Source organism: Chrysemys picta, chromosome 6 (assembly GCF_011386835.1).
Source record: "Chrysemys picta bellii isolate R12L10 chromosome 6, ASM1138683v2, whole genome shotgun sequence".
Classification (NCBI taxonomy): Eukaryota; Metazoa; Chordata; order Testudines; family Emydidae; genus Chrysemys; species Chrysemys picta.
The window spans coordinates 126,751,491-126,823,579 of record NC_088796.1 but is presented as its reverse complement, the minus strand read 5'-3'; the positions used below and the strand labels follow the sequence as shown (position 1 = coordinate 126,823,579).

At 46.5% G+C, this 72,089-nt stretch overlaps 1 protein-coding gene across 1 annotated transcript; it reads right to left on the bottom strand.

Annotated features, from left to right (window-relative positions):
- Positions 1-39,433: 39,433 nt before the first annotated feature.
- LOC135972304 (uncharacterized) lies at positions 39,434-41,588 on the bottom strand. Its single transcript, XM_065549806.1, has 2 exons — positions 40,664-41,588; positions 39,434-40,069 (listed from the first exon to the last, which is right to left on the bottom strand). Exons 1-2 carry the CDS (start codon positions 41,199-41,201, stop codon positions 39,567-39,569), a joined length of 1,041 nt encoding a protein of 346 aa, XP_065405878.1. The 5' UTR covers positions 41,202-41,588; the 3' UTR covers positions 39,434-39,566.
- Positions 41,589-72,089: the final 30,501 nt, after the last annotated feature.

Below are 72,089 nucleotides of genomic sequence, written 5' to 3'. Positions count from 1 at the left end.
GGCCCTGGTCCGACTTCTCTCCCGAAATCTGTTCTCTCCCCCTGTTCTTCTCCCATTGAGCAGGGCTCTTCTTTTAAAGCCCCTCCCTGGAAACCTGCCTTCTGCTCCAGTTTGAGACAATTTAGACTGACGGTGCCATCAGTAGGTCATTTACCTCTGCCTTGCATAGAGGCCCTGGAGCTCATACTGAAAAGTGATAGGCAGCCTTAAGACAGGCATCATTGTGATTTTTCCAAAAGCTTATAACTTGGCTACATGTGGGCAGATTTTCACCGGGATGCCCAAAGGCACATCACTGAGACAGGTTTCAGAGTAACAGCCGTGTACTGGGCTAGCTTGATTATCACTTCAAAAGTTTTTTTTCTCTTAATTAATTGGCCTCTCAGAGTTGGTAAGACAACTCCCACCTGTTTATGCTCTCTGTATGTGTGTATATATATATATCCTCAATATATGTTCCATTCTATATGCATCCGAAGAAGTGGGCTGTAGTCCACGAAAGCTTATGCTCTAATAAATTTGTTAGTCTCTAAGGTGCCACAAGTACTCCTATCACTGAGACAGGCACACTACCCCCTGCCAAATTTCAAGTCCCTGCTCCAAAGCTTAGGGGCACGAGAGCTATCCAAAGGAAGGTCACTATAGTTTTTTTTAACATGGGCAAAACAGTACGTTTTTTCCCCTAGCCTCACTCTTGGCGATGGTTAAATCGTTTTGGGCTGAAATTAACAATCAGGTGCTCATCATGGAAAATTGTAGCCCAAATGGTTAAAGTTTGGCAAAGGTATAAGCAACTGAAAACAGGGCTGTAGAATGGGACGTGTCAGACAGCCTTAATAGGTGGTGCTACCAGCATTACCTAAAATATATTCAGCCCAGCAGAGCCTCTTAGCTAAACCAGACGATACCCCAGAGAATAGCAGAATACCCCAAAGAGTCCAGGAAGGACTTCGCTATGCGGATACAATGTACCTAGTAAGCACTTAGATATTATCATTGGAGATCCTACAGAAAAAAATTGTAAAATAGGCTAAAGAATACTAAGAACATAAGTGACAGGTACATAAATGTAAACCACAATCAAGCAAAACTGTACATACATAACCCTGATCCTGCATCCACTATTCATGTGAATAATCCTTACCCACGCAAGTAGTTCCACTGACTTCAATGGGATTATTTGCAGAAGGATTACTTATTTTAGTAAGGGTGGAAAAAATGGTTACCCACCTTTTCATAACTGTTGTTCTTTGAGATGTGTTGCTCATGTCCATCCCATGTAGCCGTGCGCCCGTGTGCGTGGTCATAGGAGATTTTTGCCTTCGTGGTATCCGTAGTGGCCATGGCGCCCCCTTGAGTGCCATGCTCATGCGCTGGTAAATCAGATGTCACTGGCCCTGCGCCCTCTGTTCCTTCGTGCCGACAACTCTGACAGAGGGGCTGGAAAGGGAATGGACATGAGCAACACATCTCGAAGAACAGTTACGAAAAGGTGGGTAACCATTTTTTCTTCGAGTGCTTGCTCACGTCGATTCCATTGTAGGGGACTCACAAGCAGAATCCTCGAAGGTGGGCTTGAAGTTCAGTCTTGCAGTTTGGAGCACTGCTCTGCCAAAGCCAGCGTCCTCTCAAGACTGCTGAGACAGCAGAACCTATTGAACATGAGCCAAGCATTCCTGTTCTCCTGTGCTCAGCCACGCAGGGTCCAAGCCATCAGAACAAGTGGAGCGAAGGGGGCATAGCCACGGCTGGAACCCCCCACATGTTCCAACAAAGCCACTGCACAGGCCACTGCCCCAACACTATCGATGCTGGCTTGGTAGCCCCCTCTCACTGCTAGGGTCTAGGCAATGGGCTAAAGCAGACCTTGGTTCTGGAGGAAACCCCTTCTGGAGACCACAGAGGGGCTGTAGATGTCTGAGTCTGCCTTGAGACCACCGATAATGGTGACCAATGCCCCACACAGGGGGACCGGTACCAACGGCATGGAGACTGGGGTCAGTGCCGAGGGGAATGGAGGCAGGAAGGAGAACGCTGCCACAGCATCAGCAACTAGGATTGGTGACGAGACGACGACCTGCAGGACGGCGATTGGTGCTGGTAGCAGAGGAACTGGTGCCTCCCTCTCGGCAAACCATGTCAGGACAACTGTGACCGCAACGCCAGCAACTGATGGCGAGTAGCTCCAACTAGGGTGACCAGACAGCAAGTGTGAAAAATCAGGACGGGGGTGGGGGGGTAATAGGTGCCTATATAAGAAAAAGTCCTAAATTTTGAGACTGTCCCTACAAAATTGGGACATCTGGTCACCCTACATGCCAACCTGGACAGAGGCTCCAACGTCCGTCAGCGCGGTGGTGCAGAGCAAGTCATCGCCTCGGGGGATCGGCAGCACTCCACTGCTCCCTAGGGAGCCTTATCAGCTGGCTGCTGGGTCCGAACGGGTGGAGGCCTGTGCTCCTCCGATGCCTGGGGAGTATGCGTTGGCGCCAGCAGGAGTCAGTCCAGTACTGCTCGCAGGAGTCGGAGGAGGACCTTTTACTGGGCTAATGGCCCCAACTGGAGAGGGCCGACTGCAGGGCTCCAGGGTAGGCGGATGGCCCGAGGCTGTTACTTTGCCCACTGCCACCAGGCTTTTCTTCACCAGTGCCAGAGAGCCATGTTTTCTCACTTTCTTCTTCGGTACAGAGCCCCGTGCCGGGAGTGCACTTCTCACCGATGCCAAGGTGCTCAGCGACTTGTGCCAAGATGGCTTGGACGCCGGATGGACTCCATAAGGAGAGCCCGGAGTCGAATATCCCGCTCTTTTTGCATGTGGGGCCGAAAGTTCTTACAGATACAGCACTTGTCTTTGATGTGTGCCTCCCCCAAGCACTTGAGACAACTGCCCGATATCAAGTAGTACCAGAACATCCTGATATCGAGAATGGTACAAAAACATCCCCCAAGGATAACAGGAATATTGACCCCTCCTAAAAGATACGGTCAAGATGACTACATAATAGAAATGTTTTGATTGAAACAACATGTACAAGGTGATGGGTGATAACTAGCCACATCAGGGGGCAGTAACTATGTCAGAGCGGCAGAACGTAACCCATTTGTATGAGGGTATAAAGATGTATTTCAGAGGGAGTGTCTTTGTCTAGCCTAGGGAGGAATGGAAAGTCCCACCGTTCACTGAGCTGGTCCATTGTTACAGGGATAAATGTATTAGTGGTCCAGCAGAGTCTGCGGGATACTAGTACCACGCTTCGTTGACAATAAACCTGGCTGGGTGCTTTTGTACCTTAACAGAGCTTGTGGTCATTGGGCGGTTTGCTCGAGGTCTGCCATGCCGGCTGTCTGTGCAGAGCTGGGGCAGCACACAGAGAGAACACACACACACACACACACACACACACACAGAGCGCCAAACATCTGAGCACAAACAGCACCGATCAAAATAAACCAAATATGACACAGAAATCCACTGTGAAAAGCTGTACTTATAACAGATGCAAGTCTCAATGGCTCAGTCATAAAAGTCTAAAACCAAAGACGATAAGCTTCCCAAATCACCAGCTCTTCCCTTTCAGAAATACGAGCCAGATTCTCAGCTGCTGTCAGTCGGTGTAGCTCAGTGTCTTCAGAGGAGTTGTACCCATTTACACCAGCTGAGAATCTGGTCCTATTTTTTCTAGGCTCACCAGCTCATTCATTTCATTGCACCATTGCGTAATAGTCCATTTATCTGCTGTATTCCAGTGGCTTGAGATAGTTCTCTTAGCAACTGCAGATGCTTTTAACAAAAACTCCCTTGCAGGATTATTAGAACCTCCAATTGACCCCAAGTCTTCTCAAACAGAAATCAGAGTGTCGTTAGGGATGTTGCTACGGAAAGCCGTGTTTATTCTTCGGCTAAACTCTTAACAACACTTAAGCATCTAGTATCCTCTTATTCAAAACCGCCTCCTTTAATAATTCCAACATAAAGCAGATTCTCTTATTGCAATGTCTCTTCTTCTACCTAGTATCAAAACAGCCCCAAACCAGCTTTTGTTGTATTAACCGAAGTGTAATTACAAGTGATTTTTTTCCAATGTTATGTCAACTATTCTCCCATCTCTTTGCTAGAATGTCAATATCACCAGTCTGAGCCGGGTGAAGATATTTTTACTTAATTCACTTGGACTATATTCATGCATCTTATATGGCCACTTTCTCTGAATATTCTAGCAAACAAGTTTATTGGCAGGAATGTTAGTGGAACCAGCTAGTTTTAAACAAATACTGAAGCATACAGAGGGAAAGTTCATGTTCAACTCATAATTGCAAGCATTTGCACTGCAGCTTGATTCTAAGAAGTAAAGGGAACAGGACCTATGTAACCAATCCAATCTAGCCAGCACAGCTCTAATTTAATAATATCAACTACTCACAATGAACAATTTATAGGTTAAAAACCATTCACGGAAATTTGGCAGATAATTGTTAATAACAAATTCAAGCTAAAAAATTAAGCTGTTTGCAGACAATTCATGAAATAATTTTTTGCTATAAATTATTTGCCCAGCTTTTTTTCCCCCACAGCAAACCTAATGTATGTATTGTGTTAAAACAACTTAACATTTTCAATAAAGAATTACAAATATTGGACATAATCAAGACCTTAGAAAAATATTAGCATTTATTTAAAATTGGCAACTGGCTCAAGGTCCTGTGGCGTCTTAACTGAACGTTTGTGTTCTAGCCACTCATGTTCAGATATTTCTAATGTTGTTGTCTTTGTAAATGGATCTTTCTAGTGGCTAGTCATTTGTTCAGAGTGAGTTTGTAATGGGGTGGCACCAACCTCTCATGAGCCCCCCTCCTACCCTCCAGCTAGGTGTGCCTGCACCTCTTTCAGTCTGTGGTGACCCCTTCTGGCAGTTTTTAGTGACTCAGCTCTCTGGCCAAAGCACAGGCTGTATGGAACACAACTCAAACAGACCCCTTCTGGGGTCTTTATGTGCTCCTGGCCCTGGTAGGGGGCCATGCCCCCAGGGCTTCCTTCCAGGAGACTCTTTGCCCACTTTGGTCTGTTCTGGCCCCAACTCTCCAGCTGGGCCTCTTACAGTTCAGTTCCCCTTCTGGAGTTTATCACTGTCCAACTGTAGGCCACTTCCCCAATGGCTTATGGGGGCAGGACCTGGACCCGCCCACTACTCCAGGTCCCAGCCCAGGGACCCTAAGAATAGCAGTCACACACCGCCATGTTCCTTTAACTAAATTGCTTTCAGTTCCCTCTGTCACTTCTGCATGGTGCCAACCTCCACCAATGCTTCACCCTTACCTCAGGGGTGTTCTATGTTCAGACCCAGCAGCCAGCCAGGAGCTTACTCTCGCTCCCAGCAGCACTGAGCTGTCCATGGTACTGCAGTTCTTCAGCCCACTAGGAGCACCACCTTCGCTTCTTGGGCTCCAAACAGCATCTAACTCTGGGCTGCACTGTGGCTTCTTTTATACTAGCCTGAAACCCACTGATTGGCTAGCCCCTTGCAGCCTCCCCTCCTGATTGGCTGCGTCCCACGCAGCCTCTCTAGGCTGCTTGGAGGACTTAGCTCCACTACTCTTTTCCTGGGACAGGTGTAGCGGGACTCTGATGCCTCCAGCAGAGAGACTCAGGGCCTAGTCCACCCTGTCACCGAGTTATTTTAATGAAGGGCAAGAATAACTTTTTTTGTAATCATTGTGTTACACAACAAACAACAACAACATATAAAGAAGCCCCATGGGAACAGGTGGGTCCCAAATAACCAGGTTAACTAAATACACACAAACAAGCTATGCCTAGCTATATACACATGGCTGGTCTGGCTGGTTTCTGGTTGCTTCTAAAACACAGAACACAGGGAGCACCACTAGAGGGCTCATACACTACTCCTATGCACTAGATAACTCATACTCCTGAAACGGAATAAAGTGCATTACAAAAATCAAAAAGCACTAGGTTTCAAATGCTTCCACATCATTGTCCTTTTGGAGCTCCTCTGTTAAGTAAGATGGAGATAAGAGTGCCTGGAGCTTAGCACTCCTTAAGATATGGCAGATTCCTGTGGATCTTAAATTAAATTAAATATTTAATGGTGTTTGCATTTCAGGAGACACATCTGTGACTCTGGTGCCAGAATTTGATGTTGGCAATTATAAAATTAACTCATGGGACTAACTTCTTCCTAAAATTACATACATGTAATTCCCATGGATTTCAGCAGGAGTTTTGCATGCGTATGTCAGGGAAGAATTTGACCTCACATGGACTGTTAGTCCAATTTTATTGTGAATTACAGTGAGCACTATGAGCACACATTCGCTGCAGAGAAATTTTGCAGAGAGGTGTGGTAGCTATGGAGGAAGGAGCACACCCTTGTATTTGCCTTTACACGGCCCATAGCCCCATTTCCACAGAATGAGAGTGGTTTTGTTCCCCTCTGTGCTATGCCTTGTAGGGAACCTATCGGGCAATAACTTTAGCAGCATGAGTTGGCACCATCAGACCATTTTTGAGATAATTTCTTCATGTGTGTTAGTTCTGCTGAAATATTCATGGGGTTTTGGCAACATGTTTGTGACGGTCTAACTAAAAAGCTGAAAAAGGGTTCTGTTACAACAGCTGCTCTGTGCATTCTCAGACTTACGGATGGCTTAGTGCTTCTTGTATTAAGTTTGAAATCCAAAGTGTGCAGTTGGCGTTGGTTGTTGCTGAACCTCAGAAACTGCAACATTGGGTATCGTCATTTCTCCAAGTATCTAATTTTAATCAGATTGCCAATAACAAGAAACCTGAGGCACCTGCCTCTCACATTATTTACTTGGTGTTCCAAATGGTAAACACCTCTCAGGATTTGGCCTTCCCAATTTGGAAGGATGGTCTAGTGGCTTGGGTCCTACCTGGGGACTTGGGAGATGTGGGCTCAATTCTCTGTTCTACCACAGCCTTCCTTGGACAAGCCACATAGTCTTTCTTGGCCTCTGTTTACAAATGGAGATGACAGCATTTCCCCACCTCACAAGGGTGTTGTGAGAATAAATACATCAAAGATTGTGAGGGTTTACATAGAATCATAGAAATGTAGGACTAGAGGGACCTTGAGAGGTCCAATGGTGGGGATTCCACAACCTTTCTTAGGAGTCTATTCCAGAACTTAACTATCCTTATACTGAGTTTTTTCCTAATGTCTAATTTAAAAATCTCCCTTTCTGCAGATTAAGTCGATTACTTTGTGTCCTACCTTCAGTGGACATGGAGAATAATTGATCATCGTCCTCTTTCTAACAGCCTTTAACTGATTTGAAGACTTATCAGGTCCCCACTCAGTCTTCTTTTCTCAAGATTAAACATGCCCAGTTATTTAACTTTTCCTCATAGATCAGGCTTTCTAAACCTTTTATCGTTTTTGTTGCTCTCTTTTGTACTCTGATTTGTCCCATTTTTTCCTAAAATGTGGTGCCCAGAATTTGGTACAGTAGTCCAGCTGAGGCTTCATCTGCCTAAGTGGATGGGGGGGGGGGGGCGAGGATAGGAAAAATACCCCTCAAACTTATAGACTTACATATAAAAGAACGAGTTGTGCACTAATATCTCACAATGGAGTCCATGCATTTTTCTATAGCTGACTTCTATTGGGGTCTGCTTGCATTTCTTTGGTTATGTTTGAGGAAAGTGAACAAAGCCATATGTTATATGGTATTAGAGGAGGTTACATAGTTATGAATTCTTTCTCTAAGATGGAAGGCTGGTCTTGTGGCTAAGGCAATAGATTGGGACTTGGGAAGTCTGAGTTCAACTCTTGACTCTATCAAAGACTTCATGTGTGACCGTTGGCCTTATTAAGGGCCTAATTTGGCAATGTACTCAAGTGTAAGCAGGGTCCGGAAGAGTTCTCCCCTGACACCTAGTGATGAACTTGGAGGAACCTCAGGAGCAGACTGTATTTGCATAGACACACCTACTCTGCCTAGGAGAGCAGCAGACAGATTTGCATTGCCAAAGTGATCTGTTTTGGGTTAAAACTCACATTAGTATTGAATGCAGGGGTAATTAAATGTTATGATCCTTACTGTATGAGTAAAGGGCAACAGGACTGTACTTAACATGGCCTGATGAGGGGAGTCACCCTAATTGTAACCTCACTTGCTAAACGGGGTAGTGATGCCAAGTACAGGGCAGAAGGGGGTGGACACAGTTGTTGCTATGTGATGTGTGGACCTGTTTAAAGCGTCCCAGAAACCCTTGGACCCTCCCCCCTCCAGTGTTTAAAGACAACACTCACTAGACTCACATGAGAGCCCTGGTTCTTTTTCAGTGTGTGTTAGAGCTGAACTCACTGATAAGCTGATTTCAGGGGGGCTGAAGGTTACACCTGGTATGGAGACAGCGCTGTGGTGAAAAGACAATGCAGAAGTAGCAGCAGAAGTGAGGTTCCCAACTACCGTACCTGAAGAAATCACTAAAGAGCTGAAATCACTGAGAACTGGACTAAGTGGGAGCATCCCAGAACCCGGCACCACGGAGGGAGGCAGCAGTGATGGTGGCAGCTGTGATCAGCGGTATCAAGGGCAGCAGTAGTAACAACAACCAGCAGCAATGGTGACATGCAGCGGCAGTGACAGAGGCACAGAAAGCAACCAACAGTGGCAGAAATCTCTGACGATCAGAGGCAGAGGCATCAATTCAGGGGTGGGAGGCGAACCCACCCAAGTTTTCCCAGATTGCTGGGGGGGAGCGCAAGCCACTTCTGTTTTGTATTGTTCTGAAGAACCTGGCTATTGACCCCGGCCCTTGTTGCTGCTGTCCCCACCTGGCAGAAGGGCTACATAAGCATGCATGTACCTGTAAACATGTCAGTGCAATAGGGTAACAAAGTGGGACTCACAACTGTGGCACCTCCTGCTGGCCATCCTCGGAATTAGCACTTTGCCCTTCCAGTCCACCCTCAGCTAGTGGTGTCATGCCTGCAGTCTCCACTCTTTGGACCCACGTCACTCCCCGGACTGCAGCGTCCTCTTTTGGGCCTGGTCCTCTGGCTGTGCCCCCACCCCGGTATCTCCCCCCTTCCCAGGGACCGGCAGTCCTTAGTCCTGCCACTTGCCTCAACAGCCAACTGCAGGCCAAGGTCCAGCCCCTCACCTCAGGGGCAAACTGCAGTCTGGATACCGGCCGCTCTCCTCATTGGCAAGTGGGGTGAGGGGGGTGGGGACGACCCAGACCACCCCGCTACTCTGAGTCCCGACACACTCTGCTGGCCCTGCCCTGCCCTGCCCTGCTCTTCCCATGCCAATTCTTCAGTCAATCCTCCTCCCTTGCCTTCCAGGGAGAGACTCACCTCTGCTCTGCTGAGCAGCCCTTTATATATGGCCCTCGCCAGCCCTGATTGGCTGCTCCAGCAAGCCTTCCCCCTCGTGGTAGGCTCAGTAAGCCCTTTCCTGATTCGTGGGTTCTGCCCAGCCTCCCTGGTGCTGCTTTTAACCCCTTCTTCTCTCTATGTGGGGCAGCCGCCCCACCACAAATAGCCTCAGTATCTCAACGTAGCAGAGGGAGCCATCAGGGTACAGGGTCAGCTCCTCTCAGGGTTGCGGGCAATGTGGGGGGAAGGGAGGGACTATGATCCGGCCTCCTTCCCACTCCTCCTGCCTACTTTGTGGAGACTAGTGCTGCCAGCAGGACTAAGCCTGTGGAGACCTTGTGCTCCAGTGCTCCTCTTGTGTCCGGTCCCAAGGGTCATTGATGCTTTTGATTTAATTTGCTTTCCATCAGAGACCATAATTGTAACACGATGACTAAGAACAAGAGAGTCCCAACTAGCGCAAGTACATCCCAGTTAATACAGGACTTGCATGTGTGCCAGGGATCCTTAGAACTGGAAGGCCATTTCCTTAAAGGGAAGTTGGTATCAACATGAGACCATGCGAAAACAGTGACGATTAGCGCCTGATATTGCAGGAATTGGCCTGATTTCATAAGGGGAGAAATGAAACAATGGTTCAGTAGAGCTGGCTGAAAAGTGGGGGCAGGAAGAATTGGGAAAGTTTCAAAATCGTTTTCTATTCGAAGGGTTAGAAATGAACCTTTCCCCCCCAAAAAAAGTCTCGTGCAATTTTTATTTAACTCATCATCGTTTACCAAAACTAGGATCACAATAAGCAAAATACAAAGTTGATAGGCGTGGTGAAAAAAGTTTTGATTTTTAAAAAAATCCCAAACTGATAAAATTTTTTCCCATAAAAACATTTGGCTTAGAAAAATGTTAATTTTTCTACCCCCAAGCCCCCTTCTCATTAAACAGCTTTTGACCATCTGTACTATTCAGAAACGACATGATGACAATTCTACCACACTCTCATTGTCAGCTGTAGCATCGTAGGCACTGACCTCGTCCAGGTTTGTATTCTTCTTCAGTCCTTCACGGTGATGCTGTCTCTTCTTTGGCTCTAAAAGTAAGCATATGAAACCATGTGTGTTGAACAAACTGTCAAAGAGAGAGAGGTTTCCCCAAGCTCTAACGATATTGTAGCAGTTTTCAAAGTAGAGCATGAACATACAACAGCGTGTCCTCTAGGAGAAGAAACGACAGGATTTAAAAGCAAGCAGCAGGTCCTTGTTGGAACTAGATCTACTGCAGCTGTGCTGAGCAGTCTGGGACGTGTCTTTTTATCCCAGAGTAAACTGTAGACACTTCACAATACGCTTGCCAAACCACAGCATCTGTAGCTGCCATAAGTGTTTCATGAATATTGTACAGCAGAGGTACAAACTAGAAAACTCAGCCCTGTGTGTACGTTGTCCAAACATGCTGGAGGAGTGCTTGGGGGAGGGGAGGGAACTAGCCATTCACTGGAGGGGATCTGTGTGCAGGTGGATGAGTTTGGGGTCTTATACAGCGCATTAGCTATTGCATGGTCACGGCTTCCCTGGGAGGTAGCTCAGGATTATACCCATTTGCAGAGGTGCCTAATGAGGCACAGAAAGGTTGAGGGGGAAATTTTCAAACTTGGGTGCATACAATTGGGCACCTAAACCAAGGATTAAATATCTACATGAAAGCATCTGAGCACCTGCAGCGCCCACAGAAGTCAATAGGAGCAGCGGGTGCTCATCCCCTCTACATTTAGGTGCTTCATTTTAGACCTCCAAAGCTTGAAAATGATGGCGTGACTTGAGAGGGACAGAGTGAGTAAGTGTGTTTCAAAGCTGGGATCAGAACCTTGCGGCCAGTCCTTGGATGAGGCAGTAGCTCGGGCTACTTCTCAAGCTCCGTAGCTCGCCCCGCCTTGTGGTTGGAGAGGATAATAGCTGCTCAGCAGAGGATTGACAGAGAACTTGCAATGGCCCTAGTGCCGCCAGTTGTAACCTAGATGACAGTGTCCCCAGAGCAGAGGATTGACTTGGGGGTGTTCTTCCCAAACATTGAGGCATCCATAGTAATGGTCGCTCCAAAGTCCTGCCCTGAGTAGCTGTGATGGGACTGCAAGTAACCCGAGATCTTTAGTGATGAGCTCTCAGCCCTTGTTATGGGATTCTGCAATCTGGGGGTCCCAACCACCCTGCTGTCCCATATAGCTAAAGGGGAGAAGGGTCCCCAGGAGGTCCATGTATGGAAAAGGCATTGACTTATCTGTATTGCAGCATCACTTGAATGTCTCTTCCAGGACTGGGGACTCCCTGTTCTGGAATTCTGGATGCTGTTCGAACACATGAGAAGACACGTTCCTTACAATCTAACTATTCAACTCACTCATTTCAAAACAATAGGAGGGAAGCTGAGTGCAACAACGTGATCCCATTATCACATAAGTTAGCTACACGCACGTCAACAACTTTGATTCATATGACAGTATCTTTTCTTTTATAAATATTTTCAGCTAACCCATGCCGTTCAATCTAGCCAACGTTAGTTAGCCAATTTCTTATTGGCATCACAACAGAGGTAGGACTTGGGAGTTACTGGAGGGAGAGGCGGTTTGAGGCTGTAAAGGAACAGCATGGGAAAAAGCAAGAAGAGATTAATGAGGGAAGTAGATAAATGGACCATGAGGAGGATGTGTGCATGGACTCTAAAACTGTAACACACAGACAGGCAAGAAGGGGCTGGGAAGGGCTCTAAGAAAAGCTTGTATTATGGAACAATAGGCCCACCGGGAAAGTTTCTTCCTAACCTTCCTCCTTAATAGTCAGTCAGAACTATGACCTGGTTCTTAAAAGTTTGGTGACAATTTCATTCCAAAAGGAACTCCACACACACACACACACACACACACACACTTTCACCTATCGGTACAGAATCTAGTAAAAAGCGTGGATGCCTTTATGACTTTGGTTTTGGTAAGGAAGAGCTCATGAGAGATTATCCAGCAGCTGGGATTTTAACAAGAAGTTTTCAAAAAAGGTACTGTGATAAACTCAGGACAGACAACTGCAAGGGGTGGGGGGTAGAAAACAGTCCCAGAAGGTTAACAGGCCCTTCTCCCTATCAACTGAGGAGGGGTGACTACAGGTCAAATCAGGTTCAGCTGATAAGGGGTTACCAGAGATCAATTAGGATCAGCTGAGAGGGAGTTACCTGAGGTTGATTAAGATCAGCTGATTCCAACTAAGGGCTGCCTGAGACCTTTTTAAACCCTTCCCTGTTGGGAGAAGAGGGGGAAAGAGAGAGAAGGAGTCAAGCTGCCAGTAGGCTAGGAGCAGCAAGACAGCGAGCCTCACCAGGAGGGGAGGCTGCATCCCTCCCATAAGGGAAGAAAAACAAGCCCAAAAGACCGGCTGAGAGAAGGAACAGACTGCCCCTGTGCATCCTACAAGGACTGTTTTACCCAAGCCCGTCTCACCAAGGCTAAAAACAGCTGAGGTTGGTGAGCCCAAGAAGGTACCTTGCCACAGTACACAGTGAGTGAATGAGCTACCTCTGGACTAGGTGCAGTTGGCAAGGCAGTCTGAACTAGTGAAAATGGAAGTCATCTAGCAGGAAAGCAGTGGCAGCATATTGTAACAAACAGTATACAAACATCCCCCTATGGGGAAAGGGAAGCACCACAGAAAATGCCTCAGGAATCCTGAAATCCTGTGCAGAAGTGTGGCAAGGCAGAATATAGGAGGGATGAGGCCTGCCCAGCCAGCAGAAGCATGTGCAGAAAATGCAAAAAAAAAAAAAAAAAAAAAAAAAAAAAAAAAAAGGATACTGAGAATATATGTGCTGAAGAAAGCAAATCACAGAGTGCATCCAAGCAAGGGTGAGTAATACCTATTCCATGGGATCTGTGTCATAGAAGATTAGGGTTGGAAGAGACCTCAGGAGGTCATCTAGTCCAACCCCCTGCTCAAAGCAGGACCAATCCCCAACTAAATCATCCCAGCCAGGGCTTTGTCAAGCCAGGCCTTAAAAACCTCTAAGGATGGAGATTCCACCATCTCCCTAGGTAACCCATTCCAGTGCTTCACCACCCTCCTAGTGAAATAGTGTTTCCTAATATCCAACCTAGACCTCCCCCACTGCAACTTGAGACCATTGCTCCTTGTTCTGTCATCTGCCACCACTTGGAACAGCCGAACTCCATCCTCTTTGGAACCCCCCTTCAGGTAGTTGAAGGCTGCTATCAAATCCCCCCCTCACACTTCTCTTCTGCAGAATAAATAAGCCCAGTTCCCTCAGCCTCTCCTCATAAGTCATATGCCCCAGCCCCCGATCATCTTCCTTGCCGTCCGCTGGACTCTCTCCAATTTGTCCACATCCTTTCTGTAGTGGGGGGGCCCAAAACTGGACACAGTACTCCAGATATGGCCTCACCAGTGCCAAATAGAGGGGAATAATCACTTCCCTTGATCTGCTGGCAATGTTCCTACTAATGCAGCCCAATATACTGTTGGCCTTCTTGGCAACAAGGGCACACTGTTAACTCATATCCAGCTTCTCGTCCACTGTAATCTCCAGGTCCTTTTCTGCAGAACTGCTGCCTAGCCACTCGGTCCCCAGCCTGTAGCAGTGCATGAGATTCTTCCATCCTAAGTGCAGGACTCTGCACTTGTCCTTGTTGAATGTCATCAGATTTCTTTTGGCCCAATCCTCCAATTTGTCTAGGTCACTCTGGACCCTATCCCTGCCCTCCAGCGTATCTACCTCTCCCTCCAGCTGAGTATCATCCGCGAACTTGCTGAGGGCGCAATCTATCCCATCCTCCAGATCATTAATAAAGATATTAAACAAAACCAGCCTGAGGACCCACCCCTGGGGCACTCCGCTTGAAACCGGCTGCCAACTAGACATCGAGCCATTGATCACTACCCGTTGAGCCTAATGATCTGGCCAGCTTTCTCTCCACCTTATAGTCCATTCATCCAATTCATACTTCTTTAACTTGCTGGCAAGAATACCGTGGGAGACCATATCAAAAGCTTTGCTAAAGTCAAGGTATATCACATCCACCGCTTTCCCCATATCCACAGAACCAGTTATCTCATCATAGAAGGCAATCAGGTTGGTTAGGCATGACTTGCCCTTGGTGAATCCATGCTGATTGTTCCTGATCACCTTCCTCTCCTCCAAGTGCCTAAAATGGATTCCTTGAGGACCTGCTGCATGATTTTTCCAGGGATTGAGGTGAGGGCTAACCAGTCTGTAGTTTCCTGGATTCTCCTTCCCTTTTTTAAAGATGGGCACTATATTTGCCTTTTTCCAATCATCCAGGATTTCCACCGTTCGCCACGAGTTTTCAAAGATAATAGCCAATGGCTCTGCATCACATCAGCCAACTCCCTCAGATGCATTGCATCCAGCCCACTGGACTTGTGCATGTCCAGCTTTTCTAAATAGTCCTTAAGCCGTTCTTTCACCACAGAGGGCTGCTCACCTTCTCCCCATACTGTGCTGCCCAGTGCAGCAGTCTGGGAGTGACCTTGTCTGCGAAGACTGAGGCATAAAAAGCATTGAGTACTTCAGCTTTTTCCACATCCTCTGTCACTAGGTTGCCTCCCTCATTCAGTAAGGGTCTCACACTTTCCCTGACCACCTTCTTGTTGCTAACATACCTGTAGAAACCCTTCTTGTTACCCTTCATATCTCTTGCTAGCTGCAACTCCAATTGTGCTTTGGCCTTCCTGATTACATCCCTGCATGCTCGAGCATATTTTGGGTATCCAAAGACAGCACCCATCAACAGGCATGGACTGTTAGTCTCAAGATTTACAACACTATTAAATTTAAATTGATTTGGGGGCATACATGACTGTGATTTCTAAAGCAACTTAAGAAGGTGAGCACTAGCTCTACACTGGAGCAGCACCCAGAGAGTGCTTAATAAGCCAAAGACATGTTGAAAGCCAATTCAAAGCCAGTACTAGCTACAAAGGCAGAGAGCATGAGTTGGACATCTTTGTCATTAATGGGACCAGCACATGTAACCTCTTAGACTGAACCACAGCTATTAAGATGGGCTTTGTTAAAACACAGAGGGAGGTGAGTCCGGGTTTGGTAAAGTGGCCTGTTCAAAGGAGAACCAGTGTGAATTCTACTGAAACTGGGGGCCATGTTATATGAGCTCCAATGGGCACATCTGTGCATGCATGGATTAAAAGAGGCTCAATGAAGCAGTAAGGGGGGAAAGTGTAATCTTCCCACCACGGAAGATGTCATCTCCAAGTCAACAGATGCAGAAGTATTCTCCCAGCTAGAGGGCTGCAGCCAGAAGGGTCTGGCAAGTTCCACTCCATCGTGACAGTGCTAGAAGAACACAGCGTAAGATTAGAACAGGTCCCAAAGCCAACAGAGGCAGTGGTACTAAAACCAAGTTAGAGAAACAATGTTGGGCAAAAAGCACGTAGGTACAGTTATCTGGGAATTCACGAGTGCTCGGCTGCTCCATGCCATGTCCCAGAGTCTGCATTCATTGCAAAAACACACAAAGCAATGGGAAAACTGGGTACCAAAGGTATAACGAGATAGCAACACAGTGGAGCTGTCATTACTGGGCTCTGTTTCTTTGGAAAATCTCTGTCTCTGGTACCCCTTCTGCTGGGTGGCAAATAGCAGCACAAGCATGTGCCAAAGAGGAAAAGCTAGGAGAAGAGGGAGTCCTCTTGCTTTCCAGTGGATTCCTCAGTAGTAACTTCTGAATCACTGTCATCATGCATAAGATCAGCTACGACTCCTCACCCATCACATAGTAAACTACCTGGCACAAGCCTAAGAACTGGAGGTAGGAAAGTTTTCTTTCCCTTTCTGTCTCCTTCAAGAAAGTTGCATATTCCAAATAATCCAATCACGCTATTGTCTGCAGAGTAAAAGAAATGATCACTCTTGATCTCCAGCCATAGCCCATTAACCTGAAAATTAGGTTCCAAAGAAGCATATTCAGCCATACTATTTCCACTGAGGCAGAAAAAGTTTCCCCCCTATTGCTTTGCCTCGTCTATAACTTAGTGAGTAAAATGAGAGATGCTTAGAGAGAAGCAGAGGGAAGCATTGTAAATTTAACACTGAGGTGCACCAGCAGCCAAATGTTTGCCTGTCTCTTCTTTGCTCCCTCTACTATCACACTGAGTTAGCTTTGAGCCTGAGGGGAGTGAGGTGGTCTCGTTGGTAGCACAATTCCTGGGCTTGGCAACAGCACCACTAAGGCACTGGCTTTGACACACAACAGAAAAGGGCTGTGCTCCAAGATGAACATTTCCTCCGCCGCAGACTGGGCTGAGAACATTCTAAAGCAGCTGGAATGTCTGCATCCCTCCACTAGGACTCCCATCGAGATTATTCTTTGGTAGCAATGCAAAAAGAGACAACCCAGGGATTCCGGGCATACTCCTATCTACTTCTTTGCCTGTTTTCTTAATTGGATGGTGCACATTTTACCCAGGGAGGGAAAGATGAGGGTGACTGTCATGGATGGGTGCAGAGTTTGCCCCTACTTTAACCATGTGACCAAAGCTTTTGAGATTCTTTCCCCAACCCAGCATAGTTTAAAAAAAAAGATCTCAGTGCACTAGTTCAATCAGTGTCTAAAAGCTGCCTACTATCCCGCCCTGGTTAGAAGGCTGAAGTAATCACGTGCCTCATAAGTAACGAGTTGGAGGAAAGCATGCAGCCTCCACTTCTAATCCTGAAGCCATCTATGGTGGCCACCCATCAAGTCAGCAGTGAAGAAATATTAAAATGAAACTTAATCCCCAATGCCTAGCCCCAACTCGAAATCATCCCACTCATCCAGACGCTGAAAAAATACACCGAATAAAATGAAGTGTGCGAACAAGGCTCAACTGGACCCTGCCACGTGTCCCAGCTCTGCTTGGCCATTTGACCAGTGATTAAAAGACACACACCCAGGAGACAGTGAGCTTTGACACTGGGGATGGATCGCTCTCTTCTGACAGCCACATAGACAATTATCTCTTGACGAAAAGGCAGCACTGATGCTTTCCCTCTCTTTCCGGAGGGTCTCCTCCAGCTAATGGAATATCTTCGGCATGAGCAACAGGACTCAGACCTAGAGATAGGCAGGCAGAGAACACGCTAACGGGGCCTGATGTGATGATGATCATGAGGGTTGCCTTATGGGAATTTCCAAAGGGAGATTGCTGCTTTTCAGCTTCCAGGGTGGAGAATTATTTACAAGAAACTAACAGAGCCACAAAGACCAGTCCCTTGATGTCCAATACTCATATGAAAGACCGTGCCCAGCACTCTGATATGACTGCTGAAGACTTTGGCAACAGTCACCTTTAAGTGTCTTTTCAGAAAGATCTTTATGACAAACCAATAGCCTGACAGTGGAGAATAAGGAGGGAGGGATAGCTCCGTGTTTTGAGCATTGGCCTGCTAAACCCAGGATTGTGAGTTCAATCCTTGAGTGGGATCTGGGGCAAAATCAGTACTTGGTCCTGCTAGAGAAGGCAGGGGGCTGGACTTGATGACCTTTCAAGGTTTCTTCCAGTTCTAGGAGATAGGATATCTCCATTAATTTATTTATTTATAATATGGAACACTTAATGGACTGAGAGTTAATCTTCTCACTCCGACCAACCAGGACATGTTGTTAGCCAAGGATGAGGCAGAATAATTTAATGGCCCCCCTCAAACATGTAGGCCCAAAATCTTAGGATAATTTTGATAGGCATTCATCCTTTGGTTCTGTTACCCTCAGAGGTAGCATGCACCTGAACCAAATATATATGCCACGTATGTCAAATCCTGTTCCCCGTGAAGTCAATGGTACAACCCTAACTGGCTCCAGCAGGACCAGATTTGACCCCAGGTGCCCACAGATTTTAGGTTACATGTTTATGCACACAGCGAAGGTGAGGGGTGTTTTTGATCAGGAATACAGAGAAATCTGAATGCAGTTCTAGCATGAATGTTCTCAAGCCACACGGCACAGTTTCTATTCAGAAGGAATACACAGAGATCAAGGTATGCTTCCAGCTAAAAAAAGGGGGACACAGAGCATGGGAGGCAGCTCATCTGACCCAGCAAAAGACCTGCAACTATTCAGGAGGGGAAGTGAATAAGGGTATAGAGGAAAAGAGCCATTGCATATATATTAAATTAGACTGGCAGCTGGATCTTCCACGGTTTGGGTGGTGGCTATTACTTCCCTGTTTTTCACCCTAGAGAGGTGAAAAAAGGAGAGAGATCAGAAGCAGCTGCAAGCAAAACCCACAGTAGCTAAATCTCCCACTCTGAAGAATAGCTGGGTCTTCTCTTAGCCACCCAACTACTCACAGACTGCACAGGTGATGTGAGCTGGAGGGCAGAGGAGAAACATCAATAACTTGTTTCCGACTCCTCACCCCAGTCCCAGGGGCGTATATTAGGGCTGCAAATTCTACTGCTGCCAGTTGAACTACTGCTCCAAAGCCACTTACCCTCCCTCCTATTGCATTTCCTCAGTGTCCTGCTGAGAGACTGAGGCGGCGGGAGGCTGGTTCTTGACCTGCCATTTGAATCACAAAATTACATAGGCAAAGAAAAAAGAAAAAATCATTCCCAGAAGCATAGGGACCGACTTCCTCAGTTCCTGGGGGGTGCTTGATCCCAGGCCCTGCCCCCACCCCATCTCTTCCCACCCCTGCTCCTCCCCTTCCCCCAAGTCCCCACCCCACCCCTACTCCACCCCAGGCCCCCACTCCTTCCCCAAGCCCCCCTCCCCTCGCCTCTTCATGCCCCCACTCCTCCCCTATCCCCCCAGCACCTCCTGCATGCCGCTGAGCAGCTGATCACAGCGGGCAGGAGGCGCTGGGAGGGAAGGGTAGGAGCTGATCCGGGGGGTTGCCGGTTGCCTATGCCCAGAAGTCTAAGTGAAATGCCATGTGCAACTGAAAGACATACCATACCTAGGTCAGTGCTCTCCCTCCCCCTTCACAAATGCACATGCAAAATATCAGCTTGTGAAAGCCTTGCCCGGGAAGTAGGGGAGGGATTGGGTTTGCCTTTGCACCCTGATCAGCACCATCTTGCTCATTAGCAAACGTGTCCCCTCCAATGTGGGTTCTCATTTGCAGGCCGGAAACCGCTTCCCAACAGCAACTTTTTCCCAACTTTTTCCTCGCCACTGAAGCAAAGTCTAGCTTTTGTCAACACAAAGAAAATAAATAGCAGTGAAGTGCTTGTTTTTAATTATGTGGAGGCCATATTCGTATTTAATGTAAAACCCAAAACATCATTCTCAGACCCACTTGAATTCCTCACACATGTGAATTATAGTTTGTCATCCTCAGACACAGAGACATTACCTCTCAGAAGGTGCTTTTGGAGAATGAATCCTTTAACCTGCATCTCTTATTAGCAGAGGAAATTACCTGCTCTTTTCTCTCTGTGTGTCTTTTTAACTACATGTGATGAAAATATATCAGAGCATAGGCCAATATGCCCATGATTTCTATATATACTTGGATACTGGGATATAAATTGGGCGTTCCTTCCTAGAACGAGTCATTTATCATCATCATCCCCTCCCATAGTAAAATCCATAGGAGAGGAGTAAATGACTGCAGAGAACCCCCCATATCATCCTTCTGGCAGGAGGGAAAGAGACATGAGATTTTTCCCCCTTCCAACCAATAAAGATCAGAGGACTCAACCCTGAACCCAGCAGATCTCCAATCATGGGCTTCATTACCTAAGCATCTCCTCCACTGACATGTAGCTGTGAACCTAACAGCTGTGAATCAAGGTGGCCTATAGAGGTCCACACATTTCACTATTGCTCTTTGTTGTATAAAGTAACAGGTACATGTATTGGACTAGATGGAAGAACAATTGGTTGAGTTGGGCTTTATTATACAGGAAGTCAGACTAGATGATCAAAATGGGCCATTCCGGCCTCAGTATCTACGAGTGTTGTGTAAACGCAGTTTATGGTGTATTTTTCATATAAATGACTTTTGTGGCCTCTGATCTGCTAGTATACACAAAACAGTACATATTAGAAAACCAGCATGATATATTAGTTCTGAGTATGGGATGAAGAAGAACTAATTAAAAGTAGTGGAGTGACACTCATCCGGGCATACCACAAGCTTGTCAATGTGAGTTGCAAGTTTAGAAAGTGGCCAAAGACTTGGAGCCAGCCCCTGATGGTTCCTATTCATAAAAAGGAGGGCCCGATTATTTGTGGAAATTAATGCATGGCCTCATTATTAACATACCCTAGCAACAAACTGCTGTGCATCGTCCAGAAGACAATTGCACCCAAGATAGAGAACTTTCTAGCTGAAAAACAAGCCTGGTTTAGATCCAAAAGACAGCAAATATTCAATCTGCATGTGTTATACAAGAATGGTGGGAAAGTGGCCCACGTCTTTGTGGATTTTCCCAAGCATTTGGCACAAACCTCTTAGGGGAAGCCTGCGACTAGTCCGAGTTGGTGAAAATCTAATAAGGCTGATACAAAACCTCTATTGGAGCATGACAGTTGTGGTGTTTATCGGGTATGAGCAAAGTAGTTGGTTTGATTGAGAGAAACATGTCAGACAGGGCTACATGCTATCACTGACCCTCTTCAACGGTTATTCTGAGGAAGAGTCGCTGATGGAAACCTACAGGAGGATGTACCCATTGGTGAATGAAAAATTAGTCGTCTGTGCTTTGCCGATGATATTGACCTGACTGGGTCATCGCAACAAGAGGTGCAAAAATAGCTAGAAAGAGTCATTGTAGAAGCAGAGACGTTGGTTCTAAAGATATCACACAAAAAGACAAAGAAACAAAAATGTCTGTTGAAAAGGTGAAGATATTTCTACCCAGATCTGAAGAGGCACTGGAGTGCACAGAGAGACCTAAGCAGTGCTAAATAGCACTTAGAGATGTGACAGAGAAGTGGACTTGTGACTGCTGCTCTAGCGATACTCAACAGCATTTGGAGAAGCAAAGGAATTTCCATGAAGTGTAAAATTAAATCTGTGTAGGGGAGTCATGGCTGCTAAGGAAACAGGACATTAAGAGGCTTTCTGCCCTCAAATTGCTACATGTTAGATATGCCTCACAGACAAATAACAAAGAAGTTAACGCTCATAAGTGACCTGATACTGGACATTGGCAAGACAATCAGACAAAGGAAACTTGAGTTTGAGGAACACGTGGGTTGGATGAGTGGAGGAAGATTGACAAAGCAAGCTTTGCAGAGAGTGGGTGCCAGTGGATACGCACGGCGAGTGTGGGTCAGTGAGGTGGCTAACTGGACGGCATACAGTATGGGACACTTCTCAAGGCTGTTCCAAGACCGCAAAATATGGAGGAAGATTGCTGCCAATGACTCCCGTGGGCTGTGTTTACTGTCCATGTGATGTGACTATGGTGCTTGGCTCTATGAGAGTATGTCCGCATGAGTATGTAACAGGATTGGCTGACTCCTGAGCGGCCTCTCATGGCCAGACTTGCCTCTGCGGCGCCCTGCTTCTGTTTCCTCCTCTTTGGGACCCCTGACGAACTGCACACAGGCTTCTCTCTGGGTTACCACCACCCCTGCCTGGGGCCAGTTAAATAAAAGAAATATTTCTTAACAATCCTCAGGGTCCCACAACAAAGTCTGCCGGCACACGACAGTCCATACTGAGCGGTGGCGTCTTCTCACACTGCAAGAGCTCTTCTTCTGTTGCAATCTGTTCTCACAGCTGTCACGGACTCAAAGGACTCTCTCTCGGCTCTGTATGGTCCCTGGGTGGAACCCACTTCAGTGCAACAGCCTACTCTCTCTTGGGGGTTAAGCCCCTCCGCCTCCTGGAACCGCACCTCTCTGAGCCTTAGCACGCCTGTCTCTCGCCGTGGGCCTCCTCAGGGAGTCCACTCACTCTGGACCCCCAGGGCCACCACACCCAGAGGAAATAATGCCACCCTGATCTCTAGACTGGAGTGACCATCAGCCAGCCTAAAACAGGAGGATTTATTGAGCATCTGAATCAAGCACAGGAAACTCTCCAGACCCTCGGGCCTAGCAACCCTCAGTACAGCACATCTAGGTCTCTCCTGCATCCAGGTGGTCTTCGGCTGCTCTCTCTCCCCAGTCCAGAAGCTCCCTCCTTCCAGCCAATCATCCTATATCATCTCCCCCAACAGCTCCTCCAGTATCCTTGGTCTTCAAACCCAGGTAAACAAGTCGCCCGGGCCTCCTCTCTTCCATCCTTTCTTCCCCACTGGCTGGAACCGGCTGGTCAGGGTCCTCTCTCCTCAGCCCTTTGTCCTCCCTCTGGCTGACTGCCAAGCTGGGATAGGCCTCCTGGTCAACAGGTCGCTAGGATCCCCCATCTCCAGGCAGTTGTCCAAGGTCCCAACTGCTAGGCGAGGTCACACCTGGTCCTCTGTAACAACAAACCCTCTACCCCCACCTCGTTACACACACAGCACACAGGGAAACTGAGATCCACAGAGTATTCATGCAAAACCCTAAGAAACTCCCCCACTTCGTCACAACAGCCCATCCTCCCAGCTCTTCCTAGCTGGCACAGACGTCTAGGCTCCCAAATGTCTAGACCCAAACTCCATCCAGGATTCCCCAAAGGAGCCTCCTGCTCCCTGGGCTCCTCTCTGTCACAGGGTCATCCATGCAGGAGCCCTTCCCGCTCACTCCCGGCAATCTCTCTACCCGTTTCTGAGCTTCTCCTTTTCATTGCAGCTTCCCGCCGCGCGTTATAGGGCAATCATGCTGATCTTTCCCAGGTGTGGCTCGGTCTGTAATCAGGTTCAGCTAGCCCCTCCCCTCCAGCCCTTAAGTGGCAAGCCACCCTTTCACAGCATGTATGTGATCAGGTAATTAAAGTGTGTGTGTGTGTGGGGGGGGGGAAATCACTCACAAGGGCAGAGTTAAGCTTACGTAGGCAGCCTTTGCTGAGGGATCTCCTTACTTTTGAGCATTTAACTGGGCAACCTTAACTTTGTCTTCACAGAAATGTAGATATAGATTAGCCTACGTTTTAAAAAGGAAAGGAACATAAAAAGAAGGCACTTCTCTCTAAGGGTTTTAAAGCTCCACTGGCTCGCAACAAGTTGACAATAATCGCGTGTAAATTCCTATTTAACTCAACACTTGCAGGAGAATTTATTCTGGGCACATCAGGAGGTGCTGAGAGTCTTAGGAGCTAGGATAATGCAAAAAATAAATAAAATGCATCCGAGTGAGGCGCTCCCTGGAGAATCTCCCAAATGCACCGCAGGGCTTTCTGCCCCCTTTACACCATCAGTACACTATTCAATATGTAGCTAAGTTAGCCACACGCAAAGCCACCATCATTAGCTGCATGCCGTGCCACTGCATCTGTGTGCAAATGAATAGCAGAATTAGGTCCTTAATAAGTGTGGGTAAAAGCCTGTGCAAAACGTACTGGGCATGTGTAGCAATGCAGTTTCCACAGGGTCATAACCTAGTCCAATTAAAAACAAAATTTCACTGGAAAGTCTCCAAGGCAGGTCTCCTCAATGTGGCCTAATTTCAGCGCTCTACCCTCGCCAGTTCACCTGTAGATCTATTAAAAAGCTCACAGGAAGTTCTCCTGCATTGTTAAAAGTATACTTGTCATTATCCTTGAACTCAGACATGACTGGATTGTTTTTGTTCAAACTCAAAAAAAAAAAAAAAATCGCCTTCAGGCAGACACAAACCCAGAAAAGTCAACATTTCAGAGAGTTCCAAGACACCAGAACCAGGGTGTAAGAATAGAGTCAAGGCTACTCCTGCTTCTTTAGAATGGAATCAGGGCCACTAATACTTTTTCTATGTGCAGGATAGAGATATGCCTGAGATGCAAAGTTTGACACTGTTGATATCAAGAGGTTGTAGGTCAGCCTGACATAGAAGCCAGCTACCAAATGCATCCAAACTTCCTCCACATTTGGCACTGCTTGGATCAAGGGGTTTGGTTTGGGGCCATCTTTAGCATGTGATCAGAGAATTCCTTCTTGCCGTTATATTGAACAATTCTTGGATAGCAAAGTACACGAGGAGCCTTTGTAGGGGCTGTCGTGACGATGAGTGCCAGCAGCATAATGAAATGTTGTGATCGCGTAGAAGGCATGATTACAATTTGCCCAAGGGCAGACGCTACTTATACACCAGATTTATATTTTTCTGGGCAGTTTGCTCATTTGACAATGGAGATTAAAGCGCTGTCACATTCGAAGTGCGGCTGACCTGCTTTGCAGGGCGTCTACCTTGGCAGCTTCTGCAGGGACCGATGATGGAAACAGACTAGATTTCTGCAGTGCTAGATTGCTGGGGTGCTGTGACTCCATCACCCACTTAAACGGATATCTCTGGTTGGAAACAAGTTGTTTCATTTTAGCATTTCTACCTCTTTGACCTGCTCCTTTTCATTGTCTAGGAAGTACCCCCATTTCTCTTTAGCCAGTTGTCAAGGTTTCTGAGATACATGCCAATGTGGGGAGAACTCAGGCTGAACACTATTTACACGTAAACTCTGCTATACTTATATAGTGATAACGTCAAGAGACCTCAACTGGGTCAGGACCCCATTGTGTTAGGAGCTGTACAAACACATAGTAAATGACAGTCCTAGCTTCAATGAGTTTACAGTCTACATGTGGACACTCCTGAAAATGAATCCATATTAACTAAAGGTGTGAATTCAAAGTGGATTAATTAAACCCTATTAAACCCATGTGGACATTCTTATTCAGACTCAAACTAACCATAATTCGGTCCATTTTAATTCACTTCCAAAAATGTAATTAAGCTAAACCAAATTAAGGCCATTTTACTTCTGAGTAAGAGCATCCACGCAGGGTTTAATGAGGTTTAATTAGCTGACTTTGAATTCACATATTTCGTTAATTTGGATTAACTTTCATGAGTGTCCCCATGTAAGCAAGTCCTCAGAGACAAGACATACCAGGTGAATGAGAAACAAGTGGGCAGGGGTGGGGAAAACAAACAGGGCAACAAAAAGAATAGGCTTTTTAACAAAGACGACCTGTTTGCACAATTCTTAGCCAGTCAGGAGCAGTAATCAGAGTATTCACAACTCACCCCCTCACCAGTGGTTGTTATACTGACATTGCTCTGTATGCATTACAGAAGTGGAGAGGTTTCAGGAGGCTTGAAAGAGGATAAGGGGCAGCAAAAGAGAAAGGGTGAAGGCGCTTGTGGGAGAAGAAGTCAGGGGGCAATCAAAGTGAGCATCACTGGCAGAGTGAAGGCAAGAGTCAATCTCATGAGAAGCCAGTAGGACAGATACGTAGGGCTATGGAGGGCTTTGAAGATTAGGATAAGAAGGTTGCATCTGATGTGGTGGAGGAGGGCGACTCAGTGGCAGGGTGTAGAGAGGGGTGACAGAGCAGCAAGCCAGGAGAATGATCTAGCAGCAGCATGTTGAATGAACCAGTGTGTGTATTGGGGGCGGGGAGGAGGTTGCAGGCATTGAGACTGGAGAGGAGATTTCAGTGGTCATGGTGCAAGATGGTCAGTGTCTGGACAAGTATTTTGCTTGCATGGGCAGAGAAGAAAGGCTGGATCTTGGAGATGCCGGGCAAGAAGAAGTGACACAATTTTTACCTGCCCTGGATGTGTAGCTCAAAGGAGAAGGCCTGAGTCAAAGGGGAAGCTGAGATTAAATGTCTGAGCAGGAGGGTGGCACTGTCCACTGTGATGGACAAGGGGACTGAGGCCAAGAACTTTGGAAGAATCAAAGAAGAACTGGGTAACAAGGTGGAGGAAATATCAGGAGGTCCTTTCAAGCCATGTTAAGTTTCAGTTAATGGCTGGACAGGAAGGGACATCGGAGACACAGGCCAAGACTTTAGTTTGGATGGAGGGCGACAGGTTCTGAGTAGAGAGGTAGATTTGTGAGTCAGCAGCATAAAGATAACTAAAGCCCTATTTGCAGATGAGATCTCGCAGAGAGAGATGGTAGGAGAGGAGGTGGACCAAGGATGAAGCCCTATAAAGGACCACAACCAAAAGAGGGGCTATAGAGAAGGAGAAGTAGGCAATGAAGGAGCAACCCGAGAGACAGGAGGAGAACCAGGGGAGGACTGAGTCCTGGAAGCCCAGGGATGACAGAATGCCAAGCAGAAGAATTAACAATGGGAGATGCTGCATGCCCAGCACTTCAGAAAATCTGCCCAATTCTGGTAGGTGCCTAATGGGACCTGAGCTTTTCTGACAAACTGCCCCCAACTGTGGAGGCGGAGCACTTTTGAATATCCAGCTACTAAGGACTAAGTCATAAACTCAACCACTAAAAGCAAGAAGCTCCTTATATCAAGAAGCCGCAACCGCTATTCCCATCCAGTGTCACAAACGTTCCCTCTCACCACGCAATATAACCTACAAGTTGCTAGGGGAGGGGAGTTTAACCAAGAGCCTTACTTGTGCAGCCCTTGCACTGTTGATTTATGTAGGAGTCGGATGATCACGTCAGTTCCATTTTTAGCATTTCTATATCTTCATCACTTCATGCTGTTGCTCAATAATTGTCAGTGTGCAGTTTTGTCAGGAAATAATTATGTTTATTCTGTGAGAGTCTTTGCATGTTCTTCTTCATATTTTATAAGTTCCCACTCTGAGTCACCAGTACCTGAGGGACAAAGGGAAGGAGAAATCAGAAAAAAAAAAAAAAAGACAGTTGCTATGACATTCCATTAACTTAGCAGAAAGAATTATTTTTGACAATTTAAAGCTACATTCCTCTTTATTCTGTAAAATCGTTAAATGTCTTAATTTAGGGCTGCTGAGGGGAAAGGTATATAACTGAACACACACACAACTCCACTTTCATTACGGGATTATTTAGATGCCATTTTAAAACTGTGATCTCATTGGCCAACTGAAACAGCAAGACAGGCAGGCATGATATGTGTAGCAAGAGACATCCACAATGCACACCTGTGTAGCAATATGGGGGACATGAGTTGGCCAACTATTAGCCAGCACACAGATCCCAGAGTGATGGGTATGGTATGAGATGGGGGGGCAGGATCACTTACTGGGGTGGAGGGGGGGTTTCAAATATGGCCTCAAAGATTCCTCTTTATTTGACTGCATAAGGAAAGCGTGCATATATAGTGAAATTCAGCCTTGTGCAGAGGGCCAGCATAAACTCTATGCACTATGCTGGAATCAGTTTCACCCATAGTGCATAGTGAACAGGAGTACTTGTGGCACCTTAGAGACTAACAAATTTATTAGAGCATAAGTTTTCATGGGCTACAGCCCACTTCTTCGGATGCAAACCTGTCATAGTGCATAGTGTCACCCCAGGGACAAATATCCCCCTCCCCCACATCAGTCCTAGTGATATTAGTGAAGAGGGGGTTTTGTCCCCTCCCCAATTTACTTACATGCTACCTCCTCATTCAGCTTCCCTTAATTTGGACGCACAATGTATTTGTGCCCCTCCAGCCATGTCTGCCCAATGACCTTCTCTTTATGGACTTACAGATTCATAAGAATTTAAGTCCATGTGATATACGGAAGGACAGACCATCTAGTCTGACCTCCTGTACATCACAGGACATTGCATTTCACCCAGTTACCCCTGTAATAGCTTGTGTTTGGCTAACGCCTGTCTTCCAGAGACAGAGAATCCACCTCGGCCCTTGGGAGTTTCCAGTTTGAATTTGCCCGGCTTCAGCTTCCAACTTTCGGTTCTTGTTCTGCCTTTCTCCCTTAGATGAAAGAGCTCTTTGAGCACCCGGTATTTTCTCCCCACAATGATACTCATAGACTGTAATCAAATCACCTCACTCCTCTTTTTGATCAACTAAACCGGTTACGTTCTTTAACTCTCTCAGTGTAAGACATTCTCGCTCATCCTCAGATCATTTCTGTGTCTCTTTTCTGCACCCTATCCATTTTTCAACATCTTTTTTTAAAATGTAGACACCAGAACTGGATGCAGTATTCTAGTGTCAGTCTCATCAGTGCCGTGTACAGAGGTAAAAAATCACCTCCTTACTCTTACTCACTATCTCCTGCTCAGACAAGGATAGCACCAGCCCTTTTTGCCACACTTAGCACACTGGGAACTTATGTCGAGTTACTTGTCCACTATTACCCCATAATCCTTTTCGGAGTCACTGCTGTCCAGGCTACAGCCCCCATTCTGTAGGTACAGCCTGTGCTCCTTCTTCCTGGATGTACAACTCTGCATTTAGACATATTAAAATGCATTTTGTTTGAATGGGCCCGGCTTACCAAGAGATCCAGAATGTGCCGTCTGAGTGCCCTGGCCTCATCATCATTTACCATTCTGCCAATCTTTCTGTCCAGCACCAATTTTGTCAGCAGTGATTTTATATTGACTTCCTGATCATTGATGTAAATGTTGAATAGCATCATGCCCCGTACTAATCCCTGGAGAACCCCACTTAAAAGTCCCCATTCAGTGATTCCCCATTGACAATTACTTTTTGAGATCTGTTAGTTAGCCAGTTCTTAATCCATTTAACAAGTGTCCTATTGATATTGTATAGTGCTAATTTTTGTTATCAGAATGCCATGCAAATACCTTAGAAAAGTCTAAATATATCTATCTTTGCAGTTACCTTTACTAACCAAGCTTGCAATCGCATCAAAGAATGGCAAGACCTATTTTCTATAAAACCATGTAACTGGCATTAATTATATTCCTATCCTCTAATTCTTTATTAAATTGATTCCTGTATCAGCTTTTCCATTTTTTGCCTGGGACTGATATCAAGCTAACTGGCCTAGATGACCCAGGTCATCTTGCTTGCCCTTTTGGAAGTGGCATAGGATTAGCACTCTGCCACTCTTCTGGAATATTTTCCCAGCATTCCAAAATGTATTAAAATCAACAGTCAAGCCAGAGATCTCCTCAGCCAGCTCTTTTAGGACTCTTGAGTGCAAGTTATCGGGGCCTGCTGATTTAAAAACATGTATCCCTGTCAGATTTTTTAACATCCTCCTTAGTTACTAATGGATGGAAAATATTTCTTCAGCCTCATGTAATATGACCACATCCATCTTGATTCTTTCCAAAAACAGAAATATTTATTGAACATTCTTCTTTTTCTGAACCATCATTAACAATTTTACCATCTCCACTTATACCACTGCTAGGATTTCTTTTGTTCCTAATATATTTAAACTCCAATTAGTTCTACCAGCCATGATTTTTTCCCTGATCTCTTTAGCTTCCCTTATCAAGTTTCTACACTTCATAACTTTTAATTTATATTGATAGCCATCTATCTCCCTCCCCCACCCATTTGTTAGATATTGCTTTTTTATTTTTAATTGCTGATTTCACCATTGAACTAAAATAGGCTTTTAGCCAAAGTTGTCCACTTTCTCGATTGTAGAATCATGGCTTTTGGACCATTTAATAAACTCTTCTTAAAAAACGCCCAATTTTTATTCACATTCTTCTGTCTAAATATTTCGTCCTCTCTCCTTAGTTGTCCTCTCCCTCCTTGGTTCATCCTTCCATCTGCTGTGCTCTCTCCCCTCTTGGTGCTAGCGGAGATTGGTCTTCTTGATCTCAAATTATTGCCCATCTTCCTTTCAGTTTCCCTCTTTAAGGATTTATTCCAAACCCCACTGAGTCCCCTTTTTTTCCCCCTTTTAAAATTATTCTGGAACCTTCAGCCCAGATCAATTCAGAGAAAAAAAAAGTCCTGTCACTGTGACATATATCTTTAGATATATATTTTCAGCACTGATTGTACCCAGCAGTATGAGTCAAACTGACAACAACTACATTTTCCACCAGTTCTCCTTCCCCAACAGACATGCAGCGCTCTCGAATGGCTGCTGGTAAAAATAATGAAGCACATGAATAAGTAAAACAAATCACAGCTCTAAAAGTTTTGTGCATCTGTTCCTGCTTTTTCTCTATGTGCTGGCATTTTTTGATCTCCCCTCCCCCCCCCACATTGTCTCCCCGTTCATCTCCATCTTTAATTCTCTCTGGTTCCTTCCCCTGACACCCTCCCCCCTTTTAATCTTTTCTTGCCCATATCTATTTTCATTTTCTCGCTCTAAGCATAACAAGATTTCCCCTCAGACAGGAGCAAATTATCCCTCCTAGCTGCACTTTTTTGGTGTTGGAGTCTGCTCCATTCTGTCATTCTGCCCATTTCCCACTGCTGCCTCCTACCCACACACCTTTACTCTGCCCCTGTAGGGACGCCACCCCCAGACATACTAGCTCTCTGGGTAATGCACTTGGGGCACTGGGTATCACTTTAAAGACTTGCACTGAACACTGCAGTAGGCCATACCCCTCTAACTCCCCCTGGGAGAGAGGCACCCATCTCACTTGTGCTGGCTCTTGGTGAATGTCTTGAGGCCACACTTCCAGCTCCGGCAGTTAATAACTTCTTAACATCCTTTCTCTGGTTTTCCAAGGCTTTAACAGATTCACATGGGACAGCCCAGTTTCTTTGCGCCTCGCAGGCAGGTGCACCCATAGCCCACAGGACTAACCTGATGAACCATTTGACAAGGTCCTTGCCGTCTGGCTAGCAGCTTGGTTTCTGTGCGTGGGAAGCAGTAACAATACCCCATCCCCAGGCTGGAAGGTCATAGGCATGAACCCCAGTTATATGTTTGTTCTTGCACCTGGCTGGACCCCCCGTAGGTTTTCATGAGGAAAAATCCCCCATCTTTTTGAGGCATTTCCTGAGCTGGAGGACATACTGGGCTGTATTGGTTGCCTTCAGGTCTTGCTTTTCCCAGCCCTCATGTGGTAAGTGCAATATCCCTCAAGGCTGTCGCGAGTATAACAGTTAGAAGAGCGAGAACCTGGTGGAAGCTTGTGGTACCGCCATTATTGTGAACAAAATGGGAGGAAGTATCTTGGGATCAGACGCCACAAACCTTTTTACCATCATCCTCTGGGTTTTGTTGAATCTCTCATCTAATCCATCCATCTCAATGACAGATGGAGTTTCCCAGCAACTTGATCTTGGGTAGAGAGAACAGTTCCTGCATTATCTGGGAAGTGAAGTTGGTCCCTTGATCTGTCAGTATTTCTCAAGTGATGCCTACTGAAGAGAAGAGTTCTATGAATTCTGGGACAACTGCTGTCACCTTTGCGGAGCACACGGGATGGCCTCTGGATGCTGGGAAACAGTCTACAATCATTAGAACGTACTGATGTTTCGCTGCAACTTTTCTCCAGGGGCCCTACCATATCCATCCCAATTCACTAAAAGGGAGTTTCAATCAGGGGACTGGGACCAAGGGGGCTTTTGAGACAGGCTTTGGGGTAGTCAATTGGCACTTGGGACAAGAGGCACGGTATACTCAGACCGGCGGGTGGTTACCAGCAGCATAATCAGGGTATCAATTATTGGGTCCCCCCTTTCCTGTTTATCACACTCACTGGGATATGTACAATCTTTCCAGGGCGTAAAGTGGGGCCATAACCTCATGTGCTGCGGTTCTATCACCTCATTGTTGGTGGCAGTAATTTGATTGTAGGCCTTGCTGTCTGTGGACAAAATCTGTGTCACAAGTCAGGCTTCTAAACCTAGCAATGGCAATCCACCGGCTATCATTCTGGTTTGTAACCTGGAGATCGTGTGGATCTCAAACTCCCCTCTCCTAACCAGGCAAGGCTCACTGGTCCAGGACCTGCCCACCAGGAATGGGTCAGTGTCCATGGTCTCCAGTTTTCCTAGCTTATTGATAACTTCCCGAAAATACCACCAGTTCTGACCAATAATGTCAGGGTAGGCCAGTATCAATGACAGAGCCAACAGGAGGACATCCACATGCTGGTCCACAGTTAACTGTAGTTGTTTGCTGGGGTAGGCCTTCATATCCTCAGGAATGCACTGGAGGAAGATTGCATCTCTTGGGATCCCTTCTGCCCCAGCCAAGGAAGTCTGCACCAAAGTCTGGCTGCATCCAGAATCCAGCACTCCTTGCACGTTCATCTCATTGATCCACACAGTTCTTCCTTGCTCTGTGCATGGCTGCCTCACCTTGGCATAATCACATTCCATATAAGGGCATTGTCTTCCAATGTGTCCCGATTGTCCACATGAGAAAACCAAGTCACCAGGTTGTGATCTGAATCCGTTCTCTCATCTGCTGACAACCCTGCCTGCTATAGGGGCCTGGCAGGTTAGTCCTTATTACCCCTTCTGAGTAGCGTGGCCTGGGGCCAACTGCCCTCTTTAGGTTTTGTCCAGACTCTTCCCAGCCTGTCACAGAGACTCGCCCATAGTCAGGATGGCTGTCCTAACTGCTAATAGCCTGCAGATGAGGGTACGTGTCTCTGATCAGTGGAGGACGTTCTCCCTTGACCGGGCTTCACGTCAGGTGGGGACAGCTTCTCAGCCCCAGATTGTCTGCTTCCCCACCTCTCTGGGGTATCCTCAGTGACCGGAAAGTTTTCCATTTGCTGCACTGCCTCTGTCAGAGTCTCAGGACAGTGCCTCAGTGCCCACGTCCATCCCCCATTGCCCATCCCCCAGTCCCCACGCCCATCTGCCAGTGGGGATGGGGACAGGGCACTATTAGTAGCACCCTGGTCAATGAAGTTGCTGCAGCACTGGGAAGCGTGTGGGGTTAACTGAAGCCAACTAACCAATTTCCATTGGGGATTATGAGCCCCTGGGTGGTACTCACTGGGCTAATGATGTAATTGGGAGAAACAGGGAGCATGGAGGAAGCTCAGAGACAGGGCTGGCTCTAGGTTTTTTGCTCAATTTGCTCATCATCCTAGTCTGTTGTAGGGGTGTAGACTTTTACCACTGTGATATTAAATGCTACTGCCTTTAGACGGCTAGAAATAAGCCTGCTGGACATTGGGCGGTGGCATTCTAATATTGAATTCTTGATATCTTTATGCACTAGAAATCCTACGCCATTGATATATTTGTCCTCTCCTCTGCAATAGAGTACATGGCCTTATTCCATTAGTACCTCTCCAAAGTTCTTCCATCCCACCTCAGATTCCTAGGAGGTGCCAGGTGTATTGTTCCATTTCATACGCGAGTTCTTTCAACCTCCCTATTTGTCTCAATCTCCTCACATTCCATGTGGCTATGGCAATGTTCTCTCTTCCACGGATCCTCTTTGTTGGGATTACATCAGCAGTATACTTCTCACGTCTGCCCTAGTGGGAGATGGATGACACAGTCATTATTAACCCGGGCTGCGATCAATCCGGTATGGACATAGTTACCGGATTTCTCCGCCAGGTTAGAAATTTGCCCAAGACACACCATATGATGAGCAAGTCAACGGAGTCCATACTGAAGTAAGCCCAACAGCTGAAAATGTTGCTATAATACAAGGCCCCGAGAGAAAGCGCAAATTCAGAATTTTAACAGGCCATTGTGGATCTATTTCTAACACACATAAGGATGGGCTACGCAAAATGCGTAAGGTCCAGGAAACAATAGATGATCTCTTATGGAATTGTAAAGATGTACCAGCGAGAAGTTTTCCATTCTACGGAAAACGCAAAAGCTTTAGAGTAACAAAATCTCCTTTGCAAGACCTGCCCAGAATACGAGGAAAATGGGGCCCAATTAAAAAGTGATTCTGCAATTCTTTAAGAAGAGTGGGGAAGACGACAAACTTTAAGTGATAACCTAGCCTCAAGGTCCAGTAAATTGCTGTCATAGACTCAGGAAGTGAGTTTTCTGTGCCACAAAACCCAAGATGAAGAAAGGGGTTGCAGGAAGAGACACTACAGTCACTTTGGGATAGAAGAGGCAGGAAGTGGTCCAGGGAGGCAGCAGTTAGTCTGAGGGAGTAGACCTTGGTTGCCAGCTACAGGTTCCCTGGGCTGGACCCCAGAGCAGAGGGAGGGCTAGGGGTCACCTACCAGCCACTGAGGAAGGAGGGGTGAAACCCCCTGAAGTAACGGATGTAAGGAGCATGGAGCCAGAGACAAGGGGAAGACCTGCTGTAAGGTCATTGGACTATAGCTGGTGGACTCTGTTACACCAGAAGGGATGGACTAAAGTGTGACCTGGAAGTTGCGGGAAGAGAGACCACCACAGTGACAGAGAGCCTGTCGGCACGGGGTGCCATATGGGGAGACTGCTGCAATGTCATGCCTGGCCACAAGGAGGTGATCCTGCGGTGTGTGAACCCCTTCACACTCGGGCGAGGATCTGTCCCACCATATACACACAAAATGGCAATATTTGTTATGAGGGGAAAAGGAATCTGACTGTGAGAACTCCTGGTGACATCCATACAGGGACAACGTGAAGTCGGTGTAGGCATGTTGTATGGGACAAGTCACTGTATTTCCTGGTTTCCTTAAGTTTGTGGTGTTTTTTGTTGAAATGCTAATCATAGAATCATAGAATATCAGAGTTGGAAGGGACCTCAAGAGGTCATCTAGTCCAACCCCCTGCTCAAAGCAGGACCAATTCCCAGCTAAATCGTCTTCCTTTAAGGGATGTGGAAGGGACTTTAATTGAGCATTTCCTGGTTTCCCAGTTCCTGAGTTAAGGGTTCTGAAGTCTCATGTACCAGACAGACAAAGAGAGCAAAAGGCACTGTTGTGTAGGGCCATGCTTAACTCTAACAATGTCATTTTAAAATGATTTTTATCAGGACAAATGCCCCTTTAAGATACTCTTTGGAGATCCAAATAGTAGCTCTGAGAGACTAACTCTAGAATCATGATTCCCCCCCCTCAATTTCCTCCATTAACTTACACAAAGAGCTGAGAACTGGAGCAATGGTAACTGTTAGCTACATTAGAGTGATGACATGATAAGCACTTGGATACCATGGTGACAAGCACAGTATAAAATCTTACAGGTAGAGAAAGAGAAGCTGTTAAAGTTCAACTGCAGAAATTCTGATTTTGCTTTTAATTTTAGGTTTTACTTCTAGTTTTAGATCTTGTTTTTAATCTTCTGGTAAAGAAAATCATGTTCTTAGAGGATGCTGCATCAGACTTAATAAATTATTTCATCTCACTCAGCTGAATCTTTGACTAACATGTTCCCTTCTGTGCATTGAACTGGGCACTCAGCTTTGAAAAGCCCATCGGGGCGCTGAGGGGACAAGGAGGGGAGATGAAAGACGGGGGCAGGTGGCCTGGGCAAGAGGGAGTCCTGCCGTAAAAGATCCTTCATGAATCCACACAGATGGCACACTCGGTGCATCAGTTTTCAAGAGTTTAAACCAGAAAAAACAGGACTCATCCTTGTTTTTCCTAGAAATTACTGGTCCTTCCAGCCATCTGGAGCTCACTGCTAGACTTTCAGATTTCTGAGAATTCTCTCCCACCAGCTGATTCTAACTCAGAATTTCTCTCTCTCAGATGTAAATTAGTTGCTCATCTTTAAATGTTGACAGCTCTCCTCAAAATGGCCCTTGTGCTTTTGGTAACACAGGCTGTGGTTAATGCTCCCCTTTGCACAGCTCCTACCAGAATCTGGGTGGTGCCTGTCAGTCCCGGGTTGAGATTTAAAAAAGAGCCTAGAAGAGTTAGATGCCCAAATCCCATCGAATTTCACTAGGAGATGGGCACCTGACTCTCTATGCTCCTTTGAAAATCCCAGCCCCTTTTCAAAAGTCCTTTCTGCTTTAGAGTCTAAGGGTATGTCTACACTATGAAATTAGTTCGAATTTATAGAAGCCGGTTTTATTGAAATCGGTTGTATACAGCCGATTGTGTGTGTCCACACAATAAAATGCTCTAGGTGCTCTAGTCGGCGGACCGCGTCCACAGTACAAGGCTAGCGTCGACTTCCGGAGCATTGCACTATGGGTAGCTATCCCACAGCTATCCCACAGTTCCCGCAGTCTCCGCCGCCCCTTGGAATTCTGGGTTGAGATCCCAATGCCCGGATGATGCAAAACAGTGTCGCGGGCGGTTCTGGGTACATGTCGTCAGGCCCCTCCCTCCCCCGTCACAGCAACGGCAGACAATAGATTCGCGCCTTTTTACCTGGGTTACCTGGGTTACCTGTGCAGACAACATGGAGCCCGCTCAGCTCAGCTGAGCTCACCGTCACCATATGTCCTCTGGGTGCCGGCAGACGTGGGACTGCATTGCTACACAGCAGCAGCTGCTAACTGCCTTTTGGCGGTAGATGGTGCAGTAGACTGGTAGCCTTCATCGGCGATCTGGGTGCTGGCAGCCGTGGGGCTTGCCTTTTGGCAGTAGATGGTGTATTACGACTGTTAACCGGCCTATTACAAGTCGGGTCATCGCACGTTAGCAGAGTCTTCCCTGAGCAGCCGATCGTGCAATAGGCCTGAAGACCATCGTCATACACCGCCCCGTATTTGCTGCCAAGCACCCAGAAAGATGCCGAGGGCTATCAGTCACGCTGCACCGTCGTCTTAAGATGTAAAAAATAGATTTGCTCTGTATTCATTTGCTTCCCCCTCCCTCCGTCAAATCAACGGCCTGCTAAACCCAGGGTTTTCAGTTTAATCTTTGGGGGGGACCATTCTGTGTGACAGTTGTTTGTGTCTCTCCCTGATGCACAGCCACCGTTCTTGATTTTAATTCCCTGTGCCTGTACGCCATGTCGTCACTCGGCCCGCCCTCCCTCCTTCCCCTAGTCCGTCAGATACTACGTTTGCGCCACAGCTCAGAGAGCCGAGAAGCGGTTCGCGCCTTTTCTTTGAATTCTGGGTTGAGATCCCAATGCCCGGATGATGCAAAACAGTGTCGCGGGTGGTTCTGGGTACATGTCGTCAGGCCCCTCCCCCCTCGTCACAGCAACGGCAGACAATAGATTCGCGCCTTTTTACCTGGGTTACCTGTGCAGACAACATACCACGGCAAGCATGGAGCCCGCTCAGCTCAGCTGAGCTCACCGTCACCATATGTCCTCTGGGTGCCGGCAGACGTGGGACTGCACTGCTACACAGCAGCAGCTGCTAACTGCCTTTTGGCAGTAGACGGTGTAGCATGAGTGATAGCCGTGGGGCTGGCAGCCGTAGGGCTGCATTGCACCAGCCCCTTGCCAGGCGATGGTATATTATGACTGGTACCCATCGTCGTCGTACTGGAGTGGCTGTCAATCATGGCCACCTGGGCAGACATGCTACTGTTTCGATGATGATGGCTACCAGTCGTAATATACTATTTTCTGCCAATTGCCCAGTATTGTCTGCTAAGCACCCAGAAGAGGCCGAGGGCGATGCTGGGTGCTGGCGGACGTGGGGCTGCATTGCTACACAGCAGCAGCCCCTTGCCTTTTGGCAGACGATGGTATATTATGACTGGTAACCGTCGTCATCATACTGGAGAGGCTATCACTCATGCTGCACCGTCGGCTGCCAGCTTAAGATGTAAAAAATAGATTTGTTCTGTATTCATTTGCTTCCCCTTCCTCCGTGAAATCAATGGCCTGCTAAGCCCAGGGTTTTCAGTTTAATCTTTGGGGGGACCATTCTGTGTGACAGTTGTTTGTGTTTCTCCCTGATGCACAGCCACCTTTCTTGATTTTAGTTCCCTGTTCCTGTACCTGTACGCCATGTCGTCACTCGGCCCTCTCTCCCTCCCGCCCTCCCTCCTTCTCCTGGTCCATCAGATACTACTTTCGCGCCTTTTTTCTGACCAGGCGCCATAGTTAGCACTGGGATCATGGAGCCCGCTCAGATCACCGCGGCAATTATGAGCACTATGAACACCACGCGCATTGTCCTGGAGTATATGCAGAGCCAGGACATGCCAAGGCGAAACCCGGACCAGCCGAGGAGGCGATTGCAGCGCGGCGACGAGAGTGATGAGAAAATTGACATGGACATAGACCTTTCACAAGGCACAGGCCCCAGCAATGTGGAAATCATGGTGTCACTGGGGCAGGTTCATGCCGTGGAACACCGATTCTGGGCCCGGGAAACAAGCACAGACTGGTGGGACCGCATCGTGCTGCAGGTATGGGACGATTCCCAGTGGCTGCGAAACTTTCGCATGCGTAAGGGCACTTTCATGGAACTTTGTGACTTGCTTTCCCCTGCCCTGAAACGCCAGGATACCAAGATGAGAGCAGCCCTCACAGTTGAGAAGCGAGTGGCGATAGCCCTGTGGAAGCTTGCAACGCCAGACAGCTACCGGTCAGTCGGGAATCAATTTGGAGTGGGCAAATCTACGGTGGGGGCTGCTGTGATCCAATTTGCCAGGGCAATGAAAGACCTGGTGATAGCAAGGGTAGTGACTCTGGGCAACGTGCAGTCAATAGTGGATGGTTTTGCTGAAATGGGATTCCCAAACTGTGGCGGGGCCATAGACGGAACCCATATCCCTATCTTGTCACCGGAGCACCAAGCCACCGACTACGTAAACCGCAAGGGGTACTTTTCAATGCTGCTGCAAGCCCTGGTGGATCACAAGGGACGTTTCACCAACATCAACGTGGGATGGCTGGGAAAGGTACATGATGCTCGCGTCTTCAGGAACTCTGCTCTGTTTCGAAAGCTGGAGGAAGGGACTTTCTTCCCGGACCAGAAAGTGACCATTGGGGATGTTGAAATGCCTATCATGATCCTTGGGGACCCAGCCTACCCCTTAATGCCATGGCTCATGAAGCCGTACACAGGCAGCCTGGACAGGAGTCAGGACCTGTTCAACTACAGGCTGAGCAAGTGCCGAATGGTGGTGGAATGTGCATTTGGACGTTTAAAAGTGCGCTTGCGCAGCTTACTGACTCGCTCAGACCTCAGGGAAAAGAATATCCCCATTGTTATTGCTGCTTGCTGTGCGCTCCACAATATCTGTGAGAGTAAGGGGGAGACCTTTATGGCGGGGTGGGAGGTTGAGGCAACTCGCCTGGCCGCTGATTACGCGCAGCCAGACACCAGGGTGGTTAGAGGAGCACAGCAGGGCGCGGTGCGCATCAGAGAAGCTTTGAAAACTTTTGTGACTGGCCAGGCTACTGTGTGAAACTTCTGTTTGTTTCTCCTTGATGAACCCTCCAAACCCCCCCCCGACCCAGTTCACTCTACTTCCCTGTAAACCAACCACCCCACTCCACCCTCCCCTCCCCAATTCGAGCACCGCTTGCAGAGGCAATAAAGTCATTGTTTTTTCACATTCATGCATTCTTTATTAGTTCCTCACAGAAGTAGGGGGATAATTGCCAAGGTAGCCTGGGATGGGTGGGGGAGGAGGGATGGAAAAGGACACACTGCATTTTAAAACTTTAACTCTTATTGAAGGCCAGCCTTCTGATGCTTGGGCGATCATCTGGGGTGGAGTGACTGGGTGGACGGAGGCCCCCCCACTGTGTTCTTGGGCGTCTTGGTGAGGAGGCTATGGAACTTGGGGAGGAGGGCTGTTGGTTACACAAGGGCTGTAGCGGCGGTCTCTGCTCCTGCTGCCTTTCCTGCAACTCAACCATACGCTCGAGCATATCAGTTTGATGCTCCAGCAGACGGAGCATTGCCTCTTGCCGTCTGTCTGCAAGCTGACGCCACCTATCGTCTTCAGCGCGCCACTTGCTCTGTTCATCCCGCGATTCAGCCCGCCACCTCTCCTCTCGTTCATATTGGGCTTTTCTCATGTTCGACATTGACTGCCTCCACGCATTCTGCTGTGCTCTATCAGCGTGGGAGGACATCTGCAGCTCCGTGAACATATCGTCCCTCGTCCTACGTTTTCTCTTTCTAATGTTCATGAGCCTCTGCGAAGGAGAAACATTTGCAGCTGGTGGAGGAGAAGGGAGAGGTGGTTAAAAAAGACACATTTTAGAGAACAATGGGTACACTCTTTCATTACAAGGTCGCATATTTCGGCTTGCAGGCAGCCATGGTAGGCCACAGTGTTTTGGCTTTTTTAACCTTCTTAACATGCGGGAAAGGTTGCAAACAGCAGTGCATTTCCCATATCAAGGATGAATTGGGTTGTCCATTTAAAATGGGGTTTCAATGTAAAAGGAGGGGCTGCGGTTTCCCGGTTAACATGCGGCACAAACACAAGTAAACCACCCCCCCCACACACACACGATTCTCTGGGATGATCACTTCACCCCTCCCCCCACCGCGTGGTTAACAGCGGGGAACATTTCTGGTCAGAAGAGCAGGAACGGGCGCCTCTGAATGTCCCCTTAATAAAATCACCCCATTTCAACCAGGAGAGCTTTCTGGAGATGTCCCTGGAGGATTTCCGCTCCATCCCCATACACGTTAACAGACTTTTCCAGTAGATGTACTGGCCGCGATTGCCAGGGCAAATTAATCATTAAACACGCTTGCTTTTTTTTTTTGTAATGTTTACAAATATTTACAAAGTTACACTCACCAGAGGTCTCCTGTGTGCCCTGAGGGTCTTGGGTGAGTTCGGGGGTTACTGGTTCCAGGTCCAGGGTCACAAACATATCCTGGCTGTTGGGGAAACCGGTTTCTCCGCTTCCTTGCTGCTGTGAGCTACCTACAGTACCTCCATCCTCATCTTCCTCATTCCCCGAACCGTCTTCCCTGTGTGTTTCTCCAGTGAGAGAGTCATAGCACACGGTTGGGGTAGTAGTGGCTGCACCCCCTAGGATCGCATGCAGCTCCGCGTAGTAGCGGCAAGTTTGCGGCTCTGCCCCAGACCTTCCGTTTGCTTCTCTGGCTTTGTGGTAAGCTTGCCGTAGCTCCTTAATTTTCACGCGGCACTGCTGTGTGTCCCTGTTATGGCCTCGGTCCTTCATGGCCTTGGAGATCTTTTCTAATACTTTTCCATTTCTTTTACTGCTACGGAGTTCAGCTATCACTGCTTCATCTCCCCATATGGCGAGCAGATCTCGTACCTCCCGTTCGGTCCATGCTGGAGCTCTTTTGCGATCCTGGGACTCCATCACGGTTACCTGTGCTGATGAGCTCTGCGTGGTCACCTGTGCTCTCCACGCTGGGCAAACAGGAAATGAAATTCAAACATTCGCGGGTCTTTTCCTGTCTACCTGGTCAGTGCATCTGAGTTGAGAGTGCTGTCCAGAGCGGTCACAATGAAGCACTGTGGGATAGCTCCCGGAGGCCAATAACGTCGAATTCCATCCACACTACCCCAATTCCGACCCGCAAAGGCCGGTTTTATCGCTAATCCCCTCGTCAGAGGTGGTGTAAAGAAACCGGTTTAAAGGACCCTTTAAGTCGAAAGAAAGGGCTTCGTTGTGTGGACGTGTCCAGGCTTAATTCGGTTTAACGCTGCTAAAGTCGACCTAAACCCGTAGTGTAGACCAGGCCTCAGAGATTTAGGTTCAGGGGTTTTTAAAAAGCAGGAGGTCCACTCTGGGAACCAACAGTTTTTTATTCTCACTGTAGTGAAGCGAAGACTCACTGGTGCGGCACCTCCTGCTGGTTGTCCTGGAAATTAGCTCGATTCCAGCTCGGAGCGCCCTCTGCTGGCCGGTGGCTCACCTGCCTCAGGCCCCCCATGTCCCGCCCGGATCCCAGTGCCCCGTACCCTGGGGTTCTGCCCCAGTAGTACCTCTACTCTGGGTCTCTCCTCCCAGGGGAACCCCCAACCCTCTAAGCCCACCTTGCCTCAGTGGCTACTGCCCGTCATCATCTAGCTCCTGTTCTCTGGGGCAGACTGCAGTGTAATGGCCACGCATCATTGGCAAGGGGGGTTTGGACCTGCTGCCTTTCCCTGCAGCCCAGTACTTCTCTAGGCCTTCCTGTCAGGCCGCAGCCTGGGAGGTCGCCAGGCCTGAGCTCCCCAGCTCCGCCTGCCCCTTCCCCAGCACTGCTCTGTCCACGGTACCCTTTGCTCCTTCAGGCAGCTAGGTCCATTTCTCTCCTGTTGGTTGTCCTGGGAATTAGCTTGATTCCTGCTTTGAGTGCCCTCTGCTGGCCGGTGGCTCACCTGCCTCAGTCCCCCATGTCCCTCCCGGACCCAATCAGCCTACCTTTTCTCCTCATTTTTCAAGAGCGGGGTAACTGCCCCACTACACCCACCTGTGCTGACAATATATCACTATGATTTGAAAGGCACAAAACCACCTATTACTGGGTTTAATATACCTTACACTTTGCAGTTGTTTTCAAAAACTACGTAGAGCCTGGTTACACTAAAAGTAGGCTTCCTGTGTCTGAGGTTCTCTTATTAGATGATCTCACAGTACAGATGTGGAACTACTCTGTAGTTATTTATGAAATTTATATACATATACATATATACACACACATACACACACAAAACTTATGAATGCTGTATGACCATATGACTCCTGGTGCAGGGGGTAAGAGGGTCAAGTACCATGGACAGCAATAACAAGTTCATCTACCTAGGCCTCAAGCGGATTTCAAATACTCACAGCAAACCAGATGTTCTTCAACGAATAGGTCTCTCCGCTTCCTGCATGAAGTCCATGTCTTGCTTAGGGGCACAAAAACACCTTTGCACTGAGACAATGCATTCAGGATCTATCAAACTTGTGTACTGCCTGTATTGCTTTATAAGTCAGAAACCTGGCCCTCTTACTGGCAGACTTGGAGCGGCTAGAAACCCTCCACGTGTACTGTCATCACCAAAACCTGAGCATGAATTTGTCTGGCTTTGTGCCCAATGTCACACTCTCGCAAAGATATGGCCTTCCTTCAATCGCTCATTATATTCAAAAGCGGCATTGGCCATGCCACCAGGATGGCTGAATACACACCGTGCTGGCAAACTCCATTTATGTGTGTAATGCGGTGGCTGCCCTGACCCTATCTGGCACTGCCTGCAGGGCCATCCCAGAGACGGGTAGATTCGCAGGATTGAGCCAGATCTGGGAACTTCACTATCCGACACCTGGTGCGATGCTATCAACCATGGTCACACTGGCTGGCACAATGGGCCTTAGTAACCTATGCATGTTTGATGCTGCTGCTATTGGGTTAGATCGTGGGACATTTATTCTATGACTATATTGGGTTAAACCAATAGGGCTGCTGGAAAAACAAGCAGGAAGCAAATCAAGTGCTGGAGCTAAGCCACACCCACCCACCACTTCAGGGGTGTCAGGAGACAATGCCCGACCTATTAATTATGAAGATTCTACCCCTGGGCTGCAGCCAAGTTACAAAACGTGTTTGCCAATGCTGGGAGCCAGCAGATCAAAAGGATTATAAAATGATTTAAAAAAAAAAGACTCTCTCGGTCCAGAGGTCAGGCAATTGTTGGGGAGTTCTTCAGGTGTCACCCAGGACACACTGGGGTGTCTGAAGAAGCTAAGCTTTCCTGGCCCACCATCCCAGGATGGGAGGGCTTTAGGTAAGATAAAGATGCATGTAGACAGTTTTAAAATCCCTTTCTCTAAATGCTTCATTCCTACTGTTAAGATTAAACAATACTTTGATCTAAGGCAGCTGTTGGGTCACTCTATTCACCACTGGTCACGGACTCCCCAAGGGAATAACCATAGGTGCCAAACCCAGCCGGATCTGCTGCGTAAGCACCGTGACACACAGTACTGTAGGGCAGGGTCTGGTTTAAGAATGGGAGATGTTGTCAGTACCGTGGAATGTTGTTAACACTGCAGCATTGTTACTGCTGCCAGCGTTGCTGTTCTTGGAGCTCCGACGTCAGTTGCACTAGCAGGCAGCACCGGCTGTTAATTCCGCAGACCTCGATGTTACTCCAAGACAGACCAGAAGCTGGATTCAGTGGCGAAGGCGCTCGGCCAGGCTTATTGTTGACAAAGCCCGGTACTAGCACCCTGGCTAGTTGTTAACACATGTATGCCCGTAACAAGGTACCCGCTCAATCAGCACACCAGGATGCCATCCCCTCAGCGAGTACAAAGTCACCCCTCCTATGACTTCTCCTTTTATCCACTGACACAAACAAGTCCCATATTACACTCTAGATGATGAAAGCTACCACCCTTATTCTTGTACCTGCTAGTTCAAACCAAACAGCCTTATCCATTATCTTGTCATGCCAGCCTTCTCTCACAAGGGGTTGGTGCGTTCCTGTAGCATCTCTTAGGAATGTGTTTACGTAGTTCCGTGAGAGGTCTGGGTGTTTTTGGACCATCCTCTCCAGCCAGGAATGTGCTTACGTGCTGTTAGCTAATACAGGCGCCAACTTCCCCTCTAGCCGGGGGGTGCTTGATCCCCCCCACCTCCGCCACAGGCCCCTCCCCCATGCCACCCCTTCCCCAAGCCCCTGCCCCACCTCTTCCCTCCTCTGCTCCACCCCATCCCTGCCTCTTTTCTGCCCACGGAGTCAGCACCACTGTTAGTTATACCTCGGGCTCCAGCAAGACCTACAGAAGAATCAACATCATTTCACCCCAGGAGAGAGAAAAGCAAAAGGCTTGACACCTGCAGGGGTGCACTCAGAGACTAGAGGGGGCACTTATGAAGGTGTACCACATTACTGAATCATCTGTCTTAATTATTTGCATTTATGGGGTTTGTTCTTAAAGGGTGTCATTCACTCCGTGTACAAGGTGAACACAAAGGCTATCCACCACTTAAGTGCAGTGACCCTGGAACACTTTTTATACTGGGAATGCTGAAAGACACCTAACCAAACTGTACAGCAGTGGTCCCCAAACTTTTTACCTTGCACCTCCCCTTATACCCCTCCGCACCCACTATGAGCTGGGGCTGTGAGCAGGACTGTGGCTCCAGGAGGGGAAGACACGGACGGGGTAAGGGGGCCGAAGCGCTGCAGCACCCCCACACCCCTAGTTCTTGTGCCTATGCTTAAGTGCCATTTAAGCTCTTTGTTAATGGCGGAAGTAGGTCTTAAGTAATGCACAGGCCTTCTCCTGGCTCTTTCTGTAAGGGTAACAATGCTTTAAAATCTAGTTTAGCATGATGACTATTCTCTAGCAGGGTACAGAGGGCATTTTCTGACTTCTGTGGAAGGGGCAGGGGTGACTCCTGCTGGCTTGGGGAAAATACAAAATCAGAATCTGTGCTGCTTGGGATTTTCAGGTCTAACAATGAATTTCCTCAGTTTTAAATCAGTGTAACTCAATTAAAGTCAATGCAGTTCCACCTCTGTAAAACTGGAGTAACTCAGCAGTAAATCAAGCCCTTGACCTTGAGCAAGTCTGCTGGGTCTGATTTACTTTTCAATTTCCACAGCCTCTCAAATGTTTGTGCACTAGTGACTGGTAGTTCCCTCTGCAGGATTCTGTTAGTGGATGTTACAGCTAGAAGTAGTTTGGGTTAGATCCGACAGCAGGAGCTCAGCTGAACAGCAATCTCTTTCTGCCAGTGGCAACCCTCACCTTTGATAGTTCATTTTAGAACTGTGAAACTCCATTTTAGCTCAGGTTCTCTCACTGGGAAGATCTTTTTCTAACTTGGCCAGTGTTGAATTTTGTCAAATGCCATTTGTAATTCTCCTGAATAAATGAGGGAAACACCATAGCGGTTCAGTGACAAAGATCAATTGGTATCTTTTCCGTAGTGACGGCACCTTTTACTTTTTTAGGCCTGACATCTGAGCACTTAGGAATTTGGGATTACTTTGAATGCGGCACCATTAAGGATTGTTAAAAAACATCAAAGCATTACTAAACGATCTGTTAAAAAAACACTATTGTTGCAATCTCTATTATGCTAATCTATTCATGATCTGGTTATTTTGCATAATCTCAAACTCCCATAGCGAATAAAAGCTAACTGCATTGGGCTAAGAAAAATATACTTTCATGGTGAATTATACACTTGTTAGAGAACACAGTTTGATTTTCTTTAAACATGTTATCTATGCAGACCACTGAATTGTCTTTCTGGGGAGCGGTTTCTGAAAGCAATGTTAAGATGCAGTATAGTGAAGTATCTGTTTACAATAGAGGGACATGGGATATTAAGGTATTTTGTTCAGGTCAAAAGCAGAAACAGCTGAAGACTGCTGCTTGTCATTGAGATAGTCCCGGTGGACCAGTGCAACTCTTTGGTTGGAGAAAAACTGGCTTTGAATTTAAGTTATGACTTAGCACGCATGGCAGAATAGTTTTGCAAACCCTAAGTGCATGTAAGGAGAGATGCACTGTGAGGTCATATGACCCACATAGCTCCGTAGCTCTGATAATTAATACAAATTCCTATCTCCACAATATAAATATGGCAATTTAGAAGAACTCCAGGAAACCAGTTTAGAGAAAAAACACAGATCAGTGGACTGATTTAATCAGGATTCACCGGAGTGCTGTTTTATGGAGCAGGGACAGTCACATGGGCAACCCTGAAATGACAACACAGCTGTAAAGAAAACACAGACGGGTCTCAGTCCCCGTACTGAGCAAAGACTCTTGTGTATAAACCGGTAACGGGTTTCAGGGCTGGTACAGGGGACTTCCAAGAAGGAGCTTTGGAGTGCAGCGAGACAGAATCTGCAGCTTCAGCTCAGCAAAAAAATCAAAGGGTGCTAGGATCCAGACGATCTTGGCAGCCCTGGAGGAGGGAACAAGATCAGATTGACTAGCAGAAGGGGAAGGAGGAGGAGATATTCTCTCTTCCATAAAGAAAGGGAACCTTTGCAAAAAAGAGAACCTCTGAGCCTACTGTTAAGAAAGAGCGAGCTCATCAACCCCACACAGTCCTCACTCCCCACAAGAGAGAAGAACGGCCATGGACTGCCCTGCATTCCCAACTAAATGCAACACTGACTCGACACTGCTGTGATGGGGGCCATATATTGTAAGTACCTAGATAGAGACACAGGCAAGTAGGCAGGACAGTGATAATGAAATTCAAAGACAAACTGTGTTGGATAGCCTGGGGAGTGTTGTGATGATAGTACCATATTTATAGGGGCTCCCACCAAAGGTCATGGGCCCCTTAGGTGCGGCACATATAGTAAGAGAAAAAACCCTGCCCTGGAGATGGATAAGCAATGGGAAGAGAAACAAAGGTGGGGTGAGTCAGACAGGAGGTCAACGATGGACCAATACCCAGCTGTTCTGAGTCCTAGTCCACCAAAGCACAACACTTCTCAATTGGACCAAATACTCTACAAAGAAATAGTCACATGCTTCCCTGACACCTGTGCTAGCCCTAAGGAGAAGAGTGCTGTGTACACGTGCAAGAAGAAGATGGAAGAAAGAAGGAATATTTTGGCTCTTTGAACCCCTACAGGAATCCATAGTCAAATCAAATCATCCAGCAATCCAGAGGAAAAAGCATCATTCCAGGGTCTCTTGAAAGAATCAAGAGGTTCTACACAACTCCTGCATGAGCCCAGAAACCAGGTCAGAGGAGCAGAGCTGAACTCTTACAGGTTCAGCCACAGCCTGGTACTCTTTCATCTTCAAACAAAAAATAAAGAAAATGGACACAGTGATTCATAGATTCATAGATTCTAGGACTGGAAGGGACCTCGAGAGGTCATCGAGTCCAGTCCCCTGCCCTCATGGCAGGACCAAATACTGTCTAGACCATCCCTGATAGACATTTATCTAACCTACTCTTAAATATCTCCAGAGATGGAGATTCCACAACCTCCCTAGGCAATTTACACAAAGCAAATGTTTAAAATGGGTTTGAAATTATAACCATGCGATATGTGATGAAAATATGGTTCCAGTGAGAAGGGGAATGATTGTTTCCCCATCACTAATGAAAATCGGAACAGCTAGATGCTTCCAAACAGAGTGTGTAACAAAAATCCTTACAAATGAGGTTAAGCAGAGGATTGCTGGGGATTCTTTTAAGTTCTCTCAATGATTATCCATATTACAATTGCATTAAGAGGCCCCAGTAGAGATCAGGTCCGGAGGTTGTGCCTTCCTAAGTGTATGTGCAATCTAAACACACAAGCGTGAGAGGGAAAACAGAGGCAAAGTGACTTACCCATGTTCACATGAGACATCACTGGTGGAGCTGGGATTTGAACCCATAGTCTCAGCCTAATGCCTCTACCCATGAGGCCACTCTCAAGGGAGGAGTGGAGGAATTTTCTTTTGCTCTCCGTGTCTATTAAAGGTCGGGTGGTGATTGGCTGGAACGGAGTTGCAGGCTCTACTAAGAACATTCCTGGCTGGCCCAGGATTTAAGTGCTCTTTTGGGGGCCTTTTTTGTTTTGCTGCAAGTTCAGATTTTGCAATTTCTTTTAATTAATTCTTGTGTGGTCACCTAGGCCCCATCTCGACAGGATTGGGGAATGGACAGTAGACTTCTGAAAGGGGGGAGCTAAAACCTAGTGAGAGAAATTAGAACTAAATTAGTGTTGGCATGTAAACTTTTCCACTCAACTATCTCTGAAGGGAAGGAAGAAACACAAACATCCCATAATTCCGGAAAGCACTTAAGCGTGTGCTTAGCTCCAGCTTATTCAAGACAGCAATCGAGCATACGCTTAATGTGAATCACGTTCTTAACTCACATCGATTTGAACGAGGCTCAAGCATGTGCTTAAAGTTGGGCCTGTTTTCCCATTTCAATTCATGCAGATACACACCACCCGGCTAATGCAAATGGACAAGAAACAACCTTTATAACTCAGTCTGCACTACAGGGAGGATCACTAGTCACAGTGGCCATCTCCTCCGTAATTAAAAACCTGCAGCTGGCCCGTGCCAGCTGACTTGGGCTTGAGCTAAGGACCTGTTTAATTGCGGTGTCTAGAACCTGAATCAGCTGGAAGGGGCCAGCCCCGGGTATCTAGCTGCAATGTAGACATACCCCCAGAGACCAAGTGTTGGGTTCCATGTAAGTGGGGAATAGGAAGGCTAAGGAGATCAAATGCACAAACCCGGGCCAGGGCCTGGGCTGGAAAGGCAACATGAGGACCCCTCTCCTTGTATGCACTCTCATAAGGTCCAGGACTATGCGGGAAACCGAAACTGTTTCCTACTCATATCCACTAGTGACACAGTCCTGGCCAACTGAGGTGGCCAGCCACAGACAGGTGAATCCTATATTGATACAGAGTTAAGGCTGCATAACCACTCCAAGGTTGGGAAATGGGGAAGCTGAACACTATTATTGAGATCTAGCATATGATCATGTAATTAAATGAAAGGTTTTTCCACACAAAGGGGCAGAGTTCGTACTGAATGCTCAACCTTAACTATAGCTTTGCCTGACTCCTGGGCATTTAAATGTAATGTTGCATTAGTGTATTTTTTTGCATATAATTGTAGAATTATTTTACAATGAAATATTACTTGTTTCTGTTACATGCCTCCCACTACTTAACCTACTTAACCAACCCTAGTTCCCCCAAAAGGTAGTGCAGAGAAAATTGATTTTAATTTCAAAAGCAGTGAAAGTGTTTTGATTCTTTGCATTTTTATCAGAGACATTTTATATTCCCCCCCCCCCCCAAATAGTGGAAATCAATAATGCATGGTCTGAGATCAACTACAAAGCTATGATCTTGTAGAGTGAGCAGTTTTACTTTTAAATTCTTAAAATGTAGTATCAAGAGAGATACTACAAGAAAGAAAGTCTTTTGTTTGTAAAAAGCAACAGAGGGTCCTGTGGCACCTTTGAGACTAACAGAAGTATTGGGAGCACAAGCTTTCGTGGGTAAGAACCTCACTTCTTCAGATGCAAGACTTTTGTTTGTAAGACTTTTTTCCTGATCTATGCCTCCATTCTAAAAATACATTGTCCAGATGCAGTGTATAGCAACAGAAATCACTGGACATTTTGCTGCATGGTAACTTGCCCATTTGGGAAAGTATTTTAAAGCATACTAGTGCCTAACATTAAGGGGAATCTCCATGCTATCATAATACAAACAATCACACTTCAAATTTAGCAGGGAGGATGCTAATCAGGAGAAAGAGAGGCAAAGGGATTTGCCCTAGGTCATATGATAGGTCAGGGGCAGAGCCAAGAAGAGAACCAGGCCTCCTGAGTCCCCGTTCTATGCCCAATCCATGAGATAACACTGCCTATACCAGGTGTGCATGTGCACGCCCGTATGCCTTGGGGTCATATACTGGTTTGATCTACACACTTGTGCATCCCTAAAAAGCCACTGCTAGGAAGCTGCAGGGCAGGCATTGTCTACCCTCCCTGCTCCTAGCCCCACTCCAATCCTGCTTAAAGTGTCCCAGGATGGAGTTCTAGGGATCGGAGTAGGGTTCACATGTTCGGTTACATCCCTGTTCTGGCCACTCTGGGGGACAGTTCACGTGGCTGTGGGCAACCAGGATAGATACCAATACTCACTTGTGGGGGCTAGTACACAGGTGAGTCTCAGGCCTTGAGCTAGAATTTAGCCTAATAACAGAAGCGTATGCAAGGCCTCAGACACCAAAGGAGAGGAATTACGGAATGCTGGCCGTCTCTTCACGGTCAGGACTGTGACTAACTTTGCCAAAATTTAGCTAATCTGCACAATTTTTGTTTAGGGTAGAAGGCTCATTGTTGGGTGGCCTCATCTGCAGTAAGCAACACTCGCATCTGATCACTTGCATCTGAAGAAGTGAGGTTCTTACCCACGAAAGCTTATGCTCCCAGTACTTCTGTTAGTCTCAAAGGTGCCACAGGACCCTCTGTTGCTTTTTACAGATTCAGACTAACACGGCTACCCCTCTGATACTCATCTGCAGTGATAACCTCAGACCTGCCTTCAGGCAGTGAGTGAAGGCAAATCTCCACGTGGACTGTTTGAGCTCTGGGAGAAACCCTCCTGTCCACTCAGGCAGCTGTTTTGATGGTTTGACCTCACTGGTTCAGTGGATCCAGAGCATTCCCTGCGGGGGCTCTGAGGATCAATACTGTCCCTTTCATGGACCACTCTCTTGATGTCTTGCTAAGCGCTCTGTGATGATCTTTTGCCCTCATCCATGATTACGGTGGCTCTTTTCCCCAGTTTCATTGCCCGAGGTCATACCCTGTTTTGCCAGACAACCTCTAAGCAGCAGCAAGAAAGAAGGATAGCTGGAGTGTTGGTAGGGGAAATCTCTGGTGAATCTGATCAACAGCTAATGTACTCAATGCTTTTTTTGCCTCTGTCTTCATGAAAAAGGGGAGACTCCTGGGCAGCACAGCATGGGGAGGAGGTGACCAGCCCTCTGTGGAGAAAGTAGTAGTTCAGGACTACTTAGAAAAGTTGGACGAGCACAAGTCCATGGGGCTGGATGCGTTGCATCTGAGGGTGCTAAAGGAGTTGGCGGATGTGATTGCAGAGCCATTGGCCATTATCTTTGAAAACTCATGGCAATTGGGGGAGGTCCCGGATGACTGGGAAAAGGTTAATGTAGTGCCCATCTTTAAAAAAAAAAAAAAAAAAAAAAAAAGGAAGGAGGAGGATCCGGGGAACTACAGGCCAGTCAGCCTCACCTCAGTCCCTGGAAAAATCATGGAGCAGGTCCTCAAGGAATCAATTCTGAAGCACTTAGAGGAGAGGAAAGTGATCAGGAACAATCAGCATGGATTCACCAAGGGCAAGTCATGCCTGACTAACCTAATAGCCTTTTATGAGGAGATAACTGGCTCTGTGGATGAGGGGAAAGCAGTGGACGTGTTATTGCTTGACTTTAGCAAAGCTTTTGATACGGTCTCCCACAGTATTCTTGCCGCCAAGTTAAAGAAGTATGGGCTGGATGAATGGACTATAAGGTGGATAGAAAGCTGGCTAAATCATCGGGCTCAATGGCTAGTGATCAATGGCTCCATGTCTAGTGGGCAGCCGCTATCAAGCGGAGTGCCCCAAGGGTCAATCCTGGGGCTGGTTTTGTTCAATATCTTCATTAATGATCTGGAGGATGGTGTGGACTGCACCCTCAGCAAGTTTGCAGATGACACTAAACCGGGAGGAGTGGTAGATATGCTGGAGGGTAGGGATAGGGTACAGAGGGACCTAGACAAACTAGAAGATTGGGCCAAAAGAAATCTGATGAGGTTCAACAAGGACAAGTGCAGAGTCCTGCACTTAGGACGGAAGAATCCCATGCACTGCTACAGACTAGGGACCGAGTGGCTAGGCAGCAGTTCTGCAGAAAAGGACCTAGGGGTTACAGTGGACGAGAAGCAGGATATGAGTCAACAGTGTGCTCTTGTTGCCAAGAAGGCTAACGGCATTTTTGGGCTGTATAAGTAGGGGCATTGCCAGCAGATCAAAGGATGTGATCATTCCCCTCTATTCGGCATTGGTGAGGGTCATCTGGAGTAGTGTGTCCAGTTTTGGGCTCCACATTACAAGAAGAATGTAGAAAAACTGGAAAGAGACCCGCGGAGGGCAACAAAAATGATTAGGGGGCTGGAGCACATGACTTATGAGGAGAAACTGAGGGAACTGGGATTAGTCAGTCTGCAAAAGAGAAGAATGAGGGGGGATTTGATAGCTGCTTTCAACTACCTGAAAGGGGGGATCAAAGAGGATGGATCTAGACTGTTCTCAGTGGTGGCAGATGACAGAACAAGGAGCAATGGTCTCAAGTTGCAGTGGGGGAGGTTTAGGTTGGATATTAGGAAAAACTTTTTCACTAGGAGGGTGGTGAAGCACTGGAATGGCTTACTTGAGGAGGTGGTGGAATCTACATCCTTAGAGGTTTTTAAGGTCAGGCTTGACAAAGCCCTGGCTGGGATAATTTAGTTGGGGATTGGTCCTGCTTTGAGCAGGGGGTTGGACTAGATGACCTCCTGAGGTCCCCTCCAACCCTGATATTCTATGATTCTATGAACTGCATTGTAAAGATTTTTTGTTTTATTTTTATGCTGTGGCTGCCTGGAAAACAAAAGGCAGTTTATTTGCCTAAAGCACTTTTACAGTCTCCACCGGCAGATGCTTTTTCAGCTGGTAGCTAGTCTGTTTAATACAGATTCCCTCAGTTTTGAATCCGCTGCTAAATTCTGCCATCCGTTGCGAGGGACCATCAGATTACTTGGTGGCTAAATCATGGCAATTCTCAGCACCTTAGGGGCAGAGCAATATCTGAAGCGGGCAAATGCTCAATCAGCCCTGCTTGAGTTTCAGCTGGTTTCATTCTTTGAAGGCTTAGGGGTGTCAAGAGCAGACCTTGTGCTTCAGCTGAACGTCCACCTTGCTAAGTGAAGGCCAATAGAGAGAAGCTGGGTCCAATGGTGGTGGGACTGTCAATGTCTTGCTGATCACCTACTATCTAATCTACTATTTCTGGTTACGACTATTGAAAAGAATGTGGTGAGACAACTTCCAGAGACTAGTTATTGCCGATCTCCCTGGCCCCTGGGCATGGCCTGGCAACTACACTGGTAGATCTCATCTTAGAGACAAATGAAGACCGGGTGCCACGCGGACGTATTCTGGCACCCAGAGGAGATGGAAAACAGGCTGAGACAGTCAGCTCAGGATTCCTCTTGCATCTGAGAATCTGTGGGGGACAAAGTGATAATAATCATTTGTTCCTGGCCCTTGTGGTGTAGAGGATGGATGTTCTGGGGTTTTGGCTAGAGTGGGCCAGATTGCACTGAACTCTGGTGATCCTGGATCAGGAGAATGGTCCTAGGGGACCATTGCACCAGGGGTAATTTAAAACAGCCTTGAGGTGGCTCTAATTTATGCCATTGGGTGAACCAATCCTCAGTTGCCCCTAGAACTGGCAGAATGCAAAGGTGGTACAAAGCAAGCTCAGTGTGGAGCGACTCGAGGATCTGGCCCTGATGTTTTATGGAGGCACAAAAAAGGTACAATCCTTTGCAGTTATAAAGCCAATGAGATATGTTAGGTGTCCAATTCTCTGTACCAGTGTACTTCTATATATCTCCACTGACAATGCTAATGTCAGATCATGTGTAGAATAGTGCATATACTCTAGCAGGTGTTTAACGTTATTCCTAGAACAGTGGACAAATTCCTCACCATCCAAACCTAACAAAAACAGAAGATAACGCTTGATAGGAAGCTAATGTTTGCAATGCTAGTAGGGAGATTAGGAGGAGAATTGCTTTGAACTGGCACCCTGGGAGACTAGTTTAAACATACCAGCCACTCAAGTTCACTGAAGGTCATATTGTCAACTGACGGGAGCAAGAAGGTGGAAACGGATGTTCCAGGAGGTGTCAAAGTTCTTTTAATAACACAGGGATTAACTATTATCTGGAGCACAAACAGGAGAAAATTACCCTCTGTGCAATTGTACAGCTTCCTCTCCTGTGCCTTACCACCACCACCGAAGGAAAATACTCCCGGCTGCCAACTCTCGAGATGTAACTCAAGTCTCCCAATATCTGGTATTATCCTTAAAGCCCCAGCGCCTGGAGCGATAGGAGAAACTCAGCCTTTATTATTTATAAAAATAACTTTCTAGTCCCCGTGATTCCCCCCAAAAGCTTGAAAACGTGACCTGCAAAGGATCAAAAGCCCAAAAGCTAATAAATTCAACCCCACATTTATTATTTTTTCAAATCTCATGATTCTGGGGCAGAGGTGGTCAGATTCTGATTTTTTAACATGTGGAGTTGGCAACAGTAGACCCAACCTACCCCTCTTCCTGTCCAGAATGTCCCTTGAATCTCAACTCATCCAACAACTGCTCTCAGACTATTAGGTAAATGAGCCGAAGAAAGCAGCAGGAATGCATTAAGATGCTTCCCCATTACCCCGTTTTCATTTTTTAAGAGTCTCCAGCTTTTATTCGTTACTGCTTTATAATTTTCTTCAGCTCGAGTAAGAGACACATTGTTTCACTGAAAGCACAAGCCACTGAACTGCACTAGACACAGATTTAGTCATTAATTATACAACTGCAGTTCCAAGTGGCAAAAGCTTCTCTTTTTTATCCTAACCTTGATTTTAGTTTCTTTTGCCAGTGTTATTTGTTGTCGCTGATTTAACACAATTAAATCATAAAGACCGTAATCCAACAAGGTACTTAAACACGAGTTGGACTTTAGGCATGTGTGAGTAGCCCATTTATTTTTGATGGAACTACTTGTGTTTAAACTTAGGCAGTGTAGAGGAGTGGACTCACCCCTGCGGCGCCTCCTGCTGATGACTTCCGGGAATTAGCTCTTCCAGCGTCCTGAAGCGCCCTCTGCAGGCCGGTGGACTGCCTGTCCTCTGGCCCCCATGTCCTGCCCTGGACCCCGGTGCCCTTTTACCTGGGGCTCTGCCCCCTAGCAGTAACCCCTCAGTCTTAGGGTCTCCCCTCCCCAGGGAACCCCCACCCACTATTCCCACCTCGCCTCAGTATAAGGCTACTGCCAGTCATTGTCTAGCCCCACGCCCTGGGGCAGACTGCAGTATCAGCCACTCCTCATAGGCAAGGTTGGGTTTGGACTGGCTGCCTTTACCCACCCTCAGGCTGCCCCTCTGCCAGCCCAATACCTAGGTGGGGCTAGAACTAGGCCCTGCAGCCTGGGGAGTTGCTGGCCTAGGGCTTCCCAGCTCCTAAGGCCTTTCCCCAGCCCTGCCTCACTCTAGGTCCCCTGGGTGAGCTCCCCAGCAGCCAGGCCTGTCTCCCTCTCCAGTCAGAGAGAGACTCTTCTGGGCCTCTGCCTCACAGCCTTTTTATACAGGCCAGCTAGGGCCTGACTGGGGCATGGCCCAGCTGCAGCCGCTTCCCCAATCAGCCTAGCTTTTAGAGCTGCAGCCCTCTGCAGGGCTGCTTTTAACCCCTGCAGCCCTCTTTCAGGGCTGGTTTCAAGCCCTTCAGGGCAGGAGCGGGTGTCCACCCCGCTACAGGCAGGTACTTAAGTATCTTAGTGAATGGGGGCCAAAAGCACGCTCTAAAGAGGAAAGATAAAGGAGAGGAGAACATACACCAGCCTGGTACAGACAATATACATCTTTAGAGATGCATGCCAGAAATCCCATGCAACATTTTACATATTATAAGTAATTGCTCTGAAGTTATTTCCCACAAAATCATGAAAGAACTTAGAACGGTGAGTGTTTGGGCACGTTTATTATATTTACTGGATGAGAATTAATATAGGGGAAATAACCCATCATAGTGGCAGACAGCTTTCTAAAAAACTTATTAGAAAATGTAGCAGCTATATAAAAAGCCATAAACTAATCTAATTGGAAGTGCTCACACAGTATACGACTTCCTTGCAGGAGCCCACGAAATATTTCTTGTCTAATGTAAAAGGATCATTTTTGTTGCAGTGTTAGTTCCAGGCTTGCACTTTCAAAAGCACCAAAAGGAATTAGGCACCGAACGCCCACTAAATGTCAATAGGAGTTGGGTGCCCTCGACTTCAGAAGCCAGATCTCAGGCTTTATGATCCCTGTCTCAGGTGGGGTAGGTCCTTGGGCATTTGTCACCAAATGCCTGAGAGGAGCCAATGTGCTGGCTCACTGGGAGAGAGACCAGACAAGACCAATATTGACCCTGCTGAAGATAATGTTTTTGGGGAAAACAAAAAAAAATGCTCAATTTTTCATGAAAATGTTTCCATTTTTCAGTGAAACACTAACACCTGGATGTTATTTCAGTATTTGGAAACCCTTTCAGATGAGCTAAAAATTTTCCCAAACAACAAAAACTGATTTTTCTTCGTTATCAACATTTTCTACCGAAACTTTTCAGTTTTTCATTAAAAAAAAAAAAAAAAATAGAAAATTTCAACCAGAATGAATTTTTCTTCACATTTTCATTTTGACTGAAAAGCCACTTCTCCTTACAAACCGTAACCCAGCTCTGAGCTCTGTACAAACTCCCCTTACCAGAGCAATTGACAACAGGGTTGTGAGTGGCCTGATATACAAGCAAATGTGACGATCGAGGCCGTGCCAGGACTGGTGGCTGGAGAATATTAAAGTGCACAAAATGAAACGAGGAGCAGAATTCCCATGCACTGTGAATGCAGGAAAAGGAGCGAGCGTTATGCCTACAAAAGTTGAGTCATCTCTTAGCTGTGTCTATAAGAGGCACTCTCTCCTCATCTTCTGTACTATAAAAGGAAAATTTAAAAAAACCAATATCCAACTGCTGGGTGGTATTTATTCATAGCTCCACTAGGGAGAGTGGGACTAGCTGCTCTCTGCCGTGCTGATCCTCTTTTCTGCGTCTTGCTGGAAGTGCAGGCAGAATACAAACAAGATACTGAGGGCCAGATGGGTCTGTGCTGGGGTGCTGCCCCAGAAGCTGGGGGGGGGGGGGAGGCTGTGTCTCCTTACAGCGCCCCCGCCCCCATCGAGGGAACGTGCAGGCTGCACCGCACGTTGGGAGGAGGCATCATACTACCCCTATGCAATTAGCCAGCCCGATTGATGCAAGTGAGGGGAGGCCAGAGGCAGATTATTGCCCCTGTCCTGCTTCTGTCTTTTGGGGAGAGAGGAAGCAGTCCCTACACTCAGGGAAGCACAGGGGCTGTGAGGGTGCCTGGCACCATCCCCCGCTCTGCACCCCCATTCAGGAGCCAGGCCTGGTGACTTATATAGCATCTATTGATCTACCACACTGGTGGATAGTAATAAAGCCAAGATAGATGAGCCGAAGTGCTAAAGAAGCCCGAGAGAGAGCCTTGAAGCACTGAGAGGCTTGCAGGCAAAAACCGGGCACTATATCAAATTCAAGTCCAGGGCAAAAACCAAACAGCTCAACATAGCCTAACTCAGCATGGTAGGCCAGCAGCTCAAAGCAGCAGTCGTGAAGGAGCCCAGTGCTCTGGGACCACGTAGCCTAGAGCACTGAAAAGCACAAACATTTTGTGGTGCTCCCCGGAACGGCAGAGGGATCGATAGAGGGTAACCGAAGCACTGGCGGAGATGAAGTGTGAGGCCCAGACCCAGCGGCTGGAAGAACACCGAGTCCAGGGGCAGCGTTCTGGAGAGGTCTAAGGGTTGCAGGCATGGCTGGCAACTGGCGATGCAGAGTGTGTAACCGGGCAGCTCACACTGGGACGCCACGGCTTGGAGGGGGAAGCGTTGTGAGCAACATGGTGTATGCTCTCTCCCTCACACTGGCGAGACGTGGCTTAGATTTTAAACCTGGGTGCCAAAGGTTATGCTTAGGTCCATGGTTAGACACCGAACAAAGGATGGTTGATTTTCAGAGGTGGCAGGTACTCACAGCTTCCATTAAAGTCAGTGGGAACTCACAGTGCTCAGCAACTTTGAAAATATTTATTGTTTGAATTACAGTAGGGCCTTGAGCCCCAGCCCGGGTCCCATTGTGCTAGGCGCTGTACGGACACACTGTGAGAGAGTCCCTGCCCCCAAGAGCTTACGGACTAAATGTGCAAACAAACAAAGGAGGGGAAACTGAGGCATGCAGTAGTGCCATAACTTCCCAAATTCACCCAGAAGGTCAGTGGGAGAGTCCAAGTCCTCAGAGTCCCAATGTTGTGCCTGACGCACTGGACATATTGCCCCTCTAAAATCAGGTGCTTTTATTTAGTTAGCCTAACAAGGAATTTAGTTGACTAGCTTATAGTTCCCTCCCCAACTAACAATGTTGGCTGGTCTAACTAAAGTATATTTTCAAACTTATATTTTCACTATTGTATCTTAGCACCATGAAAATGAATATCTATTGCGTGTGTGTGTGTGTCACTCGCTCTGAGGGAACTACAAAGCAAATAGGGTGCTGGTTGACTGCAGCTCCACAAAATAAACCGCTGCGTTACATCTCATTTCTCTCTCGTGTCATGTCAGCTTTAGTGTGAGTGCTCCCGAACCAGATACGGCTCCCTCTCTCACAAGATGTTCTCATGCATGAACACAAATTACGCTTTAACTAATGTTACTCAGACATTGTGAGATGAGACATGACTGGAATACCCACAAACAGCAGAGACCAGCTACATGGGAGAAGTCAAGAGGGACAAAGTACAGAGATTTATATCCAAACTATGCACACAAGCACGACTCCCACTAAGTAGACTGTGAAAAATGCTGCCTACGGAAATGTAGCATGACTTGTGCACCTTTGAGTCCCTACTTTGTACTGCTGCAATTTTAAAAGCTGCCTTGTAGCTACGCATATGCCTCGAAGCTCAAGCAGGTATCACAGAGGATGTGGAAAACGTCTGAGCTAAAGTCAGAGTTGCACAAAAGAAAAATGTGAGATATGGTAATGAAGGCACACGGTGCTCCCCCGTGCGTGTGCATCATGAGACAGTCTTACATTCTGCAGGACTCCTGCTTCGCTCACCGAGCAGGCTGGACAATGGGAAGTGCACGAGGCTGGGGGACAGCATTTCATTTTTAAGGCTGGGGTTGTCAAAGGAATGTAAGACACGCCATGCCCAGCGACTTCCCGTGGGATTTGGGTGCCTGACAACCTTGGGCACCTCTGAAAATCCCAACCTAAATATATTAAAGCAAGCAAAGAAGAGTGTGCGCTACACCCCTGCTGCCTGCCTGTCAGGCTAAACGCATGGACCTGTGTTTCTGCTTTATGGAAACCTGTATTTCTGCTTTCAGGGCCATAACTTCAGCGGCCGTAAATCAGCAGAGCTGCACTGACCGCAAGGAGCTACATATCTGGTCCAGGGTACCTATTTTTAAATCAAATACAGCACCATTTTAAAATATACTCTGCTTATCCTGACTGTTCAAAGCGTGCGTCTCTGCCTAATTCACTCCCCTGCACATACAATGCTCCCCCTGGGGAGAGGTGGAGAGAAAAAACAAACCACCCATGAGAGATGCTAGTCATGTGGTTTAATGCACTAGTCGAAGGCGGTCAGATATGCTGCCCTCAGCGCCGTAGTAAGAATCCACGTAGAGCAGAATACACCAGAATGCGATCCTACCTGCAGGGCCACATTTTACTGCCTGCACAGGGACCAAGACTCATTTATGGTGCATTGTCCTGCCTATGCACTAAGCGTGGGAAGGGTCCTGCAAAAATAATAGTATGTGAGCACGTCATTATAAACTGTATCATAAGCCTTGATCCTGCCAGACTCCTGTGCCTGTGTAATGCCGACAGGCCCCAGTCGTCAGTGGGTAGGATTGAACCTGGGGCCTCTGGAGCCTCTACTGCAGGAGCTAAAGCCATATGGCTCTTAGCTAAGGCTGTAGAGCAGATGCATTAATCTCTCTCTCTCTCTCTCGTTGCCACTTAATGGGACAGACCACCACACGCAGAAGGTGTGTGGGTTACATACTTTCCCTAGCTGAGGAAGCGCATCCCAAACTTCAGAGACTTCCCAATTGAAATCCCGGATGGACCCCCACTTGTAACGCCGACGGACCCCGGTCGTCGGCAGGATCAAACCTGAGGCCTCTGGAGCGGAATGCAGGAGCTTCTACCACAGGAGCTAAAAGCCATCTGGCTCTTAGCTAAAGCTGTAGAGCCGATTCATTAATCTCGCTCTCTCGTTAAGTGGTCTTGGTGCCACTAGATGGGACAGGACACCACGCCCAGAAGGTGTGTGGGTTACAACTGTGCATAGTCCTACTGAATTTAATCTGGCTCCATGTAGACACAAGGGCTAGCTTTTTTTCTTTTTAAAACTTTATTAATTTTTCCAAATATAACAAAATACCAGACTCCTCATAACACACAAAGTAAGTAAAGAGGGTGAGGATAAAGGGAGGGGAAGGGAAGCACCATATCTCTCGCTGGGATCTACATTAATTCAGAGGCCTTTAACAATTCAGTCCAAACGGCTTTGAATTTTTCAGGCATTCCCCTTCTGCAGAAGGCCAGTTGTTCATTAGCTGTAAGGGCAGCCACATCACTGAGCCAGGCATCAAAGTTCGCTGGGGATCGACTTTTCCATTTTTGCAGGATTAAAATGTGTAGTGCCTGAAGCTACATGTTGGAATCATGCCACCTTGTTACTAGGTAACCTCTAGGTATCAGGAATATATCCAAGGAAGAATTTAAGCTGCGCATCCAATAACAAATTGGTCCTTTGACCCACCTCATACCAGAAATTCTTGATACAGGGATACTCCCAAAACACGTGAGCTAATGTAGCACCCAGGGACTTACGTTTCCAACAGCCATCAGCATTTCTGAAGCCCAATACCATTAGCCTGGGCGTAGACCAGTATATTCAGAAATGAGTCTTTTGGTGACTAAGCGTCAGGTCTGTAGCTGCTTTTTTAACACGAGATACAATTGTATTCCCTTGGGTGGGAGAGTGCTGGGCAGCCAAGTCTCTGCTCCAAACAACTCCAGGACCTGCTTGCTTGTATCCCACCTCAAGATTGGGGCCATAATATTTATGCACAAGGGGCATAGGTCTGGTTCAGGAAGGCTGATTTACGTACCTAATAAAGGCCAAATCCAGGTCCCATTGAAATTAATGACAAAACTCACGTTGTCTTGAATGGGACCAGATTTGGGCCCTAAAGAAGACTGTCAGGGCTGCATGGAACACTGCCACATTCAGGCATCAGTCTAGCAAAGCACCTAAGCACGTGCTTAACTTTAAGCACATGAGAAGTCCCATTGGGACTCGTCTCCACTGAGGCCTCAGTGCATGACTTCACTTCAAGATGGCAGCCCAAGAAGCTTAAAAATCTAAGGCTCTGATCCTGCATTGGCATCTGTGAGAGCACATTCCCTTTGAAGTTAACTGGGCTCAGTAGGACACAGGAATCTGCACAAGTGGATCCCAATGCATGATGGGGGCCCAGATGATGGACTTGACAGACAAGTAAGGTTCAAACATACCACAGGAAACCGTAGCAGCAGAAGGACACCGGTTATGGGAACACAATTATGCTACTACTCATCTTGCACATGTATTTATCTACGTGGCTGCATTTTTTTTTTAAATGGAAGGGTAACCCACACACCCCCTGGGTGTGGTGCTCTGTCCCATCTAGTGGCAGCGAGACCACTTAGAGAGAGAGCTAAATGAGTCTGCTCTACGGCCTTAGCTAAGAACCAGTTGGTTTGAGGGTCATGCACTAAGCTCTGGAGGTCCCAGGTTCAATCCCGCCTGGTGACAAGCAGGGTCTGTTGGTGTTACAAGTGAACCACCAGACCCAGAAGGTGTGGGGGTTACAGGCGTATGAACACGTTCATTTTGTGTTGGAAATGCTGCAGAAGTGAGTTCTGAAGCACAATCCAAATGAGGCGAGATTTTGCAAGGATCAAGGACGCGATACAGCCCTTTGATTCTGATCATGAATGATGCAGATTTGTGCTTGTCTCCTGTTCAGGCTCATCTTGAAAGTGTTACACAGATCATAAATTAGGGGAGTAAGGAGACATTTACATATCCCCTATTGAGCAGCTCACTCTCTGAAGCACTAACCTTCACAAAATATAGAAGCATTCACCAACCTGAAGAGAAATGCTGTAGGATGAGAATTTTCATAACCAGCCCACTAGTTGCCTATAAATAGTAGTAAAAACAGATTTTAAGCTTTTAGAAAAGAGTGCCATTTAGAAGTCCTTTACAGCATTTTAAAAGCAGGTGAACTACTTTCAAAACGTTGATTTGAATTGTTATATTGAATTAAACAACTGAAGGTACAGTAGAACCTCAGAATTACGAACACTTCCGGAATGGAGGTTGTTCGTAACTCTGAACAAAACGTTATGGTTGTTCTTTCAAAAACTTTACAACTGAACATTGACTTAATACAGCTTGGAAACTTTACTGTGCTAAAGGAAAATGCTGCTTTTAGCCTTCTTAATTTAAATGAAACAAGCACAGAAACCATTTCCTTGGCTTGTCAAATCTTTGTCTTAAACTTTCCCTTTATTTTTTTAGCAGTTTATATTTTAGCTTTTTATTTTTCGTCTCTGCTGCTGCCCGATTGTGTACTCCCGGTTCCATATGAGGTGGACCGGTCAGTTTGTAGCACAGAGGTTCTACTGGATTGTATTTATCAAGTAGAATTACCTACAGTTACTTGTTTTCCTCTACTGACAGCTAAGAGGAACAATAAAGAATAATATAGAGAGGCAGGTTATAAGTATTTAAGGCCCTGGATAGGATGTTAATTGCATAGGCAGATGACTGGATCTTGGGCTGCCTGTAGCGTGAAAAAGTGGCTCCATCTCTTCTGAGCTCACCAGGCATTGAATCCACGGGAGCCTACATATCCAATTGCCCATCTCCTGCAGTCCTGGCCTGCCCCCACAGTGACCTTCTGCTTTAACCTATTCAGGTCCTCCTCAATAGTTTGCAGAGGGTGCATAGGCCACTTGTATGTCTACTTCAACTATATTTCCACTTTCTAATCCCTATAGAGGAGAGCCACAGAACTCAAGAGGTACATCAGGCCCATGTGAGGCATTACACACCCATCTGTCTTTAATCTTCACTCACAACTCCTGTGACGGTAGAGACGTATTGACAAATCTGTGCTGCACGGCTTTGAGAATTCCACCTCACGAATGCTTTGGCAGCTCTTGGGCTTGTCATTTACCCCTTTGCTGAAGGTCAGGGCAAGCCCTGGAATTCCACGCTTACTTAGGAAGGCAGAGATACATTTCACTCTCAGCCGGTTAAATGTACCGCTAGATCTGACGACAACATGTCCTGAACGCATTCACATCGTCAAGATGTCCACTGGCTGACTTTTCTATTTCTGTTTTAAAACTACTTAAAAAACAACCATGGTGTAGAGGTGATAAATGAATAAAGGTTCATCTTTTTTTATCCCTGTGCCAAATTAAAAATAAAGGAGTTGTAAATAAGTCCAAAATGCAAAACACTAACAACTCATCTATCTAATCAATAAGCAGTAAGTATAAATATACCAGAAATATATACATTCCGATGGCATACACAAACTAAACAACACACTAAAAAAGGAAACAAAATATTTCCAATATTGACTGGAAAGATACCACAGATTTCATCAGGCTAATGGAAGGGGAAGAGTTTTCCTAGTCACAGGCTGGTCACGGAGAAGGCCTTTGTGGTGTTTAGATGTTGCTTGTAATTATTAGAACTGGGAGCACTGGCTGTTGGGAGTCTGAAAGGACTGGACACAGGAAGAAGGGGGGAGGAGTTGAGGAGGCAAAGTGAGAGTTACAGAGAGTGCAGCAGCAGCTTGGTAAAGAGGTTTCCACTTTAAAAATAAAGTCCTGTTGAAGTTTGTTAGTACCTTGCCTGGTTGATACAACAGCCTTGTGTCCTTTCAACAATGTACTTATTCACGAGCAACAATTTCTACCCCACTGAACCAATCCAGCAATGCATTTAAGCACGTGTTTAATAACTTTAATCAAGTGAGCAGCCCCACCGTCCTCGGCTAGGAGACCATGGGGCTTATGCACAGTTCTTTGCTGAACCAGGGCCTAGGCTGTTAACATAACAGGAGACAAAGATTAGACAAGCTGCATACATTCTCTACAGATCTACATATCAAGAACAAAATTCTCCCACTTCTCCAGTCTTGGACTTGACACTGTCTGACCAGACTTCTTTTTCTCTCTATGGGGAAAGTGTCGTTTGAACTAAGTTGGCATTTTTTTCTGTTTACATGTATGTATAGCACCTAGTACAATGGGACCATGATCTCAATTGGGCCTCCAGGCCCTGCTGTGATACAAATAAATAAATAAGAAGCCAGGTCTGCAGCTGGTGTGAGTCAGTGTGGCTACATAAACTTCCATGGAGCTATGCCAGTTTACACCAGCTGAGGATCTGGCCCAATGATACTCAATTCAGTGCACCAGTTCATCATCCACAACTATCACTTACCATCCATCTCTCAGAGAAGACCTTCTATCACACAAACTAACACACGTCTCCAGGTCAGGGGCTGAAACCAGACTGGAAGATGTTAATGAGATCCTTTGCTGTCCGGATGCCCATCCCTCTCCACCACCAGCTTTCTCAAACACTTCCCCACAGAAGGAAGGTTGGAGACGGTCAATGAGAGACCTGCACAAGCTAAGTGACTAGGCCTCAGAATGGCAAAAGAAATTTAACGCTAACAAATGTGCACTGGAAGGGAAACATTAAATTACTGGTGCACTTTACAGGGGTTGTAAATTAACTGCATCAACCCAAGAAAGGAATCAGGGAAACACTGTAGACAGTTCAATGGAGACCTCTGGCCAATGTGCAGCTGCATTCAAAAAAAGCTAACTGTGTTAGGATGCGTAAGGAATGGGGATGGTGAATAATACTGAAAACATAACACCTTTATATAAGTCACTGGTGTGGTCTCATCTTGAATGCTGCATATAGTCCTGGCCATAGTATGTCCAAAAGGATATTGCAGAAATAGAGAGAGTTTAGAGAAGAGTGATGAGATTGTTCGACGGCCTGGAAAACTCTCATATAAAGAGAGATTGAAAAGATTGGGATTGTTACCTTTGGAAGGAGACAAATAAGAGGGGACATATACCCCTTAGGTAGATTTCATCTTGGTTGGCACCCTATTCTCTATCAATGAGTTATTAATCATAAAACCCATTGAATGGGGGAATGCCTTGCCAATGGCTTTTAATAAGCCACGACCAACTGTCTCAGCCAGCCCTGAGAACCTGACCCCTTCCAGGACCACACTGCATTATGGGGCAAGGGACACAAATGCCTTTTGAACATCACAACTGCATCGCAGGATTCAGAAACTCAGTGTGTTGTGTTCCCTCATTCCCTAATTAAGCCACAGTTGTATGTTCTGCTGCCTGTTAATTGACAGAAATTATGGTGGCTGAATCAAGGGCCACACAGATCAACAGGTGTCAGGCCAATTATCAGGAAGGAGACCTCGCTTACAAAAAGTCACCCTTGCTTTCACAGCGTGTTTGATAAAACATTGAACACAATTCAGAACACAGCTATTATTTGAAACACCTACTCTAACCCATGAGGAACAGAATAAATGCACCAGAAATGAGAAAACAGCAATCAGCAGACAAATGGGAATGTATCACGTGGCTTCTAACATGAGCTAACTCCTGCTGGGAATGCATTCTACCTGGTTCCAGCAACCAGTGTTTTCTAGCAACGTTTGAATGTTACAAGCCCAGCCACATGAGACTTCACCATCAGATTTAATAACTGCAGAATGTATTCAGATTTTTAACCACTGCAGCAGAAAATACTGTCTTATTAAAAAGTTGCTAAGTGAGGTATTGTCTCTCTCCCAACTATGGGCTTGTCAGGAGATTTGAATTTTAGAAACCTCTAGTATGTAGCTGAAGCAATATACATGTATTTAAGAGGCTCTTTACAACTCCCTTGCCATATGGTCCATTGACTAGGGCACTGGGATTCACTGCTCTTCTATTGACCTACTGGGTGATCTTGAACAAGTCACTCCATCTCTCTCTGCTTTATGTTTCCCCTTGGTCTGTCTTGTCTACTTAGACTACAAGATCTTCAGGGCAAGGACTTGTGTGTTTATACACAATGGAGAACTGATTTCCACTGAGAACCTCTTGGAGCAGCAGTAGGCAATACAAATGTCACCATTTTCCTGATTCTGCTAATCTTGTTTGGAAAGAAGAAAGGCTGTTATGACCGTGTAAAAAAATCGACCATTCTATTCCAAAGATCTGAATGTGCATGTCTGTGCATGTATTCAGTGTTATAGCAGATTAATTCAGTGACAAAAAGTAAGTTTTTACTACCTTCTACTCCTATGAGCCCGGCCAAGCCAAAATAGCTATGGGAGACGGAGCTGGATTCTATCCAGTTCACACATCATCAACAGGATTATTAAATAAGTTCCAGTTGCACAGCCAAACTCTGTAGGTGTAATTGCAAATTCACAGGCATAAGAATGGGTGGATTTTAGCTGGCAGGATCTTTATTAGTGAAATCATCCATGAGCCAGAAAGAACACAGCTTGACTTTCAGATCCCGGTCTGCATTTGCAAGGATGAAAGTTGGGGGAGGGGGGGCAGGAAATGGTAGCTGTTAATTAAGCAAATTTTCTCTGGAAGTCACTGCTGGGGGGTCTGTCTCAAAGCAATTTCTGTAGTTTTCAGAGTTGAACTGCGCTTTAAGCAACCTGTTATGCTACAGTACAATCTGTCGCAAGACCGCTTTTCCTATTTCAATTTATTATTATTTATACTTGTCTTACCAGATAGTGCCTCGGGATCGTGGTCACAGACCAAGACCCCTTTGGGCTAGGTGCTGTACAAACACAGAACAAACAGATATGCACGGATGTTTATAAAAAATGAAACCTTGGTAGCAAAGTCTAAGTGACATATTAACTGAAACTCTGCGTTATTAAAATAGGCTAAAACCATAGCATTTTTTAGCTACTGTCTGCTATGCTATATGCTGCCGCTTCCTACAGGGATGAGGAATTAGATCCTCAATTCGCTATTGTTATTTCAATTTAACGCCCATGTTAACTCCATTGAAATCAGTGGAGTTTCACCACTTCATTACTCCAGGTTTATGTTAGTGTATCAGGTCCTAGTTATTTACTTAGTTAAATAACTCTAAATGGTCATTACATGCCAAGCCACTGACTAACAGACTGATGGAAAATAAGGTTTTCCAAAGAGGAATATACCATGGAATCTCTCCCGCAAATTAATCCAGATAGAGAGGACCAGTTCATCAGCTTGTGTAAATCAGTAGAGCTCCACTGATATCAATGCCAAGTTACACCACCTAAGGACCAGGCCCTAAATCTTCTAAAACATCTCTCTACAGTTTTAGCATTGGTGGTGCAGCTTCTCCCGCATCTAGACCACACAAAAGCAGGATGAGGAGGAAGACAACACACAAGGTAGAGGAGTAGGAGGGTATGACAAAACGATCAGTGTTTAACTCTGCTTTGGAAAAGCACCGCAGGGAAATGGGTTTGTTTACTTAGGACTTGTCTACACCGGCAGTTTGCACCAGTTTCAACTTAAATGGATTGTTAAACCAGTGCAGACTCCTGTGTGGACACACTTACTTCAGTTTAAGTGTGGCTTATTGCAGTTTAGTTGAACCGGGTGACTGGATCCAATTCAGTTTACATTCACACTTTAGGGCCTTGGTTATATGGGAAAGTTGTGCCAGTTTAGCCTAATCTAGGTGGGGAGGGAGTGTTTGTTATTACCTTGCATGAGAAATTAGTACTGGCTCATAATCAGCTGATGGAAGCACGCCGACCGTTTATCAGCTGAAATGGAAAATTAGGCTTCTGAATTATTGTCCCAGAATTTATATTGAAATAGCGAGTACTTGAATGAAGATTCATGCATGGAAAAATGGTGGGGTGGGAAAAGATTCCTTCTTCCTGCAGCAATATGTGCACCTGCATTTGGAGATCTTTTTCTTTGCGAACAAGTGCGTATCAGAGCTGTACCAGATGTTTCTGCTGAAGAGGCCACAAGAGCCACATTGAATCTGTGTTTCCAGCACACTCCACCAAAAACTCCCGGAAAGTTTTAGACTGATGCTCCGCAATAAAATATAGCTATTTACTGAGCAGCAAAAGAACAGTTCATTGGGGATTTGGCTTGGTTTCTGTTCCCTTTTGTGTAACATGTTTTTTCACTCTCATCCTCAGAGTTGCTAATAACGCTCTGCTGAGCTGTGCCCATACTACACAACTCCCTGGCGAATGTGGATGACAAGAGGACCGTTTTAATGTAGTTTTCAGCTGAAGATTCCCATTAATGTCCCCAATCCTCCCATCTGACTTCAATTACCTTGCGATTATTTGTATTATGGAAGCATGCAAAGGCACTATGACCCGGTCACTGCACCACACAGTAAGTCAGTCCCTTCCTTAAAGACTCTATAATCTAAATAGTCAAAGGATGGAAGAAAGGAAGCAGTTTTATCCCCATTTTACAAATGAGAAGCTGAGGCACAGAGACATTAAGTGACTTGGTTAGGAAGACGTTGGAACTCGCTGCCAGAGCCAGGAATTGAACCAGATCTTCAGAATCCCAATCCAGTTCCTTGTGCCCAAATCATACTTCCCTGGACTACATGTGTATAAAGGCCAGCGTATAATCAATGAGGCCTCAACCTGCATGGAGATCTGTGTGGGTGCAGCAGTCTGTCCACACCAATCAAAATGTTGGGCCTTAGTCAACTTGTGTTTTGCTGAACAGGTTTCTTGATAAATATCATTACATGAGCTGTTTTGTTGGGTGTGGGAAGGTTAAAAATTCAGGACACACGATCTAAAAGGTGCACTATCAGCAAATGGAACCAGTTGTAAATTAGAAGATTTCAGAACAATTCAAGTTGACAGTATTCCCTTAAGCTAGCAAGCAGGAAAGACCCTGCTGTGGAGTACCTTTACCTCCAGGAGAAAGGAACGTCTGCCTAACTGCGCAATAGCTACAAGAAAGATCTCGGTTGTTGCTAGGCCCATCAGTTAATGTTGACATCTAGATGTACATGGAGACGCTATTCTGGCAATTCATATTTTACTCTCTGTATTTTCTTTCCATCAATCATTTTTGGCAATTGTGTTGCCTCCATCAGTAGGATCCACTTGATTTACAAGCAAATGGATCCCATCACAAATGACAAGATGCCGAGTAAAAAAAATAAACACCAAACCCTGCGTGTAGCTACTAAAAAATTAAAAAAAAAACAAAAAACCACAAGCTATTGCTGTTGGAAAACATCTTGCCTAATGCTAAAATTAAGCAAGAGTAACTCAAGATACGTGTACACTAGATAAATTCACTGTACATTCAAATGTCCTACAAATGCAGAATTTTATAAGCTCGCAGACCTCAATATCTTCCTGACAAATTCTACTTTATAATCTCAAATTGCATTTTGCTGGAAGAGGCAAGTTTTTGAAATTTAATAACTTTAATTTAATACCTTTAATAACCTTTATCACTAAAATCTCCTACTTCACAATTAGTGTAGTTTTTCTAGACAACATGTGTTCATTAAAAAATCCTGTACGACAATTAATTCTGTTAGTTACTGGAAGAAAGTTGTTAATTAACATGACATTTCAGAGAATGCAGTTCTAATACCCAGTCGCTGGGACACTCAGACAAGCTTTTAGATCCTTTAGAAATGTTGATCCCGCCACTTAGCAATGCAGAATGCAATTTTTTTTAAATATATAATGAGGTTTTGTGTTTTGCTTATGCAATTTTGCACTTTATTTTATTAATTTTTTCATTATAAAAACTCCACTTCTCTTAGAGAATAAAAGATACTTTTTAATGAGATCCTAGCCTGTGGGAAAGATAGTTCTCTAGGGACTGGCAGGCTCTGACAGAAGATATAACTAATTTAAACAAAATTAAAAATATAACTTGAAGGTATGTCTCTAATGACACTTTAAAAATCTCAGACTTAAATTTGTTTTTCAACTGGGTTTTTCTTTAATTCTACAAATTATTTTTATGTCAGATGTCTTCACTGAGTGGACTCATCATACACTGAGGACCACTAACAAGCTTCTTTCAAAAGGACCAGCACACTATCTCCCTGTAAGTACACATCCTTGTCCCTAGGGCGCCCCCTCATGCCTGGATGCAGCATTGCAAGTGACTTCACCTCACACACACACACCAGTTGCCACTTTCTTGGCCCAGCAATAGCCAGTCCGAGTCAGCATCTTCTCCCAACCCTCTCTCAAGGTCTTCTCTGGCTCAGCCCTTTAGCCAAGTCACATGATAGTTCACTCCCCTTCTAGGGTAACAAAAGGGCCAACTCTATGTTCACAAACAACATCCAAACTCGTGACACATCTGCCCCTCTCAGGCTTGACCGAAATCCTCGGCTTCCTGCCCCTGCAGAGATTCCCTGAAATCGCTTCTTCCCCAGCAGGAGTTCCTCACTGCTTCCCTTTGCCTGGGACTCCAGCAGTTTACCTCTGGGGATCTCTCCCTGTGGGCCATACCTTAGGGCTCCAAGGAAGCCTACGCTGCTCCCTGTGGGTCTAGTCTCCTGCTGCACGCCCTACTCTGTTCCCTGTGGGTGCCTCAGACTGGCTTCCTCAGGCTCCTCCCAGCAGGAAACCCCCCCTTGTTCCTTTCTCCAGGCTCCTCCCTCCTCTCCTGAGTTCCCAGCTCTACTGACACGCAGCGCTCACCCAACTTCACCACAGCTGGGACCTGTCTTTCTAATTAAGCCCCATTACACCCAGCTGGGATCACTAATTAGCTCGTCTACTGCCAGCTCACCAGTGAGACTGAGGGACAGCTGCTCCGTCATGGGCAAGGCAGAGCCCAGCTTGCCTCAAAGGGTTGGCCAGCCATGATGCTCCCGTAGCATCTCTGGCCCAAGGCAACATACATTCAGAGACCAGGGGCAGAGCCACATGCACTAACTAGTAGCGGATACCACTTGTGTGTGCCAGGATGTCTATATGATGTACAGAGCGACACGTTCGGCACTCAGATTGGAAATAGCCTAAGCCAACTTGACTTTAAAACTCAGCTTGGTCACATAATGCAAGTGACTAGCTGAGAAAGCACTGGCCATCTGGAAGAGGAGCAGTCCTGTATTGTCCATTACTAAGGAGTGCAGACATCATGAAATCTTGTTCATCTCCTCTCTTCTCCACCTGACTCCTCTCTAAGCTGCCTCTACTGCTCTCAGGCATGTATTCAGTTTACTCGTTCCGGCTCTGTTCCATCAGAATTAGATACAAGATACATCTCAATGTTCGAGTTGGTCATAGGGCTGGACTCCTCTTTGGGCCAAAAGGCAACAACTCTCTGGGCAACAACTCACACAAGGCAGCATTTGCCCACTGTAGGTTTTGTCCACACACAAAACTAGCACCAGTTTAGCTATACTGATTTAGAAACTGACTTGATTAAATTGATGCAGCCCTTTCATGTAAACACTCACTAACTTAAGAGCTTTATATCAGTTCCTTACCAGCTGAAGCCAAAATCAATTTAAGGCATGCTTAAACCAGTTTAAGCATGTCCACAAAAGGGGATTTCACAGATGTAATTACACTGGTCTCTAAATCAATTCAGTTAAATCAGTGCATAGACAAGACATGAAATAATATGGTATTTCCTATCCTAAGCGTACGCTGAATACTTTGCCACTTAAGTCATTGGGGT

Bases quoted from the DNA above. Each gene is read 5' to 3' on its own strand.
- LOC135972304 (XM_065549806.1), bottom strand. From the start codon at position 41,201: ATGGAGTCCCAGGATCGCAAAAGAGCTCCAGCATGGACCGAACGGGAG. The intron at 40,070-40,663 runs GTGAGTGTAACT...CTCCTCCACCAG, and splicing joins GGGCACACAGGAGACCTCTG to CTGCAAATGTTTCTCCTTCG.